We start from the raw sequence: 71393 nt of genomic DNA, 5'->3' as shown, positions 1-71393 counted from the left end.
AATCCCTTCAAATAGTAATGGTCCGCCCTTTAGGGCAAGTTCACCCGTTGGGTCACCAGGTCACCTACTATTCACTGTTTTTATGTGTTATTTTGCCCTCTGGGTCACGAGTACAGTGTATTTCATGCTCTGATTCACCCTGAATAGTGTTCTGGGTCACCATGGTGACCTGCACAGTGTATTTCGTGCCTTGGGTCACGGGCACAGTGTATTTCGTGATCCAGAGAATGAAAATATACACTAAAAAATAGTGAATAGTAGATGACCTGGTGATCCAACATGTGAACTTGCTCTTAGACACCCCTACCCACAATGTAGCTAGGTAACAAAATTATATAGAGCATTGATTTCCTTAAATTTTCTTCTGCTATAAATACAAAGAATAACTCTTCAATCACATTCTTCTTCTTCTTCTTCTTCTTCTTCTTCCTCCTCCTCCTCTTCTACCAACAATGTGGAAGTTCATAGTTCAAATTGCTACCCAGTTAATCTGGCTGTTCAACTACTTGCTTTTCTGTTCGTTTGCCAAACCTTACTACGTACAAGTTTGAATTGCTTGCAGAAGCTACAAAGACTCTTAGTAGCACAATCCACTACGAAAACTCCAACCCTGTTGTGATGTGCTCTGAAGAAGAATGTTATGTGTGTCTATGCAAAATTGAGGAAGGAGAAGAGATGAGAGAACTGAGATGCATGCTCATTTCTTTCATAAAGCTTGCTTTGACCATTTGATATCTTAATCATGTCATGTGTTCCCTTTTGCAGGAGTTTCCTAGCTCCCTCAGTAAGTTCAAAATCCTAGTTTCAAATTGAAGTGCTTCGTTTCAGGTCCTGCTCTTTCCGGTCGGATAGAGATCGAGACACATGGTGGTTACGTTAAACCATAATCGAGCGACAGAAACAAAGATGCCATTTTTTATAGGGAAAATTTCGCAAACAGTACACCAAGTAAAGACCACTAATAATTCTTATACATAAAGTTCCAAACCAAACATTTTGGTACACAAAATCTGAAACTCGACCCACTATCAGTACACGACGTCAATTTTTGACACCAAAATGTCCATTATGCCCTCAGTTCTTTTTTTTTTAATAATTTTTTTTTCTGTTATTTTTTTTCCTTCGTTTTTTCTGTTATTTTTTTTCCTTCGTTTTTTCTATTATTTTTTTTTCTTCCTTCGTTTTTTTTTTCCTTCGTTTTTATCTCTTTCTTTCTTTTCACATGACTAAATATTGGCTGAGTTACAAATATAAGCTATAGGACCATAAATCTCACCAATTGGAGGGCAAGTGCGGCGTTGGAAGCGAGGGAGTGAGTGTGGAGGTGAGGAAGGCGGCGTTGGAAGCAAGGGAGTGAGCCCGAAAGAAGGAAGAAGAAAGAGATAAAAATGAAGGAAAAAAAAATGACAGAAAAAACGAAGGAAAAAAAAAAAAACAGAAAAAACGAAGGAAAAAAAAAATAACAGAAAAAAAAATTTATTAAAATAAAAACTAACTGAGGGCATAATGGACATTTTGGTGTCAAAAATTGACGTCATGTACTGATAGTGGGTCGAGTTTCAGATTTCGTGTACCGAAATGTTTGGTTTGGAACTTTATGTATAAGAATTATTAGTGGCCTTTACTTGGTGTACTGTTTGCGAAATTTTCCATTTTTTATATATTAGTTACCAAGTACATATATGCCACTCTACATTATGTTTTGTAATTGATTCGTTTTACTTTCAACTTTAAATTATAAGATATTGTAATCTTGCAATCTAGCTACCCTTTAAAAGTTGTAACAATTTTGTATTTTGTGATCAATTTTTCTACACAAAGTTGTATATTAGTGGACAAACTTCTATTCTTGCTATGAAGCCCTAGTCAAAGATATTAAATTTGGGACCTGTAGGGCTCTACTAACATATTATCAGAGAAAATATATTATTAAAATAGTATGAGTAATGCTAAATGAACCTTTTTTTTTTTGCATTTTATCCGAAACCCACCTCATATGGCATATCCACAAAAATTAATGAAACATTCTAATATGCGGGAAATTATAACATGGTCCTAGACCATAGTACACATGGTGGTTCGGAGTGATATTATTGGCCTATATGACTTGTAACTATTTCTAATTGGTCTGTTAATTTGATTTTTTTTTCCACCCCTGCATGGTCCCCGTCAAATTTCTAGTGATATTATTGGTTGGAACCACTACATGGCAGTGTCACATGATACTCCTAAACCACAGAATAATTCCTCTGCATGGTGGTTTCTATGCCACATGAACTGTTATATTATATTAAATGAGTTTTAGGTGAGATGTAGAAAAGTGGTTTACTTAGTTTTATTCAAATAGTATTCATAATGAGTGTGTATATTAGCACACGTTTCAATGGAACTTTGTGTATGGACTAGCGGACTATTCAATATAATACGAGAAATAATAATGTTTAGAATAATGCTATGTAAATTGGGACTAGTCCAAGTGATTAGGAGCTAGAAATTGTCATAAAGGGGGTAAATTTCTTTACTCCATATTGGAGTATATATATAGTAAACTATAAAATGGATGCTAGAATTTCTTTTTTCTTTTTAAGTCATATTACACCGAATATATATTAGCAGAGGGTAGATAGCAAAATCACTAATTAAAGTGATGATGTGATACATCGACATCCAAGACCCTAGGCTCCAAGTCTAGAGGAGTACCTATCCACAAGAGGTAGACTCCAAGCCCGGGTTGCCTCTGGCTCCACCACTCAGGAGTAGTGGACAGAATTGAGTCAATTGTTTGAGCCCAAAAGTAATTTTGGCAATATCCTTTAGTGGATCTAGCACAGCGGGCCGATACCTGCGGCCCAAAAATATGCCTACTGGGGTTTGGGTTACAGCTTCGCCCATTCCGGAATCCATGAGGAAAACGAAACCTTATTGGAGTCAGGTAGCAGAGATTGATTAGGAAACTTCAATCAATAATTCTTCTACAACAAGGAGCAGTCGAAACCCTAGGTATATATACCAGGTTTCAAGGACGAATTAAGGAGCTCTCTCTCAAATCAATCAATCCTAGCGATTACAAAGCCTCCCCGGAGCAAACCTTCAACCTCGTTGAAACCCGGTGACCGCCCGCCAGTCCCAGTCTCTCCGAGAGCCGACTGTCAGCATCACCAGATCAACCCGGCGACCGTACTTCCAGTCCTAGTCTCCCCAGGAGCCGACTGCGAGCGCAACCGCCACCGTTACTACCAGCGAAGCAAGGGTAACGCCCTCGCAACCCAGCGAAGCTAAAGTCACGCTTTAGCGCAACCCGTTCTTTCTCCAAACTTCCCAATGATTGCTCTGCTTAGTCTGCAATACTAAGTATCGATTCGGTGAACGCAAGAGATCACACCCAAAGTCCTTATCCGTAAGGCAGAAAGTCCTTTTCCGGAAGGCTAGAGAAGAACCCTGTGACGAGGTTGGTGCTCTCCTCGTCCACAAACGCTTGAAGAAGAAGTCAGGTCAAGGGACTACCCCGACGACTGCACCCCACGATGCTGGCACGCCTGCGCACACGCTCAAAAGAGACAGTTTGCAAGCCAACTGGTTTTGGAGCCAAACATTTTGGCATGCCCAGTGGGACCTATTTAGTGTCTCTTCGTGAACATTAGCCATTGGGAAGTTAAGCGAAAACCCTTACCAAAAGGTTTACGCAACTGCCCAAAGCATAAGACCTCCAGTTACAAACCACATCCTCGCGCGGATTGTCGTGGTCTTTCAGAACAACAAGTGACTCAAAGATTCGCTCTTCATTCCCATTTAGCCGACATGTCGACTGAACAAGGAGAGAATCGCCCGACCACTGCTGAGGGTCAAACTGTCACCAACAACCAGGCCAACGAGCCGGTTGATACTGTCGCTGCCTCCAACACAGCGACAAGTAGAGAAAGAGAGGCTTTCGTTCCGAAGCCTATCCCAGAGGGAGCCTACTCCGAGGTCGTATTCGCGATTATCCTGGAAAACATTGAAAACCATAGCAAGAAAATAGCTGCTGATCTTGCAAAGGATAACGCAAGGGCCGACCAGGTCACACGCGAAATACACCAGCGTATTTCCCAACAAGCGGAGGAGACTAAGCAGCAAATCTCACAGACTGAGAATGCTTTGATGGCTCATGCTTCAGGTATCGCAGAAGAGCAAAACCAGCGCCAGAAAGGAATAATGGAGGCTATTGCGAACCATACGAAGCAGACAATGGCTGATATGGCTGGTCTCCGTAAAGATGGAGAGACCCTCGCAACTGAGGTTGCCATGCAAAGGGCCGAGTTGAACCAGGCTAAGGAGGTATTGAACCAGACTTTGGGCGATCCCAATGCTATCCTTGGTTCTCTTGGCCAACCATCCGGTTCAGGCAAATACGTCCCACCGAATCAGCGGGAGAGGGTTAGCAGCAATACAGCTATACCTTCCGCAACTATTGCTGCCACGCCGTCAAAAAACAAAGAACAAGCGCTTGTCATCGGCGGTAGCAAAGAGAAGGGTACTGCCTCAGGTGGGCAGACTACCAGGCACAAGCACCAGGCCTCAAAGGGCGCTGGAACCTCGTCCGATTCTACGTTCGTTCAATACGACAGCGACGGGGCAGAGAACGTATATCAAGAGTTGCCAGGAAGCTACTACGGGATTGACCAGGCTGGCAACCCGGTTAGGATAACAGCTCTGGCAAAGGGGATGCCCATGCCGGCCGTGACTCTACAGCAGCCGGTTACAACTCGCGTTGTACAGGTAGGAGAAAGAGCAACAACAAATACCATCCAAGCCATACCATTGCAGGCTGCTGCTGCTCGCCAGAATGTAGCGATACCTCCTCCTCCTGGTCCTGAGTACGTGAGACGTGATGAGGTGGAGGAGATGATCCGGCTGGCCAATCCTAGGGCCCAGATGGATGGGGTCTATGAGGGACCTTTCCCACCGCACATAATGCTCGCGCCCTTCCCCAGGGGTTATAAAAACATCATATTTGCTACTTTTTCAGGGGAGGATACCGAGAATGCGGCAACTCATCTGGCCAGGTTCAGGGTACAATGCGGCCAGTACCAGAATGATGACATCCTCAAGTGCAGGATCTTTGGCACTTCTCTATCAGGGGCTGCCTTTAGGTGGTTCTCCAAACTGCGACCAGGAACTGTGGCAGATTGGCCTGCAATGGAAAAGCTCTTCCGAGAGACTTTTGGGGCCACAGAACCTGAGGTAGACTTGGCTTCTCTCACCTAGATGGCCCAACAGCCCACGGAATCCGCTGTGGCCTACCTTCAGCGCTTCCAGATTTAGAAGGCCAAACTGAATGTGATCCTGCCGGAGAAAGAGTTGATCAAGTTGGCGATCAAAGGCTTAGAGCCGCCCCAGCGAAAGAAGCAGCATGGAAGCATGATTCAGTCAATGGGAGAGCTCATCACAGAGGTGGGAAGTTTCGAACATCTCCTTAGAGAAACTGATGCCAGGAAGAATGCGTCCAGAGGGACATATGTACCAGGGAAAAATCGCACCATAGCGGCCCTGAGCTACCAGCCGGCGACGTATGATCCTTACTATCACTATCACAGTGAGGATTTGGTTCAGGAGGACGATGAGGAAGATGAGAGCGACATCGCCGCTTATGAACTGACAGGGAGAAAGAACCCAGCCTTGAAACAACTGAAAATCTCCAAGGAACCTGTCAAGCTCAAATCGATGGCCTTCACTAAACCTGAGTTCGCGGCGTATACATATGATGACAACAAGGCACACGAGATTCTAGATGAGATGATCGCCGCGAAGATGGTGAAGACCGACTTTGGACCTTTCCCTCGACCAGATCAGCTGAAAGGAAAGAAGTATTGTAAATTCCATAACTTGTGGAACCATAATACAGCTGACTGTGTGAAGCTCAAGGACCAGATTCAGGTATGGCTCAATAACGGTAGTCTTCAAGTGGAAGCTCCAGTAACTGCAGCGGCGCTTGTTAACCTAAACCCTTTTCCTGATACTGGGATCAACATGGTCGATGTGAACTGGACCAAGCAGAACCAGAGGAAACCAACCCTGGATTTGAACACACAGGGGCGAGAAGGAGAGCCTAACGAGGCCCCTGCCCAGAAGAAGGCTAAACCATATGGTCAAGCCTCACCCGTAGTGTTATGCTCGCGATGCAAAGAAGAGTGTGGCATCCAAGTGTCGCACGAAGAGGTCGAGCAGACATTTCGTTTTGGCTCTCTCCCGCCCATGAAATGGGCCTCGCCATCGCGAAACTATCAACCTTCCAGCCCGAGAGAAAGGGAGGAAATGGGGTCACCTACATCACCAAAGGACTCCAACCTGTTCAAGAAGCTGAGGGCAGCTACGGTTGATCAGCAGACAGAGGATAAGGCTGCAAACAATCACAAAGACATTCTGACCAAACCCTACATACCACCTGCTTCAACCGCTACCATCAAGGAAGGGAAGTGGTACACCAGGGAGAAGGGGAAGGCAGTGGAGATAAGTCATTCCAAGAAGAGAAAACTGCAGCGCAGGTTTGGGGAAGCCAAGCGCGCGCTCGAGGCTTTAGACCAGGGCCTGATCAAACCTTCACAATTAGTCAAATCGCCTGAGCAGTATCAGAAGGAGATGGAAGCACTTGCTGCCAAGCCATTAGTGGCCCCTCGCAGTTTGTGAAAGCAAGCGAGCTCAGCAAAAGAGGCATCTGAGCCCAATGTTTTTTGCAGAATTACCAAGGAGAGAACACTTCCGCCAGCCAGAAAGGAGAGCTCGCCGTCCAGGCGACCGCACGTCAGGCGCCGGTTGTTTCGCGAGGAACCAGAAGCCAAATCCTCAGTTTTCGAGAGACTGGGGGGCAAGGATAGGACTACCGACACTTTACAGTGGAGACCTAAGAAAGTCCAAAATGTAGTAGTTGCCCCCCTAGAGGCGGACGTTGCTAGGGAACCAAAGTCAGTTTCCCCAGAAAAAGCTCCCGTGGTTCAGGAGCATGAGCAGTGTGAGGTAAAAGGCCTCACTGAGGAATCCTTAGTAGACAGGCTGGCTAAACAGTTCAACACGGCTATCCCTGTCAACGAACCCAAGCTCAACCTGGAGGACGACATAGGTGAATTAGATACGTCCTGCAATATGGTTTATGTGCTCCCTGCGCGGTATGCAATACCGGTCGCTGCTCAGGAATGCGTAGAAGCTGAGGAATGTAGCACACAGCCCCTGCAGATCACGTCAGCGGTCACAACACCGGTAGAAGAGACTGTTTTTCTGGAAACAGAGGACGCCAACAGTAAAGAATTCTTCATGAGCTTCACTAGGCCAACGCCTGCTATGGTCTAGCACATGAGACCTTTATACATCACGGCAGAAGTTGGCGGTACCAAAATTAGCAAGATCATGGTTGATACTGGAGCTGCTGTTAATGTCATTACTACTAGGACCATGCACTTGCTTGGAATCAAGAAGGAGAAGATCCAGTCAACGTCTCTCACTCTCAAGAACTTCGCGGGGACTGTAACAAAGACCTTGGGATTACTTTTCTTGCGTATCAAGGTAGGTCCAGCAGAGGGAGTTTATGCTTTCTTTGTGACAGATTGCTATGCGGCCTACAGCGCTATCCTGGGAAGGGACTGGATTCACCGGAGCTACTGTGTTCCGTCAACCCTCCATCAGGAACTTATTATGTGGAACAGGGAGACAGATAAAGCTGAGGTGATCAAAGCGGATCCTCGTCCATTCCCAGTATCCGCAAACTATGTCGATGCTAGGTACTATTTGGAGCCTATCGCTCCATTGCAAGTCAGTGGCCTCGATAACAAAGGCCGCCCCACAGGGGTGACGGCCTCTGAACTGGCACAGTGGGGGCTTACGCTCGCAAAAGAAGGCTTGGAAAGGCCTGGCCACGCTGTGCCTAAACCCTTAAACGATTAATGGATTACGACCTTCCAGAGGAAGGGATAGAGGCCCTCCACTCGCTGTACGAAAGATTATCATCATATCTAGTGGAAAAAGAGGCCTATGAGCGAATCGCGATTTTGGAAATCGTTGAAGAAGAACTCTCTGATCAGGAACAAGAGGATGAGGTGGAAATTCAGCTCGCTCCGGCAGCGTTGGACGACACGCCTCCCAAAGTCAGAGACCCTACCGAGATAGTCAATCTCGGGACAGCAGATGAGCCTATGGAAGTGGCTATCAGCGCTTACCTAGAGCCTAGCGAGAAACAGAGGCTCATCGACTTATTGCTAGAATTCAAAGACTGCTTTAGGGAAAAGTACGGGGATATGCCCGGCCTGTCACCGGACTTGGTTTGCCACCAGCTACCAACACTCCCTGACAAGAGGCCTGTGAAACAAGAACCGCGAAGAATGAATTCAGAAACTCAAATCCTCGTCAAAGAGGAGGTTGAAAAAATGCATAAATCAGGCATTATCAAGGTGGCCAAATACAATCAGTGGCTATCTAACATATTGCCTGTCCGCAAGAAGAATGGCAAGATGACGGTCTGCGTAGACTATAGAGATCTTAATACTGCTACACCTAAGGATGTCTACCCCATGCCGGTCGCGGATATGTTGGTAGACACCGTTGCGCAACATGAATTATTGTCCTTCATGGACGACACTGCAGGATATCACCAGATTCCGGTCGCAGAAGAGGACAGACACAAAACCGCGTTCCGTTGCCCTGGGTTCGCGGGCGTTTTTGAATATGTGGTTATGCCTTTTGGACTGAAGAAAGCTGGAGTGACTTATCAAAGAGCCATGAACCTAATCTTCCATGACATCCTTGGAAAGATTTAGGAGGTTTACATTGATGACGTGGTTGTCAAATCTCAGAAAAGAGGGGATCACATCACAGATCTCAGGAAAGTATTCGAGCGCATGCGACAGCACAAGCTTAAAATGAATCCCGCTAAGTGCGTTTTTGGGGTTCAAGCAGGAGACTTTCTGGGGTTCATTGTCCATCAGAGGGGAATTGAGGTCCCTGAAGACAAAGCGAGCGCAGTCATCAACGCATCTCCGCCACGCACGAAGAAAGAGCTGCAGCGTTTGCTCGGTAAAATCAACTTTTTGAGACACTTTATCTCTAACTTTGCAGGTAAGATCCAGCCTTTCTCTCCTCTGCTGAAGCTACAGGGCCAGAGCGAGTTCGTCTGGGAGCATAAACACCAAGAGGCTTTTGATAAAATCAAGGCCTACCTGGCGAGCCCACCAGTGCTCGTTCCTCCTAGGGCTGGATTCCCATTAAAACTATATATTTCAGCAGCTGAGGCCTCCATTGGCAGCCTGCTTGCCCAAGACGATGAGGACGGTGTCGAACATGCCATATTCTATCTTAGTAGGACACTCACAGACTGCGAGACCAGATACACTCCGATGGAAAAGCTGTGTCTCACATTGTACTTCTCAGCATGCAAGCTGCGCCACTACATGTTATCCTTTACCACTTGCATCATCGCTCAGACTGACTTGGTCAAGTACATGCTGTCGCGGCCTATTCTGAGAGGCCGCATTGGCAAATAGGTATTGGCTTTATCTGAATTCTCGCTACAATACGTGCCACAAAAGGCAGTAAAGGGACAGGCTATCGCAGACTTCCTAGCACACCACCCTACCTTGGACATCCCCATCATGAAGGAGTTGGAGATAGCAGCTGTGACCATAACTCGGCCAGATTTAGCGCGCATCCCAGAATACGCTATTCGGTATCAAGCCACAGTCTCCTTGCAGCCCTGGATACTAAACTTTGATGGTTCAAGAACGGAAACGTTAGCAGGAGCAGGGATTGTTCTGGAGAATCCAGCGGGCGATCGTTTTTCTTATTCTTTCCAGTTGGAGTTTAAATGTACAAACAATCAAGCAGAGTATGAGGCCCTTATCATTGGCCTCGAGGTTCTGCTAGAGTTGGGAGTAAGGGACGTTCAGGTACACGGCGACTCTTTGCTTATAATCAACCAGCTCCAAGGAAAGTACAAGTGTGAAAGCTTTTGGCTTATACCCTATTTGCATCGCGCCATTGAACTTCTGGATCAATTCGATGATGCGGATTTGGAGCACATACCTCGTGAGCGCAACTTTGCGGCCAATGAGCTCGCTCAATTGGCTACAGGCATTACATTGAAGTATGGCGTTCGCGAGCGCATTCTGAAAGTCGAGCGCCGCACACTACCTTCGTGGCTCGCGCGGCCTGACCCACCGGATGATCCAGTCGTCGCGGTTCTCGAGCCTATTGACGTCGATTGGCGCATTCCGCTGATTGACTACCTCAAGCAACCAGATCCTACAGCAGACAGGAAGACTCGTTTTCTTGCCTTGAATTATTTCCTCAGAGGTGACGAGCTGCGACGACGTGGGGAAGATGGCGTAGACTTTCGCTGTGTCTATGGCCACGAAGCCAAGAGGTTGATGCGCGAAGCGCACACGGGAGTCTGTGGAGCCCATCAAGCAGGCCCCAAGATGCGTTGGCTTATCAGAAGACATGGGTATTATTGGCCCAGCATTTTGAAGGACTGTATCGCGTTCGCGAAAGGCTGCCAAGACTGTCAGGCGCATGGTCCAGTGCAGCACATTCCCAATATTCCCATGCAACCCATTATTAAACCTTGGCCTGCCCGAGGCTGGGCTTTGGATTTGATTGGAATGATTCACCCTCACTCCTCGCTCCAGCATAAGTTCATCATTGTAGCCACTGATTTCTTCACGAAATGGGTTGAGGCTGAACCTTTGAAGGAAGCTTCCGGCGCTACCATTCGCCAGTTTATCTTTCAGAATATTATTTGCAGGTTTGGCATTCCAGAAGTGTTGGTCTCAGACAGGGGGGCAGCATTTATGGGCGGTGAGGTAGAGAAACTTGTCAAGGACTTGGGCATCCAGTTCGTCCACAGCACACCATATTATGCCCAATCCAATGGTCAAGCAGAGGCCAGTAACAAGATTATTATCACCTTGCTCAAGAAGATGCTTGTTGAAAACCCTAGACAGTGGCACGATACGTTGTATGAGACCTTATGGGCTTATCGTACCTCCAAGAGGAATCCCACTGCTACGACCCCCTATGCACTAATGTTCGGTCATGATGCAATCTTACCTTTGGAAATCAACGTCCAGTCTTTGCGCGTCCAAGATCAGCATCACTTGATCGGGGAAGATTATGTTCAGGCGATGTGGCAAGAACACGAGGATCTCAGCGAGCAACGTTTGGCAGCTTTGGACAACTTGGTCTTGGAAAAGCAACGGATTGCTCGCGCCTATGACAAGAGGACGCGTGGCCGTAGTTACAAAGAGGGTGACTTGGTTTGGAAGGCTGTTTTGCCTTTTGGCGAGAAGTTGACCGGTCGCGGTAAATGGTCTCCGCGATGGGAAAGACCCTTCGTTGTTCATCGCATTCTGGAGCGCGGGGCCGTTCACCTCAAAGATTTGGATGGCGACCTCCACCGCAATCCCATTAACGGGCGTTTCCTGAAGAAATACTACCCTAGTGTTTGGGAGTTTGAAGATCCACCGGATCAACCTTCTTCTCAGACAGGGGGGCAACCTTAGTCTCCCCAGGTTCGCTTCATCCATATTCAGGCCTTTTCTGTGGCCTTAGTATCCTGTACTTGCTTCACCTACGAATACTAGGGGGGCAACACTCTGTACATTCAGGCCTTATTTGAGGCTTTATTTTTGTTCGGGCCTTATTTGAGGCTTTATTTTTTGGTCAACGTACAATTTCAAATTTCTTGTTATTGTTGTCAATTTTTCTTTTCTTTGACATTATGGTGTTAAGAATGCATGTAATGGCCTATACCTGAGGCCTTATTTTATACATCGATTTGCAAAAGTGTTAAAAACTTTCATTCATAAAGTGGCTTTGCGGCCAAGAGCAGTACAAAGTGCAAATCAAAATAATTACATTTGCGGTTTACAAGGCCAGAAGTGGCTTAGAATAAAAACCATAAAGTTACAGATCTACTAAGAGTTTCTGGATCTTGTGGCAGCGAGGGGGCTGTGCTCGGGCATTCATACTCTTCCTCTCTTCACCCACATGCCTCCTCTGATCTGAGTCGCAGCCGCTACCGTCTGTACCGGACGAAAAAGGAAAGAAATAACCCATCGCAACCCTTCTGGTTGGATTATCCTCCGGGATAGAGATGGTCTTCACGGAGAGTGCGACTCACAACCACATCTACTTCCAGAGGAAAAACATAAGTCACGTAGTCAGACCCTGGAGGTAGGCTACGGAGCAAGAACAGGCGACCCATATTGGTCTTCCGCCCTTCTTCCTCCTGCTCCACGCGGGCAATCTAAGAAAGGGGACCCCTCAGAATCGGGTTCCGCCGCGTCGGGAGCACCACATGTTCTTCAGTCTAAATGAAGCCGGTGGATTTCACCGCGACTTCCAGAGACCAAAGACATGTGGTTGGACCTGAGGTTAGGCCATAAGACCTACCCAGGTATTGAGGTTAAGCCATAAGGCCTAGGAATTTGAGGCTAAGGCTGATATCGTGAGGAGAAGATTGTAGAAACTGGAGGAAGAGAAGCAGAGATTGTGATACTATTTCTGGGAAACCCATATTCATTTGTGTATATCATCTCTCCAGAGTGCAGGTATTTATAGTGCCAGTCTCAGTGGCCTCGACCGTACGATGGGCGGTTGTGATATTCTCACTGCCATCAATGAGCGTATCAATTGGTGTTAAATGCTAAGATCTCGGAAATGAAGATAATTGAAAGCGCGTGGGAAGCGGGGCAGTCTCCAAGGAGGTAACCGCTCCATTTCGAGATTATCTTTTCAATCTTTTCAAACAGTTTTAAAAGCATTAAAACAAATTAAAGCGCTGAACAGTTTGAGAAGTTAAGTTGATATGTATTTGGGCCAAGCAATGTGGGCTAAATATTAAGTTAATAATAATATTATTGTTCATACGAAACATGGGCTTAATTCTAGAGGCCCAAAAGTCTGCGGCCTGCATGGGTCAGGCGAAGGAAAAGTTCATCTAAGCGAAAACTAGCATCCGCAGCAGCTTGTGCGGCTTGTTGGGCTGCCACACGAGCCTGAGGCAGTTCCTGGGATAGCGTCTCGAAGGCAGCGAGGGGTTGTTCTAACTGAGGCTCCGCATGAGTAAGCCTGGTAGTAACGTCAGTTAACCGGGCTTGAAAAGCCTGAATCTGGGACCTCAAGTGGTTCCTTTCGAGCGTCAGTTCCCTGATGAGGTTAGCTTGGTCACCCAAGAAATCGTGCGCGGTCTCTGTGTGCTGAGTGAGGTTCTGATAGTGCGTCTCAGTCTGCCTAGCCTGCGCGTTCGCGACTGCCCGCTCATTGAGCCCTTGGGGAAGATTTTGCAGCAGTTGATCGACCTCTTGGAATTGATCTTCAGTGATGGCTCCCTCGCGGAGAAGTACCCTCAAATATTCTAAGACTCTCACGGGCGCACCAGGAATCAAGATATCAGGGCCCAGGAAGCGACGAAGGCCTTCTCTAGCTTCATCTACGACCCCAGGAGGGGTTACTTCGAGTACGCGAGCTAACCTTTCCAGAGTGGAGGGAGTTGGTTGCTCAGCGACAGGGGCCTCAGGAGGCTCAGCGACAGGTGCTGCCTCTGGCACTGGTTCAGGAAGGTCTTCCAATTCTCCGGCTTCAGCGACTTGGGGGGCAGGGGGAGGAAGTTCCTGACCAACCATATTAAGAGCGGGCTCAGCAGCCTCTGCCTCTACAGCTTCAGCTACAGCATCCTCAGTGTTGAAGGCATTTGGATTCTGAAAGAAGGTATTGTCAGAATATTTAAGCCAGGAAGTAATAATGAATTAGTTGGTTAAGGGAAATACCTCCTCGGCTGGGGGCTCACGCACAACGACCGCTGGCATTGCCTCTGGGTTAGCTTCGCTGGGAATAGGAATTGAGTCAGGCGCTATCTGTTCCAGGACAGGTATATCGCTTGGTTCCTCGCGAGGCGCATCCGGTAACGGTACTCTATCTTGGGCCTCAGGCGAGCTATCATCTATGATCTGCACTGGGATCAAGGCCAACTGTGCATTACTGGCAGCGCCCGCAGGAGGTGGAGAGTTGTTCACAATAGTTGGCGCTTGGACTTGGGAAGCAGATGTGCCTTCACCAGCAGCTGAAGATCCTTCTTCAGTGTGTCTCGAGGACCTGTGGCAAACCTGCGAATGAGGATTGTTACATGGTCGCATAGAATGAAAAGAAATTGCTAACAAGTACTGAGTGTGCTTGTGTCTTACCAGTCGGTCAGCGATTGGTTCATCTTCTGCCCATAGGTCAGTTCGAGGATCAGAGCGACTACGTTTCCGAGCCGAGAGGGCGGCGATCTGTTGGGGTCAGAAGATTAGGTTTGATTCGTGGAGGAAGTATGATTTACTCAAACAGAAAGTTCTTACCGTCTGCGAGTCATCATCATCAGAGGAGGATTCTTTGTCTTCAGGCTCTGTCATTACTGCCTTTTGTTTCCCAAACTGGCCAGTGGCTTGGGAAGTGTTGGCTGCGCGACTGCCAGAAAATGGCGCATTTCCCTGGAATAGCAAAATTTGAATTAAAAGGGAAGAGCAAATGAACAAAGGACAAAACATGAGTCAGGATATTTACCTCTTGAGGGGGTTCGCGGATTACGATACCAGCCTGGGCCTGACGTGGGGCTCGCGCGGGTCGCGGAGCCGGCTCAGCAGCAGAAGGAGGAGCTTGTGCAGCGTCTTCAGGGACGCGAGCAAGTAGATCGACGTCGGCAGTATAGGGGTATCGCAGTTCCCCGAAAATGGCAGCGAATAGCTCATCATGCTGTTGCCTCCAGTAGTTAACAGAAACTTCTGCCCACCATGCTTCGTATCCTTCCTCAGCCCCATCCACAGAGTCAATCTCTTTAGCCCAGTCAGGTAGATCAACCAGTGCGAGTGTGCTTTGTGCTGGCGGAGGCCCAGAAAGAGGCCCAAGTCTACGCCAAGAGGTGTTGTAGTTCCAAGCATTATACAGAGGGAATGACACTAGTTGAACAAAGCCGAGTTGGCGAGCGAAGTGGTTGGGAGCGTAGAGCTCGTAACTGAGTTCGTCAGCGGCAATCCTGATGTCCGAACAGGAGATTGCGCGGCGAAAAGCCAAGCGCGCGCGATCACTGTAGCGAGAGGCGCCAGGGAGAAATCCGTGTTCAAGCGGAGCCGGGAATCTTCTACTCAGCACTAAGTCGCAGTATGGCATCTCGTGCAGAAGGTACAAGTATGTGAAGCACTCAGAATAAGGAGGGGATGTGTACCTTTCATTGCGACTGAGCCATCGTCCCAGGAGATGATCAGTAGGTGGAAGCAATGGGATGTCGTCGCGATGAAAATATGGGAAGTAAATTTGAATCCAGAAGTCAAGAATCCAAAAAGGGCCAGAAATGCTAGTCTCGAAGGGATGCATGGTGGCTTGGTACAAAGTGCGATAGAGGGCACCCAGCACTGGTTGTCCTAACCCCACGCGGCGACCGTTGTAGAGGGCCGTTGCCAGAAAGGTCCAGGCACCAGTGGGCTTACAGGAGGAAGTACAGAAGATAAACTTACAGAGCCAGTACTCCAAGAAAGCAATCCCGCCAGTCGCATTGTGCTCCTGGCGGTAATAAGCCAACCACCGCGGATAGGAGCCGCTATGAGCGCTGCGACCATGTTGGGCCATGTTGGAGGTAAAAGTATCAGAGTCGAATTGGCCATGCAGATAAGGCTCGCCGTCGATGGGTAGGCCAGTGATGGTGAGAATGTCCAATAAAGTGATACTCATTTGGCCAAATCGAAAATCGAAGGTGTTGGTGGCGGTGTTCCAAAAACAGAGAAAGGCAGCGAGTGGCGAACGATTGCCACCGCGTGGAAGACAAAAACAAAGATCGATAGTATGGGTGATACCTGCTGCGTTCCAGCGAGCCAGATCTCGAGCTCGCGCTTCACGATACCAGGAAAGCTCCGCCGCACTGATAAAAGATGGCCAATGCCCTATTTTTGATCGATGATTAGGGGCACTCCAACTGGTAAAATCCCCAGGAGTCCTTCGGAGGACTAGGATGGGGCGGCGAACAGGTAAGCCATAGAAGGCGATGGCGTCGGCCGGGAAAGAATCTCGCGGCGTTGGACCCAGTCTGGCATGGTTATTCGAGAGTCTGAGGAGCAGGGGTCTCTGGATAATGGTCTGGAGGACCAGGCTGGCACCGATGTTGGTTCCCCAAGAATGGGCGGCCTGTTCATTCAGTTCTTCTTCTTGATCGATAACTATCTTTTTCGGGGGAGCCATTTCTGGGTTTCAAAGAGGAAGATGTGTCCAAAAGAGGGTTTCTGGGTTTAGGAGACTAAAAGAGTTTCTGATGTGACAGGTCTGAAGTGGCTGCGGATTTAAATAAGAGATTTTGTGAGGGAAACGATACGACAGAAAGGCGTTTTCGCGAGCGAAAGGACGCAACCCTCATTAATGACATCGTTTCAAGCATTGAACACGTCGTTTTAGTCCCCTTAAATCAGTTACATTTTCATGGGCCTGATTTCGAGGCCTGGGGGGCAATGTTTGAGCCCAAAAGTAATTTTGGCAATATTTTTTTAGTGGATCTAGCACAGCGGGCCGATACCTGCGGCCCAAAAATATGCCTACTGGGGTTTGGGTTACAGCTTCGCCCATTCCGGAATCCATGAGGAAAACGAAACCTTATTGGAGTCAGGTAGCAGAGATTGATTAGGAAACTTCAATCAATAATCCTTCTACAACAAGGAGCAGTCGAAACCCTAGGTATATATACCAGGTTTCAAGGACGAATTAAGGAGCTCTCTCTCAAATCAATCAATCCTAGCGATTACAAAGCCTCCCCGGAGAAAACCTTCAACCTCGTTGAAACCCGGTGACCGCCAGCCAGTCCCAGTCTCTCCAAGAGACGACTGTCAGCATCACCAGATCAACCCGGCGACCGTACTTCCAGTCCTAGTCTCCCCAGGAGCCGACTGCGAGCGCAACCGCCACCGTTACTACCAGCGAAGCAAGGGTAACGCCCTCGCAACCCAGCGAAGCTAAAGTCACGCTTTAGCGCAACCCGTGCTTTCTCCAAACTTCCCAATGATTGCTCTGCTTAGTCTGCAATACTAAGTATCGATTCGGTGAACGCAAGAGATCACACCCAAAGTCCTTATCCGTAAGGTAGAAAGTCATTTTCCGGAAGGCTAGAGAAGAACCCTGTGACGAGGTTGGTGCTCTCCTCGTCCACAAACGCTTGAAGAAGAAGTCAGGTCAAGGGACTACCCCGACGACTGCACCCCACGGTGCTGGCACGCCTGCGCACACGCTCAAAAGAGACAGTTTGCAAGCCAACTGGTTTTGGAGCCAAACATCAATTATATTTGGAAAAGTCTTCCAATTTCTATTGGTATGAAAGGCATGTTTCATGCATAATGAGTTTAACTCGTGTTTTTGTCTGCTGGCAGACAGTTTTTTTTTTTTTTTTTTTTTTTGTAATTATCTTCTTTGTTTGTTTGCTTTCTTTTCTTCTTCTCAAGATTTTATGTCTGAGCACAAGATTAGGTTTCCCTCAATCATTAACATCTTTTTTAAATGAACGCCATATCTAAATTAATTCAATTTCGAGGTTTTATAATTCGTAGTAGTTTAGAAATTTATTATGCTAATTTTAATCCGGGTGGAATTCCGAATGTGATGATCTCGTTTAATTCAGAATTGTGATACCCAGTTTGATGATCTAAATTGATTATCACAAGCATGCTAATATCATCTGAGTCTTTATTTATTATTGAAAAAGAAAAAATTACTAGTCGAAGACACTTTGATGGTTTCTTACTCGATCCCGTAAATCGATTCCTACTCAAAACTCTGATAGGGTTACGTACCAGTTGCGAAAGTAAAAGATACATGGAAGCTAAGTCAATGATATAATCATATTCTTCCAGATACTCCCAAGGCTACCGACCAAGTTCGTGATCCGTTGCAGATGCGTCTGCAAATCATGGTCCTCTCTCCCTTCTTTTCTTACCATCCACCGGATCTTCCGGTGTAGCCCTTCCACTTACCTCCTCTTCACCACGTCGGACGAGACCACAACCACACTTCAACACTTTCACTCTGTGAAACTCAACCAATTAAGACATGATGTTGTTGTGGATTCTGGAGGATTACCAAAATCATGTCTGGGTTAAGAAGACTATCATATTATTACTTCGAGCTGGGAGAAATTAGGATGCCCTATTCCGTTGGGTACAATCCACACAGGTACTGAGCTCCTGCTCAAGCCTACATTACGGGACTCGGCTAATGTCTATGTTCATCTTTACAATATAGCCTACAACCTTTTAGAAATGTAAGATTAGTTTGCCGGTGAAGATTGGTCTATGGAGCTTGCTTACTAGTTATGATGAAAGTGTGATCTCCTTGAGATCATGAGATGGCCAGTTAAATTTTCTCCTGATGGGGAAGGTGATTGTTGTTTTTATTATTAGGTAGGACTGCTGTTAATTAAGTCAAAATATAACAAAAAACAAGAGACAATTTTGGCTGAATAATTCTATATCTCATTCACCTTACAAGAAGGAATTATATACAAATTACAATTGTGTCTAATAAGACATGTACTATTCCTAAGGTAAGTAGTAAATCAAATAATACTACAGATATTACAGATAACAGAATATCTACATAAATAAGGTAAGTATGACTCACGCCAACACTCTCTCTCAAGTTGGCGCATATAGATCACGAATGCCCAACTTGTCAAGTGAGTCATGAAATGCCTTACATCAGACAACTGTTCTTCTGAGTGGACAAACGGAAAAGAGATAAGCTTAGCATCAAGTTTCTCTTTAATGAAATGTCTGTCGACCTCAACATGCTTAGTTCTGTCATGTTGTACTGGGTTGTGAGCAATATCCACCGCTGCCTTATTATCACAATACAAATCCATGGCTCGTTTTGGTTTAAATCCCAAATCACAAAGTAAATTTCTTAACCAAAGTAACTCACAAACTCCATGAGCCATACCTCTATACTCTGCTTCAGCACTTGACCTGACCACAACCTTTTCTTTCTTACTTCTCCAAGTAACAAGATTACTACCTATAAAAGTGAAGTAACCAGAAGTGGATTTTCTATCCGTAACACAACCTGCCTAGTCTGCATCTGTTCATACCTACACTAGCAAGCTAGTTCTCTACATCACCAAGCATAAGTAACACCCTCTTTGGGACATCCACAAGCCATGGTGAAGCCCAACCGAGACTTGCATCTTGTAGCCCTATGTTCAAGCTACGCCACGGTATCCGGAAGTCGTAAATCCGACGTCGGGAAGCCACCTGTCCGCCCTTGTCAACATGCCCTCACAACTAGGCATTTCTAGGCTAGAATTGTGTGGTTGCTTGTCCCACATCGAAGAACAAGTAGAGGAGATGGCTTCCTTGACTTATAAAAGGAACTCTCCTCCCATTCATTCCACACCACTCCATTACATTAAACATTCAAGTGGACGTAGTCTCCCGCTCATGCGGAGGCGAACCACTATACATCTTGTGTCAAATCTCTCTCTCTCTCTCTCTTAAGCTAACTAGAGTCCCCTCGGATTCTAACGTCACCATTGGCGCCGTCTGTGGGAAGCCGACACGCAAAGGCTTCGTCACCTACCACGAGCTTTGGCCGATCAACGCTCGTTCAACATCAAATTGGGCTTGGTCAACGCCCGGCGGGGTTGGTCAACGCCCACCAAGGGGATGGTCAACTTTGGTCACCGCCGAGCTAGCTTGGTCAACAACGTTCGGAGTCGGTCAACGCTAGCTAAAACAAGTCAACGCTGGACTCAAAAAAAAAAAAAAAAAAAAAAAGTGGCGGCAAATTTGCTCTGGACACCCAGAAAGCTTCTCTGGGCACCCATCTAGTTTCTAAATTTCCCGCCAGACAATTGCTCCGCCAGCTCTCCTTCTTCGCTGCATCCTCCGCTCCGCCAGTCAAGCACCCAGCGACACTGCAGCAACCCTCTCCACTGGCACCATCTCCGCCAGGCCTGCCCTCCAGAGCTTTGCCTCCGCTCGCACAACCCAGCGGTAATCCTCCGTCGAACTCAAAACTTCACGGCCAAACCTCCCCTCCGCCGGCCATCACCACTGGGCACAGGGCACCTCCGCTGGGAAACACCGCCCAACATCCTCCACGGAGACACCACCGCCCAACGGAAAATATACCGCCCGACCTCCGCCCATCTTGGCCCCCGCTGAGCTAGCTCCGCTGGACTTCTGCTGCCCCAAGTCCGATCGCTCCAGCCCAACACTGCTGCAGCGACTCCCTCCGCTGGACCGCTAGCAAGCTCCTCTGCTGCAAAACTGCAGCTCCGCCAGGCCTGACATGTTGCGGAGGCAATGCAGCACAGACCACCGCTAGCAGCACCGGCTGTTTCCAGCGCAGCACATGCTCCGCCGAGCTGGTCCTCCGCCGAACTGATTCCGCCGGCCTTCTTCCTCCGCTCCGCCCAACTTCGAGGTTCCGCCCAACTTCGCAGCTCCGTCCAACTTCTCCGACCAACACTTCGCTAAACTACGAGTTCAAGCACCGCTGCAAGTTGCACCTCCACTGCACTCCAACTCCGCTCATCTTCGTCAGCGGAAAGGGCTGGGCTCGTGATTTGAAGGTTGGGCTGCTGTCGGCGGCACCGCCACACTAGGTCAGCGGCAAAGCCTCCGCCGAGAATCTTCGGTCTCTTCACTGGGTTCATGTGCAGCAAGACCACCCATCGATATAAGGGATGCAACCGCCGAATACCGCCGGAGCAATGGACCGTCACGCTCGGCCAAACTCCGCTAGCCTCCAAATTGGCATAAGATAAGTAACAATGTCTTATCTTTTCCGCTCATGCAAATTTGAGCTATCGCCAATGCCATGACTATACATGTCTCTATGACACTTAAGCATGCCTACAACATGTTATTAGCAGCTTTCCTACAAGTTCATGCTACACACATACATGCTTCAATTTCACTTTCATGTGACATTCATCTAGAACCTTGTGACACTTATAGCTCAATTAAACATGCTCGGATAAATGCTTGCGAAACGGTTATGACTCACTTAGGTATCAAAGCATGGCCGCGACTCGCTTGGGTTACGCCTCGCACGCTCATACAGCGCCTACACCTAACTTGCTCGAACACCTAACTCGCTACACTTATCCAACATGTTTTAGTTGCGCTCTCGGTTCACAATGCTTCTTACATGTGGTCTAGCCTCCGGGCACTACACTTGTTCACATTTTCTTATCTATGGTCTAGCCTCCGGGCACCACACTGTTTCACGTTTTCTTACATGTGGTCTAGCCTCCGGGCTCCACGAGTCTATGGTTGTGCACCTCCGATGTAACTACATATACGATTTTTTTGGTCTTTTGTGATGCAGGATAGCGAGTCCCTTCTTGCTTGCGGAGCTCGGGGACTTGTAGGGGCCGTGCGCCTCTCGGATATTACTTATGCTTGATGACTTCATGATTTGAACTCCCCAACCAAGAAGCTACTCTTACTCGGGGACTTCGGGGACTTGTTCATACCTACACTAGCAAGCTAGTTCTCTACATCACCAAGCATAAGTAACACCCTCTTTGGGACATCCACAAGCCATGGTGAAGCCCAACCGAGACTTGCATCTTGTAGCCCTATGTTCAAGCTACGCCACGGTATCCGGAAGTCGCAAATCCGACGTCGGGAAGCCACCTGTCCGCCCTTGTCAACATGCCCTCACAACTAGGCATTTCTAGGCTAGAATTGTGTGGTTGCTTGTCCCACATCGAAGAACAAGTAGAGGAGATGGCTTCCTTGACTTATAAAAGGAACTCTCCTCCCATTCATTCCACACCACTCCATTACATTAAACATTCAAGTGGACGTAGTCTCCCGCTCATGCGGAGGCGAACCACTATACATCTTGTGTCAAATCTCTCTCTCTCTCTCTCTTAAGCTAACTAGAGATCCCCACGGATCACTAACGTTAACAGCATCTGTATAACCACTAACATCCAGATGATTATGCTTTGAAAACATCAAGCTTTTTCCAAGTGCAGACTTTAAATGCCTCAGAATACGGATCACAGCTTCCATATGAGTTGCACTTGGATTATGCATGAATTCACTCACAACACTAATTGCATATGCAATGTCTGGCCGAGTATGTGAGAGATAGATTAATCTGCCAACTAACCTCTGATAGCGAGCCTTCTCTGTAAGAGTTTGATTAGGGTACTGAGCCAATTTATCATTCTGCTCAATAGGAGCATCAGCAGGTCTACAACCTAGCATTCATGTCTCTGTCAACAAGTCAAGCACATATTTTCTCTGACACAAGAAAATTCCTGAACTCCCCCTGGCGACCTCAATCCCCAAAAAATATTTAAGAGAACCAAGATATTTCATCTCAAACTCTGATGCAAGCAAATCTTTTAATCTTTCAACCTCCTCTGAATTATCACCAGTAATTATCATATCATTGACATAAATAATCAAGGCAGTTAATTTACCTTCACGGCGTTTCAGAAACAATGTATGGTCAGAGTTACTCTGTTTGTACCCAAAACGACGCGTAGCTTGAGAGAATCTACCCAACCAAGCTCGTGGTGATTGTTTGAGTCCATACATGGACTTATTCAACTTACACACAAATCTTCCTCTTGTGCTTGCCTCATATCCTGGTGGTAGATCCATGTAGACTTCTTCAGATAGCTCTCCATGTAAAAAGGCATTCTTCACATCAAACTATTGCAAAGGCCAATCTAGATTAGCTGCTAGAGACATCAACACTCGAACATTATTAATCTTTGCTACTGGAGCAAAGGTCTCCTCATAATCCACGCCATATGTTTGAGTATATCCTTTTGCAACCAGTCTTGCCTTATATCTGTTCACTGAACCATCTGCATTGTGTTTGATAGTGAACACCCATCTACATCCAACTACTCTCTTTTCTCGTGGAGGTGGTATCAACTCCCAAGTATTATTTGTCACGCCCCTGATTTTTAACACAATTAAAAATCGATATATAACCTCATAATTATACATGCGTGAACGTTCAGCCATCAATACCAAATACCTGGAAAACTTTTTCCCCTTTATACAACATACATATTGATGCCCTGAACCCACTATGTCAATATTGACCCGCCCACAGAGTCATATATTACATAAGCTTACGAATTAAATTGTCCACAACAAGATAAAACGCAAAAGCTCCTCAGAGTTTACTACATAGCGGAAGTCATAACATTGGCAAGGCCAATCAATTTTGCTTCCTACCTGTTCTGTTGCCAACAAGCTACCTCGGCTTCAGCCCCGATTATCCTACCCTGCAGGATTAACCCCTACACCGTTGGAATGGTGCACCGGGTTGTCACACAACAAACCCGGTAAGCTTTTGCAAGCCCGTATGAGTAACTCGAAACAACTCACACCAAATCACGACCACAACCACACTTAAAAAAAAACAAATTAAGTAAAATCAATAATCCCTGCATTGAAAACTTAGTTCAGGAGATTACATTAAAGCAACAATCCAAAAAGCAGTAATCCCTGCATATCACTTAGTTCAGGAGATTACATTAAAGCAATCGATTCAAAAAGCAATAATCCCTGCATATAACTTAGTTCAGGAGATTACATTAAAACAATCGATTCAAAAAGCAATAATCCCTGCATATAACTTAGTTCAGGAGATTACATTAAAACAAACAGTCTCAGTTTAAATATTATTCTCAAAACAACTCACACTTGAATTCTATCAAAATAACATAGAAAGCAACTCACACCTTGATTTCTATCAATCGTACCATAACGTACCATATATAGAAAACAACTCACACTTGAATTCTATCAAAATAACATAGAAAGCAACTCACACCTTGATTTCTATCAAAATAACATAGAAAGCAACTCACACCTTGATTTCTATCAATCGTACCATAACGTACCATAGAAAACAACTCACACTTGAATTCTATCAAAATAACATAGAAAGCAACTCACACCTTGATTTCTATCAATCGTACCAAATCGTACCAAAACGTACCAATTCGTACCAAGTCGTTAATAAGGAAAACAACTTACACCTTGTCCCCTTAAAAACCGTTAATAAGGAAGCAACTCACACTTTATTCCCTAAAAACACGTAATGTCATGAGTTATCAATAACCAATTCCCGTTACCCCATGAATTACCTAGATGGCAGACAGACTAGAGCTCTAACTGAACGTAACCACTCGTCCGGCCAAAGACGTGATTACCTGATATTCTGCCCAAGGTCATAGACCTTCGTTCCTCGGGCCGCACAGTCCCTTGGAGCAAATCATTAAAACAGTCACACAGGACTCAAAAACATTACACAAATATCACGCTTTTCAAAACAATCGAAATCGACATTTCCATAATCATTGTTTTCCGAAAAGCCACAAAACAATAAAAAGCATCATTTCATGCATATTGTTTTCATACACAAATCTCAACGCTTTTCAAAACAAATCGAATCAACAATTCCAAGTCATTTGTTTTCCAAAAGCCACAACCCAAAACAATAAAACGCATCATTCATGCCTATTGTTTTCATAAATCCACAACCCACTAAAACATATAATTTGCAGTTAAATCAATAACTCACAAAACGATAAGGTGTTCCGTTCCAAAATGAACCTTGTGAGATTACTCACCTCGAAACTCCCGCTGCGTCTTCTATACAGAACCGAACCAAAACTATCACCAACAACTCGTCCAATTCACCTTTAGAAGCACCTAATCACCAATGACCTCAAATCAGTAACGATTCACAAACGATTTAAGTCCGAAACCCCTGTTTTGAACTAAAATCCCCAAAGTGGTGCCAATCGAGGCAAAACCACATCCGAGACCTCCCAAAGTCTCCAGAATACGTCCATGATCGATGTGACCAAACCACATGTCGACCGGACGCTCGAATCCTCACGGATCGAATAAATCGATCGGTATGAAACTGCAAAAATCATAACAATTCCATACGAACTCCAAAATTTGCATATTATATATCGAAACGCTCGTATCAACGAGTAGAACATATATAATACCACAAACAGTTCCTTAAGTGGCCGGAACACCGCCAGAACGCCACCACAGACGGTGGAGCACCGCTACCGGCCAAAACTCATTATTTCACAAAACTCCCAACATCAAAAAGCTTCATCTAAGCATGCTTGTGGATTCGCATAACTAGCTCGAAGTCAGAAAACAAGCTTAAGGGATCGAAAACTACCTCACAAGTCGTGAACAGTAATCCCAACTGAGTTGATCGAAATTTCACGTGAATCGATCCAAACAAACACCAATGATCGATCGGCGAGGCTTCTCTGAGCTCAACCAAGAAAACTCGAAGCCTTGCCGACGTCGGAATAGGGATTTCTGGTCGGGTCCGAAAACTCCAATCTGCACCGCCTTCTATCGCCGTCACCACCGAGAATCGGCGCTAGAGAACACCACAGGGAGGAGCGCACGGAGGAGGCGAACTGATCTGGAAAGTCTCGTCGCCGGAGATGGCCGGAGCTCGCCGGAAAAGTCGGGTCGGATCGACCGGGTCCGGGTCGGGTCAGCCGGATATCTTCGATTCTGAAGGTAGCAGCCGAGAGAAAAGAGAGAGAAAGGAAATGGTTTTTCCGGAAAAGGAAACTTATGAAAATAGTAAGTTTCTCCTTCGGGAAACTTCTATTTATACCAAAATGGAAATTCCTTCCAATGGCCATAACTTTCTCATACTAACTCCGATTTCCGCGTTCCACATATCCACGAACTCGTATCGACGCGCTCTACAACTTTTGTGAAGGAAGTTTCCGGAGAATCCCAACGAATAAAAAGTCAACCTTTACGCCACCCCTAAAGTCCCATTTTCTGAATAGAAATTCGTTCGAAACACGTCCGCTCCATCCACGAGCCACGAAACTGTCCAATAAACATAAAATAAATTCCGGAAATTCCTCGGAAAATAATTACGAATTTCCGGGGCATCACATTATTCTTCTCCAATGCCTTTATCTCTTCATTCATCGCTTGAGACCATTTGGGATCCTTGAGAGCATCTTGCACTTTACTGGGAACACATACAGAGAATATTTGATTCACAAATGAAGCATGGGATTTGGATAACCGATGGGTGGATACAAAGTTAACTATGGAATACTTAGACTTAGCATCTAAACTTGGTTCATATTGACGAGGTGGTTTACCACGGGTGGACGTAGGAGGCAAAACATACACACTATCACTATTATCAGAGTTAGAAGAAACACCACTAACCTCAAGATTGGGACGCTTCTCAAGGATTGGTTGACAAGGGTTATCTGTATCTGAGAGGGGTGGAGGAGCTTGGCCTTCTTGGACTGCTAAATTTTGGACGTTGTGTTCTGGTTCTGCCGGCGATCGATCACCAGGAATGGAACGATCGATCGCTAGGAATGGAACGATCGATCGTTTGGCTACTGTCTTCTTCGAACCTATCTAGCGATCGATCACTGGCATTCTGGTGATCGATCGTTGGACCCAAAATTACACGACCATCATCTTCAATTGGCTGAATTTTAATCCCACAAGACTTCTCTTCCAAAAAAGTGTGTTTCTCCCCCTGAAGTGAAAGATTGGTGGAAAAAAAATAACATGCATCCTCATAAAAGGTGACATCCATGGTAACATATATAAACTTTCAGTGTAGGAGGATGAAAACACTTGTAGCCCTTTTGATTAACACCATTGCCCACAAATACACACTTTAATGCCCTGGCATCGAGTTTGGACCGTTGATTCTTAGGGACATGGACAAACATGACACACCCAAAGACACGAGCAGGGAGATTAGAAAACGAAGGGACAGACACATGATTTGAAAGGGCATCATAGGGGATTTGACCATTGAGAACAGAAGAAGGTAGCCTATGTTTGAGATGGCAAGCAGTGAGATTTCACTACTAGAATTTTGGCCCCAGACATCGGCCAAAAACCGATGTCTAACAAAAACCTGACCGATGTCTTTGTGGGTGATGAGAAAAATCCGGAAAATGCAGACATCGGTTTTTAGCTGATGTCTAGTATTATTTTAGACATCGGTTCCTCATTATAAATCGATGTAAATAGGTTTAAATGATAACAAACTTGCATGTTTTACTATTGTTAAACCCTCATTTTATTGTATTTAATGCTTAAAGAAATATAGATTATACAGTACAAGTTTGCTTTTTAACATCGTTATTGATTTAAGAAACGATGACTAATACTGTTACAGACATCGGTTCCCATAAAGATTTCTTGTTCATGATTTTGAAGCGTAATTTGCCACATATACCATGATTTTAGATTCAATATACAAAGTCTAGTGTTGTATGAACCGATATATTTACTTACATTAACATCAGTGTGTAAGGAAAAAACGATGTTAATTATCTATTGTACATCGTTTCTATTCGAAAAACGATGTCTGGTACTCAATAATATATCGTTATTGACAAACAATCGATGTCTGTGTATTGAAGGTATTATCGATTTTCATTTTGGAACTGATGTCTAGTACTCAGTAATACATCGTTTTTGACAAAAAATCGATGTCTGTATATTTTAGTAACATCGATTTTCATTTTGGAACTGATGTCTGGTACTCAGTAATATATCATTTTCGACAAAAAATCGATGTTTGTATATTTTAGTAACATCGATTTTCATTTTGGAACTGATGTATCTGTATTACTGGACATCAGTTTTTAATCTTTTATAGTTAAAATTGATTTCAACTTTATATCTAGACATCACATTCTATAAAGAGGATGATGTCCACAAAATATGTAGCTGCTGTTATAAATTGCAATTTCGACAGTTGACAAGAGTGATTTGAATATTGGGCTATTTTATCTAAAATCATCATCCTTAACAATTTACAAAATGGGCTATTATAAAACCCCAATTCACCTACTACAAGGCTAGCCTACCAATTACTATTGCAGTTTTGTTCATAATTGCTGCATTCACTTCATCTACTACAAAAAGATTTAAACAAAAGCTAGCTAGCCTTACTCAAAATCAAGAAACTAGTCAGAATCTACAACAAAGTCTGTAGTCGACCACTTCAACGCGCACGTCGTACCAATGCACTTGACGCCATGCATTCCATGCATATAGAGTGTCACTTGAATTGAAATTCACCACATCAGGCGCTTCCTGTAACGATTTTTTCAGAATTGATTCAAGCACTAAATTGAGCTGAAGATATGGGAATATAATAACTCAATAACTATATCAACAGAGCTTGGAGGTTGTCCTATTTTTTTTCTTCATAAAAACAACAAAAAGAAGTAAGCAAAAAGTGGACTAATATGAAGAAAGATTGAGTTATGAAAGCATGCAAGGGCGTCAACAGTTCAGGTTCTGATAGAAGTTCAAATGTTTACATTTACGGCCTCTGAGTTGTACAGAAGAGTCTATACATGTTATTCAATCGGTATGCATCAAGTGTACGTATGGCATGAAGGAATGTACCGTAGAATTTCCCTCAAGTAGCTATGTTGCCTGCAACCATTTAGTTTACAACTCTCCTAATGTATATCAATTATAAAAAAACTTACATCCTCTGCTTCAAAATTGTCATCAATAAATGCAGCAGCTCTTCTTCCAGCTTTGTTAAGCAATGGGGTTAATGCCATGACAGGACAACAACAATTATGAGCAACTTGTTAAGCTCAAGTGGTAGCACACCAAGCCTGTTTTCGACAAATTTGCATATTAATACGACAAATAAAAAACCACAAATACTTGGTCACACCATACTTTTGCATTTGGTGTAAAAAAAATGAGTTATGAGTAGGACCGACATGTTTGCCAGAGAAAAAACTACAAAGCCAAACTCCCCTCCTCGTTTACAGATAAACAATTCTGTCAATGAAATCATGAAAACAGAGAACTCGAAAACATGCAACAATCAATTTCAAAAACTTGTTTCTGAACAATTTGCCTGAAATTGAAACATCAAATAATGTTGTAACAAAAGAATACTGCACCACATAACACCTTACAGTATCTGCGTATAAACTGTATCACTGAACCCCAACTTCTGGGTGAGAAGTGAAGTCCCCACCACCGTCAGCAAGCAAAGGGCAACAAATACCTCTGAGCTCCTTGCTTCTGCCACAAACTGATTTTACAATCTAAATTTTAGGGCCAACAAAATTAAACAAATATTAATGAACTTAAACCCTATTATTCTTAGCACACACCTCAAAAATTCGCCTAAGAACTAATTTTCCTCCAAGAGAAAGAAGCCCCAGCCCACCTAGAGCTTTTAAACCCGGCCTCCTTCAAAAGCATTGGCCATATACTGTCCTCCGCTATGTTCTGCAGAAAAGCGATAGAGACAATAATGTCTTCATGCAACTTTTAAGGAATTTGAAGGCATAGACACGAAATATATAGTGTAGTTAATCAATTTTGACCAAAATAAAATAAAAAAACATCAATTCTTCCTCTGCACTCTACAGCAACTGCTGCAAAGAAATTCACAATGTTACTCTATCATTAGAGATGTCAACTCTTCTCCTAGCTTTCCTTGAAAAAGTTTAGTATTCCTTTCTTATCATAACATGCAAAAACGTACCCGCAGTAACACCATATTTCAATAAAACCATTGCCTTCTGAAAGGCAAACTACTTCAACAAGAGTTTGATGAAATCAAAGACGATTTTCCACCCTCAGAATGGTGCTCAACAATCAGAACTAATGACATTTACAAGATTGAATACTAAAAAATAATTGACTAATAACTTCAAGTGAAGCTTGAGAGACTAGTTGATTGTTTCATGTACCTGGCTTTCCAGCACCAGAAGTATGACTAAGAGAGGTACGACTGCTATATCCTGCAAATATCAAACAGTTGGGAATATCAAACAAAAGTATAGAAACATGAAAAGACTGATGTAGTACATTAAGATTCTGAATAGAATAAACACAGAATACTTAGGAAGTTAGGAGTAATAGATTGGATATGAAAAAGATCTGAGAGAAAAAGAAGAGAGCTCGCTAACCTTTCAGTATAATGGTTGCCAATTACCGCTGGTAATAACAAACTTTCATCCACCAGTACTTAGTAGAGCTTGATTAGTATTTCAGAACAAAAAAGACTAGATAAAATATTAACAGATGTATGAAATACTTATCCAAGACACTGACTTTAGCTTAGAAAAAAAAAAAGGAAGAAGTAAATGGTCACTTTAACCATACATGGCACCAGTTAATCACGTATTGTATCTGTAGAAATAATAGCAGCTATTCAACAATACTTCTTGAATGAAAAATTAGTATATGCATTTTCTTATTTAAAATTTAAAACACCTACAGTACAAAAGCTGAGGAAGATAAAGATAGAGCAGCACCAATCACTACTGCTTCATCAACGCTTCTGATATTGACCTATTAACAAATGAAGTATGGAAAACAAATTAAAGGACAAAAACAAAATAAATCAAACCTTATAACACATTTACATCTCAAGTCAGCTAGCAGAATATATAACACAATTAAGGACACTAGCTTGGTTAATGAAACAAGTACAAAGAAAACAGCCAAAACTGAACAATCAATGGCAATTCTGGCTCTAGCAAAAGCAAAGCCCTTTACTAAACTGATTAACTGAGATTAATCTAAATCCATTCATTTCTATATGTTTATCAGCATTCAAACTTATCTTAATCCAGATTAAGCTGACAAAAAAAAGCTAATTTCCAACAAATCTATTCTAAGCACCATAGTTCCAACAGAAAACCCAAATTCATCGATTCCCAAACCAAGCACATCCAGTTTCAAAAATCAAATAGAATCAACATGAACCAGCTCAAAAGATCAGAGCTTTAAGCCTTTCAAAAATAAACCCAACTCAAATACACAAGAATTAAACAAAAAAGACTGAAGCTTTAAATCAAAACCGGACAAAAAATCAGTATTGGTGGTGAAGAGAAGAGAGAGGACCTACGTTGGTGGAGGTCGGAGAACGAGCTCGAGCCGGCTCAGGTCGGAGATTGACGAGCTCATGTCGGAGAATGAGCTCGAGGTAAGGTCGGAGAAGGAGCTCGAGGTTAGATCGGAGAACAAGCTCGAGGTGGCTCGAGTCGGAGAAGGAGCTCGAGCGGCTCGGGTCGGAGAAGGAGCTTGAGCAGCTCGGATCGGACAATGAGCTCAGGCCAGGTTGGAGAATGAGGTCGGGGAATCGGGGCAGGTCAGGTTGGAGAGAGAACGAGGTTGACAAGGCTCGAGAGTTTTCAGACAAAGTGAGAGTTATTAGGGTTCGATAGTTTTAGACAAAGAGGGAAAACATACTAAGTGGGGGAATGAAATAATTGGTCCCGCGTTTCTCAAAAGTTTCAAACTTAGTCCCTCCGCGTTTTTGAAAATTTTTTGAACGAAACTTTTCTCATCGTTTTATTTGGTGACTGATGTCCATAATAACAATAGAAATCGGTTTTTTCACAAACTGATGTTAACATGTTTTTTAACATCAGGTGTAATCCTGACCGATAGTGGCGATGTCTAATGACATTATTCTAGTAGTGTTTGCATCTCCCCAAAGATACTTAGGCATATGAGCACTATATAGAAGAGACCGAGCTATGTCAAGAACATGACGATTCTTTCTTTCTGACACCCCATTTTGTTCAGGGGTTTGAGGGCAAGTAGTTTGATGAACAATCCCATGAGAATGAAAGAATTGGTGAAACTGAGAATTGACAAACTCCCCCCCCCCCCCCAATTATCAGAACGAAAGACTTTAATATTGGCTCCAAATTGATTTTGAACAAGAGCAAAAATTTCTTGGAAAGCAGAGAAAACTTCATATTTGTGTTTCAATAAAGAGACCCAAGTAAGACGGATACAATCATCAATAAACAAAACAAACCAATGTTTGCCAGACAAGGTTGACTCACGGGAAGGTCCCCATACATCAGAATGAATAAGCTCAAAAGGAAAAGAACTCCTAGTAGTACTCAAAGGATAACTAGTACGATGACTTTTAGCTAAGACACATGACTCACAATGCAACTAAGACTCATCAATGCCCAGAAACAAGGATGGCATAGATTTCTTCATGACACTAAAGGAAGGATGTCCCAATCTCCGATGCCATAGCCATAATTCTTCAACTTGATTAGTAACCCCAGTCGAAATCAAAGCTGCTTGGACTGCCTTCTCTGGCTTCATTTCGGTGAACATGCAATCCAGATGAAATAGTCGACCCCTAAGATAACCCCTGCTGATTATTTCTCTGGTGAGGAGGTCCTGAAAAATCACATACAAAGGAAAAAATGTTATAGAACACCGAGATTGAGTATTAAGCTAAGGCACAGATATGAGATGATGAGAGAGATCAGGGACATAAAGAACATTATGTAGTGTCAAAGAAGGGGTGAGACGAACAGACCCTATGCCTAAAATAGGAAAAGAATCACCATTGGCATTGACAACAGAGGAAATAGAGGGTGGATTGAGAAAAAGGAAGAAACTACGATCATAGGTCATATGGTCAGATGCTCCAGAATCAATTATCCAAGTATTGCCACCTGTTAATGCTCAAAGTCCGGCGGTAGCCGAACCTTCGTTTAACGCGGGTCCGGTGGGCGGACCGCTACTCTGAGGACTTGGTGATCTTTGCTAGCTGTCAAATGAAAGACAGGGCGTCAGAGGGAGACCGCGCTGGGCGGTCTTCACTTATCCGATGCCTAAGTCAGTCGATGCATATAGACAGCATAACAATAAATGAGTATTAAATGCGTAATTAATGAGAAGAGAGGAGAGAACCTTTTATAGGTGAGGAGAAGGCTGATCTTCTCCTTGTTTTCGATGTGGGACTGATGTGCTTCAGTTCCCAGCGTCAGGAGCTTCTGATGCTATTTTGGCACAGCGCGTGGCGGCGCGTCGGCGGTGATCTGGGGGCAATCCGAGGCTTAGGTGGTAGCTCGCCTGGCTGTGTATCCGTAGGCTACTCCTTTGGTGGGAATCAGTACCTCTGGCGGTACCATGAGCGTAGCTCATTATAGCTAATTATGCTTGCAAATGCACATGTATGTACAAGTCCCCCAAGTCCCCAGTTAAGGAGGGCAATCTTGGTTGGGGAGTTGCTCAGTGGTTTGAAGTGTTACCTTCCGCTTGACTTGCAACAGCATAATTAGCGTCAGTGCGTTGTCAACCATGGATTTACTGAGCGAACGCTTTATACCCTTTCGGGTGGGCCCCTGCTAGGCCCCCCAGGGAGTCCCCCACTCCCCGGCTAAGATGGACCTCCGGATGGTCGGTAAATTGTTTGTTAAGGGGGAGCTGCACGGAGCAGAGGGTGTTGGGTAGCGAGCCCAATCTTTAGTACCCAAGTGACGGGGGTCAACGTGCCTGATCAGGGTCGTCGTAGACTGTTGACAAGTCCCCGTGTCCCGTAGGGACTGTCTGACTGTAACGCCGCGTGGCGGTATTTGTCAGAGTGAGGCGTAGCCTCGGGATCCGCCACTAGCAGAAATCCCCCCGCTGGTTGTAGCTGGAAGCAGCGTCGCGGAGACGTGCCTGGCGGTATTTTATTGAGCGGTGTTGTGCTCAGCAAAGTACAGATTTTGCAAGATGGAAAAGGAGTTCCGCTAGCGGTGTCGTGTAGCGGAAGATGTCCCGTTTGCAGGGTGACAAGGGAGAAGTTCCGGTAGCGGAGTTTCGCTTAGCGGAGACTTCGTCACTTGAAAGGTGGCAAGGGAAAAGTTCCGCTAGCAGAGTTTCGCTTAGCGGAGACTTCGTCACTTGAAAGGTGACAAGGGAAAAGTTCCGCTAGCAGAGTTTCGCTTAGCGGAGACTTCGTCCCTTGGAAGGTGACAAGGGAGAAGTTCCGCTAGCGGAGTTTCGCTTAGCGGAGACTTCGTCACTTGAAAGGTGACAAGGGAAAAGTTCCGCTAGCAGAGTTTCGCTTAGCGGAGACTTCGTCCCTTGGAAGGTGACAAGGGAGAAGTTCCACTAGCGGAGTTTCGCTTAGCGGAGATTTCGTTCCTTGGAAGGTGACAAGGAAAAAGTTCCGCTAGCGGAGACTTCGTCCCTTGGAAGGTGATAAGGGAGAAGTTCCGCTAGCGGAGATTTCGTTCCTTGGAAGGTGACAAGGGAAAAGTTTCGCTAGCGGAGACTTCCGGATTTGTGGTCTCTTCCAAAGTGGTTACTTCCATTAGACGCTTCGTCTGAAGGTGGTCGACACGTGGCTGGCTTCTAATTAAAGGGTTAGTGTGTGGAGGCGTGCCTCCTCAGGCTGCTCGTCTTCTCGCCATTAATGCGAGTAATTATGGATTTTGTAATCGAGACGTCGCCTCGGTTAATCCGGAGAGTAAGTGTAGACGTGGGACACGTGTACGGCTGGTGCGTAATGTCGTTTTTTAGCGGACGACCTAGAATTCTTTGACGTTGACATAAAAAGGGGGCGAACTTAGCGAGATTTGACACTTTTGCGAAAACTTCAAACCTGAGTCGTCGTCTTCAAGCCCTGCTCGTCTGCGACTTGTGAAGAGAACTACCACGATTCTGTGGGGTTATCGAATCTGGGGGAACAAAATCTTTACCGGTGAAGACAAGCTCTTCCGATCAGACCAGAGTTTGTGTTAAGGTTGGTATTTCGAATCCCATTCCTGTTTCATTGGATCTGTGTTGTTTACTACCAGTTTCTGGGTTTTGTTGGTTTTGTTTTGTGGTGCAATCTGTTCTCCCCCGGTGTGTTCTGAGGGTGTAAAGTGAGGTTTGGGGGTATGTTTATGGTATTTGGAAGAGAGTTGGTGTTTACGGATTTGCTAGATGGTCGAATCTGGGTTGAGTGTGCGTTTTGTTCTTGTTTTGGAATTTTCTGGGTAATTGTTCTTGAGGTTCTTTGATGCAACTGATATAGGGATAGGTTAGATTTTGTGAACTGACTGATTTGGGTTTTAGGGTTTGGGATGGCTAACGTAGTAGAAATTTCAAGCAGTGAGGACTCCGGGTCTGACGTGTCGTTCAGCATGGTGGATAGAATTTTTATTGACTCGTTGCGTCCGTTTGCCCGTGCAGGAACCTCACTGCCAGAACCGCTAGAGATCGAGCCGCTACAAACCATACCCTGGGAAGTAACTATGGGTCGTGCTTCGCGTCCAGAGAGTTCTAGGGCAGGGGAGGCTGCCGCTGCCCAAAATAGGCGTGACGAGCGGCTAGCAAGTAACAGCGCTGCCAGTGGCTCCGCTGACGGGGGAGAGGTGGTGGGGGAGGATACCGAGTCAGCGTGGGTCCTCCCCGACTGCACCCCTGTTGACGAGGCGGGAGGGCGGATGACCGTTGCCGCCGTCAACCGGTTGAAGCGGATGTATCGGTTGCCAGGCGTGGTTAAGCTTCGTCCGCCGACGGTGGACGAGAAGGCCTCGATTCTTCCAGCGAGGTTTGCCGCCGTGCACGAGGCGATCTTCCGCCAAGGAGTGACATTCCCGCTACTGCCAAACCTCCAAATCCTGGTGTGCGAGTTTGGCCTCGCCTTTGGGCAGATCTGCCCCAACATGTGGCGGTTGATGATGGCACTGAACTCGCTATGGCGCTTGTCCGGTTGCGAGGGACCAACTGTGGTGGAGGTGCTACACTTCTACGAGCTGGTGTATGTGAAGCGCCAAGGTTGTAGAGGGCAGGTGAACTTGAGTCGCCGCCAGGGGGCGCCCAAGCTGATCGAGAACCTGAAGGACTCCATGTCTTACTGGCGGGGTACCTTCTGTGTTGCCACGACGGGGTGGGAATACCATGCAGGGTCCAACGAGGGGGAGCCGACGTTTAGGATTAAGTCGGAGTTTCAGCCTATCCGAGGTTGTTTGTCGGTCTCCGTTGACCAAAGTTGGCGATTTTTCTTGTGATAGTCCTTGTAGTTTGTACTAACGGTTACCTCTTTTTTTGTAGCGGGCCTGCGCTATAACATGACTCGTGAAGAGGAGTGTCGTGTGGCACGTATCAGAGGCTGTTGGCAGAATCGCAACCTGTTGGACCTTCGTCTCCTCACTGGTTGGGAGTTGTTGGTAGATCAACAATTGACACGTGGCATTGGTGCCTTCGTTCAGTTTGTCTCAGTCTAAGTCGCTTCGTCTTTTTTTTGTCGAATCTCCGCCGGGTAACAAAGCGAGTCGCGACGCTTTCACCAAAGCCATGGATCGTGCTGAAATCGATAACTTCTTGGAGAGTATGTATGCCTCCGGGCTGGCGGCTCAGCATACAGTCGTTAATCCGGACACACTGGAGCTAAGCCAGTCCGAAGTCCCCGTGGTGCTGCCTATGCCGCACCACTCTCATCTTGGTAGCGATGGCTCGCCCGTCGTTCAGGCGGGGACTGGTATGGCTAGTGGGGCTGTCGGCGGGAGTAGAGGCCTTTCTGCAGCCGTGCCACTGAAAGAGAGGGCGCCTGCCAACCGGCGCGGGGCACACAAGGATAAAACGGTGCCGCCGGCGGAGACTGCCGCCATTGCGGGGTTGGAGCCGCCGCCAAAGGGCTCACAGCCTGCTCCTGCTGAAAACACAAGGGTGCTTCAGCGAAGGCGCCTCCAAAATGACCCTGCTGACGAGGAAGAAGGCCAGGGGACGATGTGGAGACCATCGGGGCCCGCCAACAGAAGAGGGCTCGACAGGTTCCGCCCAAGGCGCCGGTGGTTGCTGAGAGGGAGGTTCCAGCGAGCGATCTGGACTCGTTCTCCGCATACGCAGAGTTCATGACCGACGATGAGCGGGAATTTCTTTTTCACCTCTGCGAGCGGCTCGGGTTTGGTGGCCTAGCGGGGATCGCGCGGCCAACCACCGTTGACCAGTCGCCATTCAGTTTGGCCTTCGGTCATTTGTCGGTTGGACTGCACGAGGTGTCCTGGCGGCGTCGAAACAGCCCCGGGTTGAGCTGGAGCTCAGGGAAGAGATCCAGGGTCTCCAAAGAGAGCTGGGGGAGGCTAAGGACAGGCTAGCGGACAAGGAGCGGCGCCTGACCAAGGCGGATTACGATGCTGCGGATGCTCGTGGCAAGCTAGCGGTCGCCGTCGAGCGGGACTTGGAGCGGAATAACCATGTCTGCAAGCTGGAGCAAGACATATCCCTGCTGCAGGATTGGCTGGCTGCCAAGGATAAGAAGGTTGAGATCCTACAGCGGGAGTCTGCCGCCAGACTTACCGAGGTGAAGAGGCTGGAAGGTGAGGTCGCCCGCTTGGGGGCTGAAGGGAGCCGTGCTGCGGCCGCCGCTGTGGAGGCATTCAAGCAGTCGGCTGAATATAAGAAGGCGCTGACGGAGGCGGCGAAGGCTGGTGCCGTCACCAATGTGGAAATGTTGAAGCAAAAAGGAGCTATCGACTGGGTGAAGGCGTCCCAACCCACCTTGCCGCCAGCTCAGAATGTCCCGCCGGCGAAGGGTGTGATCCCCATCCAAGCTGAAAGCACCCGCTCGGGTAGCGGAGAAAGCGGCGCACGTCCGGCGGATGACTCTCAGCGGACTCCTCCTCCCACCTAGTCGGAGGTTTCCTGTGCTGGTTTCTTGGCAGCCCATACCCGGGCGAATGGTACAATAGAGACTCCCAGTCCCACCGTGCGAGGGTCTGACCAAACAAGCCGCCTACATCCGCCGCCGCATGCCGAAGGTGAAGACGCTGATGCCAGTCGTGCAAATCCTTGAAATTTGAGCTCCCCCTTTTTTTTTGTAGCCGCTGAGGCCTAATTTTTGATGTAATGAATACTTTTGGGTGGGGAGTCCCAGCCCTATGTATATGAAGTGACATTTCAAAATTTTGTTGTGTTTGTCATGATATGCCTGTACCGCTAGAGTTTTGACTTGAGTTTTCTTTTGTCAATCAATGAAACATTAAAGGAATTAAGATTGATCCAAGTGCACAATGTAGAGGACGTGGTCCGCTGACTATTGCTGGCGTTGCCAGTTGCTCTCTGTGCTAGACTTGGTAACAATGGTTTGAATAATTCCTCGTTTCATTGATAGCTGACTGATCAGTGTTTACAAAAGCGGGGTAGAACCCGTTGGGTAGTTTCCCTTAGCTAAATATTGAACAAAAATTTAGCTAAGTCAAGATGCTCTTGGGTAGCGGTATGACTATTTGTAGTAATACCGAAGGTGTTCGGTATTCCAAGGGTGGGTCGTTGTTACGCCATCCTTATCCATTAAGTAGAAGGTGCCTGGGCTAATGACTTCCACAATTTTGTATGGACCTTCCCAAGTTGGGCGGAGTTTTGTTGGCGGTGGAATTAGTTCCTTCATTACCCAGTCCCCCAATTGAAGGTTCCGGGCTTTGACCCTGGTGTTGTAAAAACGCGATATCCACTGCTTGTTTTGCAGATTGTGCAAATGGGCCTTGTGTCGTCTTTCCTCTAGGAGGTCCTTGTCGAGGTTGACGCCGTCGCTGTTGGTCTCGGGGCAGTAGCCTTCGACCCTAGCGGTAGGTTGAGTTACCTCGACAGGTAGGACAGCCTCAGTTCCGAACATCATACAAAAGGGAGTTTCGCCAGTGGCGGAAGTTGGGGTCGTCCTGATGGCCCAAAGAACTTCAGGAAGCTTCTCCGCCCATAAACCCTTGGCGTTGTCTAGTTTCTTTTTTAGCAGCTTCTTGATTATCTTGTTTGCTGCTTCGACTTGGCCGTTGGTTTGGGGGTGAGCGACAGATGCAAAACTCATTTTGGTGCCAAGGTTGGCGGTGAAAGATATGAGTTCCTTGTTGTTGAACTGTGTGCCATTGTCTGTAATGATTGTATGTGGGATGCCACAGCGGCAGTAGATGTTCTTCCAGAGGAAGTGAATTACCTTGGCGGTAGTTATTGCCATCAGTGGCTCTGCCTCTATCCACTTGCTGTTGTAGTCGATAGCAACAATGATGTACTTGAACTGGCCTTTGGCGGTTTGGAATTTTCCCATCAAGTCCAGGCCCCACGTTGAGTGAACCAATGGACCGATGATGACTGACAGTGGTTCCGCTGGTGCATGTGGGAGATCAGCATATTGTTGGCATTTGTGGCAAGATCTCGATATCCGCCGGGCGTCTTCACCGAGTGTAGGCCAAAAGTAGCCTTGTCGCATTGTGCGATTGGCCAAGGATCTGGCGCCTGAGTGGTTTCCGCATTCTCCGCCGTGTATCATTGCCAGCACGAACTTTCCCTCTTCTGGGTTAAACAACGGAGGTTGGGGTGGGTGAATCCTTGGCGGTAAAGCTTGCCATTTTGGATGTTGTAGCGGGTTGCTCTCCGCTGGAGCTGTCGCGCTTTGCCTTGTCCTCTGGCAATGTCCCGTTGCGCTTGTACTCGATAATCTCGTCCATCCAGCTGGGATTGACCTCAATATTGAAGATCTCCGCCAGGGTTTTTGTAATACTTGGCCTGTCAAGACACTCCACTCTTGTGTCCGCTGGACTTTGATGTGGCTGAGCGGTTGCCAGTCTCGCCAGTGAATCAGCCTTGGCGTTCTTTTCCCTGGGGATCAATGTGATGGTGTGAAATTTGAATTTTTTGAGCAGTGTCTTGACGTACCCCAAGTATGCCGCTAACTGTTGGTCCTTGGCTTGGAAGCTGTCGTTGACCTGGTTAACGACTAACTGAGAGTCGCTGAAGATGTTGACGTTGTCAGCCCCCGAGTCGATGGCGAGGAGTAGGCCGGCGATGAGTGCTTCATATTCCGCCATGTTGTTTGAAGTTTTGAAGTTGAATTTCAGCGCGTACTCCACGTTCAGCCCCTCCGGTCCTGTTAAGATGACTCCGGTGCCGCTGGCCTTGGCGCTAGCGGAGCCGTCCACATGCAGGTTCCAGTCTGACTGCTGGGGAGCCGGCTCTTCAGCGGTTACCATTTCCGTTCCGGGTTCTGTCTCCCTGCTGGGTTCGAGTTGACACTCGGTGAGTTCAGCAATGAAGTTTGCCACCGCCTGGCCCTTCATGGCGGTTCTTGGTTTGTAATCAATGTCGAACTCGCTGAGCTCAATGGCCCACTTGCTGAGGCGCCCTGAGTGTTCAGGGTTCTGCATTACCTGTCTCAGCGGTTGATTGGTTAATACATGGATTTGTGGGCTTGAAAGTACTGGCGGAGGTGTCTGGCGGCAACGATGAGTGCGAGAGCGAGTTGCTCTAAGGGAGGGTATCCGTAGGCTACTCCTTTGGTGGGAATCAGTACCTCTGGCGGTACCATGAGCGTAGCTCATTATAGCTAATTATGCTTGCAAATGCACATGTATGTACACCACCAGTAAAGTTAGAAATTTTTAAAGCAACTCCAATCTTATCATTACCACCGAGACATACTGATGTGGTATCCTTACCAGCAAAGTTGGTGTGATCTGGTTCTGTCACTGCATAGTAATCTTGGTCTTGAACAAGATGAACAACAGCCTTTCCCTTGGGTTTGTTGTCCTGAGGTCGGGGCCTATCAAAGTAGCTTGTTGGAAAACCAACCAACCTGTAACAATTTGCTTTGATGTGGCCTGGATTCTTGCAGTAGTTACAAGTCAGATTTGAGGAGAGGGACGCAGAAGAAGGAGGCCGATTGCCTGAGAGTGACCGATTACTTGAGGGATTGGATGGATTTGATTGTATTGCAAGGCCTGCAACTTCTGAAGTAACTGCTCTAGTTCCAGCCCTCTGGGTCTCATCTTTGCGAATATAAGCAAAGGCTTGTTGTGGTTGGTGTGGTAGTCCAGCGAAGTAATTTGCTCCTTGCATTCTCAAATATTGGATCTAGGCTAGCCAAAAAAACGTGAACTCTCATGAGATCCTGCTCCTCCTTATAAATCTTGACATCATCAAGACACTTCATGCGACATGGACGCATCTGATCAATTTCTTGCCAAATCTCCTTTAGTTTTGCAAAATACATGGCAACTGGTTTTCCATCTTGTGTCATACGGGAGGCTTGAGTGCTCAACTCATAAACCTCGGCAAAATCCGTTCCGTTAAAGTAGATCTCCTTAAGGCTTTCCTAGATTTCTTCAGCTGTATTACATCCCATAATCATCTGTGAAACATCTTCAGTCATGGATTTGTAAAGAATAGAGGTTACCGAGCCATTTGCAGTCTTCCATTTTGAATAATTGTTGGCTACAATTGGTGGTTCAGTAATTGAACCATCAACATAGCCCACCTTATCGATTCCACAAAGGTGAGTCTCCATCATCTTCTTCCAGGTTCGGTAATTAGAGCCATTGAGCTTGACACCTCTATAACTTCCAGTTGAATCATCTTTAACGGAGACAAAAATTTGGTTGGAACCATGAGACGTCTCACCATCTCCATCTTGCTTGATCACGTTCAAAACGTCTTGATCTTTAGCCATGGTGAATACGCAGCGGAAGGAAAAACAACAAAGTTCTTGGAAGTATAAGAAGGCAACGGTGATGAAAGGATCAAAGGACAAGGAACAAATCCAAGCACAAAGAACAAGGGTCAAGAATCAAAGAACAATGAGTCAGAGTCCAGGATCGGATCTCTGCTCTGATACCAAGTCAAAATATAACAAAAAACAAGAGACAATTTTGACTGATGAATAATTCTATATCCCATTCACCTTACAAGAAGGAATTATATACAAATTACAATTGTGCCTAATAAGACAAGTACTATTCCTAAGGTAAGTAGTAAATCAAATAATACTACAGATATTACAGATCATAGAATATTATAGAATATCTACATAAATAAGGTAAGTATGACTCACGCCAACAAATTAGTCTTTGTTCTTATTGTTCTGTCTTCTTGATTTGGGTTGTCCGACTCCAGAGTGATCACTTGATAGTAGCAGTCTACTGTTAAGTTAAACTTTCAAATTTCAATATAGTACTTGTTTAATTATTACTTGATCGACTATAACAATTACAAGTTTGGCTATGTCCCCCATTAGATTCTTCAATTTCTAATGGAACTTATTTCGTCGAAGAAAAACGATGACCATTATTAATAGCAAAAATAATAAGAACCAGAACTACAGTCCCGCGCGTGAGGATGAGAATGAGACGGCCTAGCTAGCTATTGCGACACCTCAAATTTTTTACGTAGGAGATATCCATGTGTATGAAAGTAAATATGAGACTTAACTAAGATAACATATTAGCTCCAAGAAAGTCCGGAGCAGCGCGAAAACCCTAGAAAAATTTTCAATGCCCTGTCCAGCGGCGCGTCCATGGGACGTTGTCGTCGGACGGGTGAACTGGTTATGTGAGTCCACTGGTGATGGACAGTGGTTCTGGGATGGAGCTGGGGTTTGGAAACGCCTGTGTTGCTTTTAGAGAGGGAACGGCAAGCCGAGGGGCTCCTTCTTGATCGTTTCGGATCTATGCGGCGGAGGTTTCGAGCAAGGGTGGCTTGGCGGATGGTTTCTGGTGTGCAGCGGGAGGATGTTGGTGATCGATGGAGGTAGATTAGCGTTGTCGCTTCCCCTTTTTTGGGGTTGAACAAGGCTGATGGAGGCTACAAGGATCGATCCTATATTGGGTTTGGATCTGATTTCGTTTTGGAATCAAGATCCATGGTGATCTGGCCGGTGAAATCAGTTGATGGCTACAGTTGGTGCGGCGACGTGATCCTATCGAAGCTGCGATGCTGGTCCGGCAACACATGCGGGCCAAACCCGACCCACACACTCTTGCTTGGTTTTTGGACTTTTGGGCCAGCCTTAGGCTGTTGGGCCTAATCTGGTGGGCTGCTTTTATATTTTATTTAAGTAATAAGTTTTATAACTTCTATTTAGTTTATTTTGTTATGTTAATTAGACGTGGCTTTATGCCGGTAATAAGTCCCTACCCTATCGTGGTAGGGCAACGTGGGCTCTGTCCCGGACTGCACACCTTGTGTGCCCTAGGAAGGCGGCGAGTTCCTTGCTTTGCCAAATGGTCGCAACCTCCTAGTGGCAGGATGAAGCTAAGTGTCACTGGATGCGTTTTCCGGTGGCAACATAGTGGGAAAGCTGATCTTATTAGTAAATTATGGCTTCGAGTAAGTTTTTACTTTCCAGTACGTCACCACTTTTGTAAATCGAATAGAGTAGCCAGTTGTGCACTCTTCGCTAATTGGTGCATGTTAGAATACATAGTTTTTATTGAGACTCTCGTTATTATCTCGGGATGTTCTCTCTATGCTTATTGTAATTTGGGATTCAGGTTTCATGTCCCCCCCCATGTATTCTGTAGTTTCATTAATGATCAAGGCTTAAAGGCAGCCGTACTGGCCCTCTTTCAAAAAAAAAAAAAAAAAAGTAAATATGATTATTTTGTTTAGATACACTACTACAAAAATTCAATCAGACGACGCCTCTCACACGACGCATCATAATTTTCCGTCGTCTGATTGATTTTTATTTTTTCAGACGTCGGTTTTACAAAATTTGTCGTCTGATATGGACTTGTGAATTAGTTCAGACGGCGTTTAAGGAAAAAACCGTTGTGTGACGCTTAAAAAATCGAGCGGCAAGTTTCCCACCATGTAAGTGGTGCCAAACCCCATCTCAAACCCCAAAATTTCCCCCCAACATGTATTGATCATACGACAAAAAATAATAAAACTGTGGTCTGATCAATATGTTTGGCTGAAGGAGGGAGATTTCCCATCACCATTTTTCTCTACCTCCCCAAAGAGAGAAATCAAATTGATTGGAGACAAATTCCAAATTTAAAATGGTTGCATTCAGACCACATTTTTATAAAATTCTGTCGTGTGAGTCTTTGTCCAAATTGATATAGCCGGGCTTGAAGCCTCGACACTCGAGCAAAACAATAACAAAAATACCCGCAGCTCCTCAATCTCTCGACAGCGCCTCACTCTCTCTCTCGACACAGACCCATAACCAAAACCCACAGCTATCAGTGCCTCCTCACTTCAACCAGCATATCTCTTTGTTCTCGACAGTGTCAAAATCCATCAGATCTAAAACCTAGACCTCTCTCCTCTCTCCTCTTTCCCTCTATCTTCTACCCCTAGACCCCAAATCCATCATTTTGAAACCTTGGACCTCTCTTCTCTCTCCTCTCCCCGACAACCAAACCAGTTTCCACCTCATAGGATGGATGGTGAATTCATCCCATCACTCTCGCTTCAAAACAGACCGGAGAGAGCCCCCTCTTCTCCAATTCTTCGAGTCCTCTTTCTCTTACATAATCCAAAGCAACCTCTCTATATATGTTTGCAGAAAAACCCGAAGCTCGAGCTCCTTTGACCCCATGAACGGGTCAAGAAGATCGAGTCGGTGCCTAGCATAGATGACGAAGAACCCCATCGCAACTGATTCTCTCCCGAAAGGTAAATGTCCCCAATTGAATCTTTGTTAGAGTTGGATCTCGAGATACTTCGCATCTGTGGTAACCTCTCCATTATTTCTGATTTTCATGTTGCCATTATCCGCAGTTGTCTCCCCTCTCCTCTCTCATGCTCATCGATTGTGTTGATCTTTGATTGTAATTTGGTACTACACGAATTTATGTGGATTTCGTACCGTATTGATTCGTTTTTCTTTTTGGGCTCAAGAACTAATTTTGATTCGCTTTTCTTTCTGGGTATTCAAGATTTCATAAGAGAAGGAACTTCCCCAAATGGGTCTCTCAGATGCGCCCCAGAAATGGTTTAAGCTCAAATCCTCAAATAGGCATCCACTCAGTGCTCTGTCTTTTCATGGCGGTCTATTTGTTCATTCTTCTCTTGTTATATATATGTTTTTGTTGTTCCATTTGCTCAGTTTTTGTGAAATTTGCTTGACTAATTAGTTTCATTAATTATTTGAATGGCTACTTCGAAGCATATATAGGTCTGCTTTCTCATGCATCATCAACTGTGTTTGTTATCTGCTGTTGTATTCATCAATCAGATTTAGCTATAGATGAGACCAATTCTAGAATAACATAATGAATTTGCTGGTTTGGGTCAATCTTGGAACTGTCTGATGTTTCTGCCTAATATATTTTTGTGGGTAATTCGGTATTGTTGTGCTTCTGCAACAGTTCATGGTTGTATACTAGAATTACTGAACAAGAAACTTGAAAACCAGAAATGGGTATCACGTAGAGGCACTGTGTTGAGCTCCTTCACAACTAAAGCTGCTTCTTTGGAAGGTAAGGCTTTCTCTACCTTCTTGGAGCAAACTCAGCAGCTTTAGCTACTTCTGGATTAAACCCAGTTTCCAAAATTGCACAGTTCAGTTTTATTAGTCTTTGATTTGCTCCCGAAGGAACCATTGCCTGTCTTTAGAGGGATTTTGATTTTTTTAATGAACTGGAATTGTTCAGAATCCCATATGGTCAAAGCCATGAAATTTAAGAACGAAACTTTTACAAAAGAAGCATTATTTATGTTGTGAAAATTTAAGCATTAGCATTCAAGATTGGAACTTAGGCAGCTTTGAAAATTTTCTATCAAATCAGATTGGAGGAAGCCTTGAATTATTGAACAATATTAGAAATTGAGTTCGATAGTGGCTTGGATGGTTTTGTACTAGATTGATATGATGATTTTGTTTTCTAGTAATTTTTAATTATCCTATTGCCTTTGGTCAAATGTAGCTGGTGCTACTGCAGTTAATATCCTATTGCCTGTACTTAATATAAATCGAAGGCTCTAGGAGAAATAAAAAAATGGTGAAAAATATGTTGTTTTGGTAAGATATGTGGGACTTATGTTAAATGTAAACATGCAGAGACGTGTAAGTGGATGTCGGTCGAAAGCTGTCTAAGCTGGCTTCAGGAAGTGAAACCAAGATGTGAGTGTGTGGGGCCTTTGATAGTTGCTGGGCTTCCAAATGAATTTGCACAAACAAGAGAGTTGCAGATCTCATCGACCTTACCTTAATTACCAGGTTTGCCTATTGCATTTCTAGATGGATTGAGTATGCTTTAATAAGCTTCAAGGATGGATGTACTTGGAAGCATTCATAAGGAACCTTGTAATAATCCGGATGTTATTAGAATTGCTTATAATGGCCTATGTTTACCTTTCCTCTTTTTATTGAAATTAAAACCCACTCACCAGCTATTGAACTTGAGGGAACCGTTTGGTGAACTGTCCTGGCTTATTTCATTCTCCTTGATTAGATGCATTTTGACCTTCAATATCTGATTTAACAGCTCTACTGAGAAAATAAGTTTGCGAATCTGATAACCATGGTGTTCAAGTACTGGTTCTGTTGTTTTATTTTACTGCACAATTTTTATCAAGCATAACAGATTCATATCTTTGTTTGTGGTCTTATAGAATTAAGGAGTAAAAATTTATTTTCAATTTAGGAGTACCCTCCTGGTGTTGTGCTTGTACCTATGGGAAGCAGGACAGGAAAACCTTTTCGTACAACAAACCTGGTTGTTTTTGCACCTAAAAATGTTCCAAATGATTCTGGAAAGAATGGTTTTGTCACGTGTGGAGATGCGTTGATAGTGGATCCTGGGTGTCAGTCTAAATTCCATGAAGAGGTATGGCATGTTAGTTTGCTTTGCTGCGCCTGGAAAATGGTTTATTTTTAGCCATCTTTTACCAGGTCTGTTTAAGAGAAGAAACTCTTGTAAAAGAATTAGTGTTTACAGATTTTATTGTGACAGTAGGTTTTGCTAAGACCGGAACCAGCTTTATTTTTCATCTATTACAATTTCAACAAATTCTGTACAGAGTGCTTACTAGTTTAGTCTTAATATATATCATTTTTCATTATGTATTATCAGCTCAGACAAATTGTAGCTGCTTTGCCGAGAAAGTTAATTGTGTTTGTTACAATGTGTTTTCTAATCTCAGGTACGTGATCCTAGCATTGACTGGTGAGAAAGGGTATAATTGAATTGCAGTGTTTCTGTTTTGGCATGTGTACCCCTCAGTGAACTATTGATCCATATGCAGCTGGAACTACAGAAAGATAGCAAAAAGCTCCTACAAACACTTCTAAAGCTAGACTCCAATGAGGCCATGAGAGCAGCAAAGCTTGCAAAGCTAGACTCCTTAAGTAAACTTCTCGATGTATATTGCTAGGAGAGTAGTATTAGATGTACTCCTTTTGTAGATGAAAGATTACCTTTGCACAATCAATTTGGTTGCATAATGTGGATTATAACAATTTCTTCTATATATTGATCAGCTATTGTTAATTTGATCATTTTGATCATTTCAGTTTCAGCATATACAATGCATTGAATCATTCTATTAGGACAACAATAACCACAAAAAAACTGTCGTATGTGCACAATAGTCACAATGACCCAAAAATAAAAACTGTCATCTGAATGTAAAATAGATAATGGATACTTTGAAAAACTGTCGTCTGAATGAAAGTCACACAACGGGCATAAAATAAAGCGACATCTGAATTGCAATCACACAACAGTTTCTAAAGTCGCCCGACGTCTGAAGAACAGTCATGCAACAGCTAATGCTGTCGATAGGCTGCCGACATGCTGCCGCCATGCTGCCGACATGCTGCCGCCATGCTGCCGATCCCTTCACACGACGGTTCCCTACAATCGACCTTCATCAGACGGCGCCTCGATATACGACGGTCAGCATCCATATCAGACGACAGTTTTTGCCCGTCGTCTGTTTCAATTTCTGTAGTAGTGATAGTCATATTAGAATAGGTGCCCGCGCGTTGCTGCGGGTGTTCAAACAAAATCTGCAAGTTTGGGCGGCTAGAGACTTATGTTTGCAACTAACATTACCATTAATATAAATGTTCTGATAATGTGCAAATATACAATACAACTGCTGTTCACACAGCTTGTCAAAAATATATTGTTCTACTTATAGGCTAACCTAGCTACATTTGATCTGTCTGTACAAAAACTGCAAAGAGTTGCTTGGCTTGTTTTGCTAGCAGTTTCAGTGTAGCTTCATTGTTTGGGTCCTCTGCAAATCAAATCAGTTCAAAACCACAAACCAAAATTCCTCCACATGCATATATTCAAAAACTGACAAATACACTCACCTTTTTTCAAAGTATAACCCAACCAGTGCCAAAGATGCAAGAAAAACCTGCATCAAAAGTGAATGACAAAATCTAAATCATAGAAGATCGTGGGATTTGTTGTTGTTAATAATCTATATCTATGTAGTTAACTATATAGCTTTAATCAGAAACTGAAGGACTTTTTGATTGCTTAAATCACAAACTGAAGGATTAATGACTGTTGATCTCACCTTTTAACTATATATTTAAGCTGATTACTTCTTTGTCAAATAAATTTCCAATGTTGACTCAACAGAACTGGAAAAGGCAACAAAATACATACTGCTTTTGCTCCCGAAGCCTGTCTCGTAAACTTGATCACAATCTTGGCTCACAGCTCTTCCGAAACGAACCCCAAGTCTACCTCTCAGAGATATCCAACCAGTCCTATATCCACCAGTAAAAGCACATTAAGTTGATTTATTAAATCAGAAATGTAATTGATTTACGACAAATGGTGACCATAAGAGTTTCTACAGCTTCCCAAGCTTATAAACAATGGAGATCACTTAGATCTTCCATAGAAAATAAGGATCCAAGTTGGCTAATCATAAATTGTAAATATCTACTACATAGATGATGTCCAAGTATAATGCAGTCTTGATCCCTGGCAAAGAGTAATGTATTTGGTTGACTGACTATCAAAACAAAGGTATCTTAAGATCAATGCAGAAATAAAAATAAAAAATAAAAAAAACATCAAGGGATTTGATAGTGAAGTACCTTTTTTTTCTTGTGCCAGGTTGGATTGTGTTGCAAGTTGCAACTGATAGTTGGAGATTGTGAAAAGAAAGAGTTAGTATGAAGGTCTTGAGGTGTTTCGGGCTTTGGAAGGCAAAAAGCTTGTGGTGGAAGAAGAGATTAGGGCATTGAAGAAAGGAAGTGATGAAATTAGGGAGCAAATTAATGGTGCTGGAGATGAGAAGAAGAAATTGGAGACAAACTAAACTCATTCACTTTTAGAAGTAAGTGAGAATAAGTAAATCATTTGGAATTTCAACCCTAGATGAAATTAGGGAGCAAATTTAATGGTGCTGGACAATATTCACTGTGATGAAATTAGGGAGCAAATTAAGGTCTTCTCATGTTTGTTAGAAAAAGTCTAAACTCATGCAAAATTTGATATCTTTTAATGTTAGACTAAATATTAGTACCTTAGTCTAGCTAGTAACATAACAGGTGAAACATGAAGTAAAAGAACATGCCCTCTATCTGTGTATAAATGATCCCTAGGTGAAACATGAAGTAAAAGAACATGCCCTCTATCTGTGTAGAATGGCTACATCAAGTTTTGTCCAATTGAAATAAAATCATGACAGAAAAGGTGGAAGAAAAAAAGTTTTATCAGCTCTAATGGAAGAGAACTATTAACCCGATGAAGAAACCAGTGTATCCACACCTCAATACATCTAACTGTTTAATAAGAGGATTTTAAAAATCTTCTAAATGTTTTGAAAAAAATACCTCCTCGATAAAAAGAGCTAGCGTCCCTCACTGATTACTATTTATTCCTACGTAGCACAGAAACAACAAAATGGAATATGTAATAGTCCAGACCGTAATTGCTAATCTCGATCCTATGCTCCCCCTGATCTTGCTATCCCCATTTATAAGGCAAAAAAAGTTTAGTCACCACAAATAACCTGTGATTTCTTTAATTTTGTTCAAGTACTGTCTCAATATCAGTAGAAATGCTACTCTTTTGTTATTCAAATACGTCCCCATTACCAAACCACAGAAATCCATACTCCAACAATAAGCAAATTTAAGATGAAGTCTGGCATATATAATTGATTGAGTTTTGATTACGAAAATAAAATTTTAGAAATCTGTGATAATTGATTGAGAATCTCCTATGCTCCCCCTGATCTTACTATTCCCATTTATAAGGCAAAAAAAGTTTAGTCACCACAAATAACCTGCGATTTCTTTTCAAATAGTTCCGCATTACCAAATCACAGAAATCCATACTCCAACAATAAGCCACTTTACAGATGAAGTCTGGCATATACAATTGATTGAGTTTTGATTGCACTTTGTCTGTGTAGTATAAGACAATCAACTGCAATATGAAGCCATTGATTAACTTATACTACGCAGATAAAGTTACAGCCAAAAACTGATTCATCCAAGAGTATCCTTTTGCTCATTATCTCCACTGATTTCAGCTGGGAAAGCATAGCAACAAAGCATGTTCAATCGAAGCTAAAAACAGTGACTAAACAAAAGCTGCTAATTATATTTGCCTCAACATAGAAGGCTAGTCAATGAAAACAAACAGCAAATAGCAACATCCAAACATGTACGGCTTCTCAATTTTCTTCAAGTAACTTCAAACTCATACGCAAATTCAACCAATTTCAGAAACCAAAACAGATGAAAGATAATCTAAGAAAGAATTTGACCTGCAGCTGTCCTGCTCTATGCAGACTTCCTCTCATTCTTTGCATTATAGATTTTTGTTGTCACTGAAGTTGCACGTTTTTAAGAAGGCTGAAAACATTTACACTTGACTACTTAAATACCATTATTCTCTTCATTGTCTTCAATTTCATTATTAACTTTTCTATCCCTGTGCCTATTCACCTGCCTCAAGTATTATGAGCCAATATGACCTTGATTCAAACAACATAGCTCATGGAATGATAGCCTATCTTCATTAATTAGCAAGGACTGACAAACTCTAGAATTCATTTAAACTGAAAATGGAGAAGCAAATCAGCACAGAAAGTTTGTTAGAGAAAATCACTCTCCTACATAGATTTCCTCTCCACAATCAAAACTGATTGTGTAATCTCTCCACAATCAAAACTGATTGTGTAACTGTAGATTAGTTTTGAATATTTGTATTTATAGCATTGAATTCTGTTGGTAACATCTTGTACCTAGGTAAGGAAAACATGAGCAACCAAAAACACGAAGAGAGGAATACTCAACGCCAACCTGCCCACCTTTCTGCTTACTCTGATGTCGATTGGGCCGGCTGCCCAGACTCTCGCCGTTCAACTTCCGGCTATCTCATTTACCTTGGCAATACCCTTGTCTCTTGGTGTTCCAAAAAGCAACCTACCATTGCTCGCTCCAGTGCTGAATCTGAATATCGATCCCTTGCTGATTCCAGTGCCGAGACAACTTGGTTAGGCTTCTTACTATATGAACTTGGTGTCCATATTCAGTACCCCATTCTGCTTTACTGTGATAACCTAAGCGCCACATACATGGCTTCTAATCCGGTCTTCCACGCTCGCACCAAGCACATCAAGTTAGATTATCACTTTGTTCATGAAAAGGTAGCACTTGGGAGTCATCAGGTCCATTTTGTCCTTTCCGTCGATCAACCAGCTGATCTTCTTACTAAACCACTTCACAAGCAGCGCCATAATCTCCTGTGTACCAAACTTGTGCGTCTCGAGACGCCTAGTTTGAAGGGGGGTGTTAGAGAAAATCACTCTCCTACATTGATTTCCTCTCCACAATCAAAACTGATTGTGTAACCGTAGATTAGTTTTGAATATTTGTATTTATAGCACTGAATTCTGTTGGTAGCACAATAATTATAATTACTAAATCAAATTCACATGCTTTTGCTTTTGAAAAGTCCAGTATTCCAGCTTTGTGGCAGGCAGCTGCATAATTATATGTTCGATCAAGAGGATTGATCTGAATGCCATATATGCCCCACCAAATTCTAGCTGATTTCTCCATAATTCTGCTTAAATATGTAGAGCTAATTACTGTTCTAAAAAGGTTGCTATTGCCAACACCACATATCTTATAACTAAACCCAAAGTTTTACAACCAATTTTCACCTGATCGATCACACCCCAATTGAGTTTTGAGTAATTACTAGTCTTTTTTCAGCTCACCTGATATAAAGTTTTGCCTTGCATTTGAATTCTCAAGGCATACATATATATATATATATATATATATATATATATATATATATAGATCCTATCCAGAGCGAGGTTAGGGTTTAGGATCACTTTTCGGTCTCATATCCACATCTTGACCGTTCAGTTTTTAGGTACTAATGTATAGATCATCTCTGCAAAATTTCAGCCAAATTGATGATCTATAAGGTATCTAACTCGTTCAAACCAATGGACGAACTAAATCTGTCCAACCTGAACCGTACTAGCTTTAAGGCAGTTATCAATGCCTTAACGACCATCAATTTGACTTAAATTTTGCAGAGATGATCTATACATTAGTACCTAAAAACTGAACAGGCGAGATGTGGATATGAGACCGAAAAGTGATCCTAAACCCTAACCTCGCTCTGAAATTTCAGAGCGAGGCATCGCTCTGGATAGGATCTGATATATATATATATATATATATATATATATATATATATATATATATAGCTAATTTACCTCTAAATTATAACCTTTAATATCCAGCAGAATTTGCAGGCATACATACTGCAACATATTACATTTCTGTTAGGTTGAAAGAGCCATCTTTAGTATCCTCATTAACCCAAAGCACTCTCTGATACTATGATAAACATACAAGTCCAAATCCCGGTGAAGAAACATATAAGAACTCACATACAAAAGTACAGCGCACAGACACACACACATATCACTATATGTATATATGTATATATGAGTATAAGAATATATATATGTATATATGAGTATAAGAATATATATATATATATCACTATATGTAATGCATCTATATGTATATATGTGTATGGTCCCAGTGTGTTAACGTTAAAACCGATGGCTCTAGTTAGCTTTAGAGAAGGAGAGAGAGAGAGAGAGAGAGAGAGAGAGAGAGAGCATGACACAAGAAGTATAGTAGTTCGTCTCCTGCCTTAGCGGGAGACTACGTCTACTTGAAAGTTTAACTAGTATGTTTAGGCCTTGCGGCCCAAAGAGGATTACATGAGTTGTAATGGGATGGAGTTTAAGTGGGAGGAAGGGTCTCCTTTTATAGGGAAGGGAGGCTCCTTCCTTTACATGGTTTTCAATGTGGGACACAAAGTTCATTTCTAGTCTAGAAAGCTTGTTGTGAAGGCATATTGGCAAGGCTGGGAAGGTTGCTTCCCGGCAAGGTCTTGTCCGCCTCCGACCACCACGGGGTAGGTTGGATGTCGGGCTACGGGATGTATGTCGCGGTTGGGCCCCACCATGGCTTGTGGGCCCCACTAAGAGGGAGTTACTTATGCTTGTTGATGTAGTAAATCCTCCATATTAGTGGAGGTATGTATAAGTACCCGAAGTCCCCAAGTAAGAGGAGCTTCTTGGTTGGGGAGTTATACACATAATGTCATCAAGCATAAGTAATGTCCGAGGGGCGCCTAGCCCCTACAAATCCCTGAACTCTGTAAGCAAGAAGACACTCGTTAACCTGCACAACAAAGACAAAAGCACGCATATGTAGAATGCTTGTTGTATTGGGCGACAAATGTGAGTTGCATTGATATGCGTTGGCATATACGAATGTACGAGGTGCATGATACATGTTGATGTATACATATGAATGGCGCCGAGTATGATCGAGTATGACGTATAAACTCGAGCATGCATGTGGTTGTGTGAACATATGAATTGCATATGACAAATGCGTGATGCATGCAACAAAACGAACGAGGTCGAGTTGACGAGGTTACGCTCGGTTTAAGTTGCATGAGTGCCATGAAGGCAAGCATTTGTAATTCGTGAACAATGAATAAGCGAACGCTTGTGATTGTTTGGTTTTCGATCGTATTAATGGAACGCGAAAAGAATTCGATTTGTTGCAAACGACAAGTGGCAGAAGAATTCAATGTTCCATTAATATGTATTATGTCGAGGGGATGTGAGTGTAAAGCTTGGGAATGCCAGATGGTAAGAGCGTGAAAGCTCGGGGGTGTCAGGAAGGCATGAGCGGGAAGTTCGGGGTGCCGGGAAGCCATGAGGGAAAAGCTTGATGGTGCCGGGAAGGAGTCAGCGGGAAGCTCGGGGGTTGCTGGGAAGGAACGAGCGGGAAGCTCGATGGTTGCTGGGAAGGCACGAGCGGGAAGCTCGATGGTTGCCAGGAAGGCGTGAGCTGTTAGCCCGGGGGTTGCCGGGAAGGCATGAGCGGGAAGATCGATGGTTGCCGGGAAGGCACGAGCGGGAAGCTTGATGGGTGCCGAGAAGGCACGAGCGGGAAGCTTGATGGGTGCCGGGAAGGCGCGAGCGTGAAGCTCGAGGGTGCAGCGGAGGCGTGAGCGCGAGAGCTCGTGAGCTGGAAGCTCGAGGGTGCCAGGTAGGCGTGAGCGGGAAGCTCGGAGATGCCGTGAAGGCGTGAGAGCGGAGCTCGGGGGTGCCGCGGAGGCGGTGGGCGTTAGGTAGCGAACCTAATCTTTGATATCCAAGCGTCGGGGGTTAACCGCCGATCAATGGCTCCCGTGGGATGCGTTAACCGGTCCCCTTACTCTTTCCCGGAGGAGAAAATCTTGACTGTAATGCCGCGTAGCGGTCATTGTCATTTATGAGGCGTTGCCTTACCGCTTGGCGATTGGTCGTAGACCAAGACTCGAGGAGTCTAAACCCGTTTAGGTCTGTTTCCCGTGGGGAAACTTTGACAAAGTATGGTGCCCGGAGGCTAGACCATATGTTTACATATAGAGTATATGTAAAGTTTGTAATTGTATGAACAATAACAAATAAGTATAGCAAGTAATAATATATGGATCTTATGACCATGTAACATGCGGAATAGATAGCGGCAAGTGTAATGGGTGTCCATATAAAATTTTGAGAGTAGCTCCCGGTGAATAATATACAGCATTGTGAACTTGGAACTTAATTAAAGCATGTTGGATATGTTTGAGCGAGTTAGGTTGTGTTCGAGCAAGTTGGGTATAGTTGAGCGGATAGGCGCTGTGCGAGCATGCGGGGTATGGCCCAAGCAAGTCGTGGCCATGCTCGATACCCAAGCTAGTCGTAACCGTTGCAAGTGTTTATCCGAGCATGTTTAACCAAGACATAAGTGTCACAAGCTTGTAGATGTGGCATAGTTTGTTTGAGTGTCACATGTTTATTTAATTTTGCAATTAAATAGAACCATGGCATGTGTAGCATGTACTTGTAGCGAAGTTGCTAATAACATTTTTGTATGTTGTAAACATGCCTAAGGATCATGAAGACATGTAAATGCATATCAAGTGTGATATATTGTAGGCATGCTTAGAAGTAGTAAAAGCATGGCATTGGCGTGGCACTAGCTCAAATTGAAAGAGCGTAAAGGAAGATATAGTTACTTATCTTATGCCGATTTGGAGCGAGTTGGAGTTGGAATTGATGTAAGTACCCAAATCATGTTGGAGTTGTCCAAGCATGACGCTCCATTGCTTTGGTGGATAAAGTGCTCCGATAATGTACATCAACCGGTAGTTGAGGTATTGAATGCTCGATAGAAATAATTGAATTTCCTTGAAACAAAATAGGTGATTAATATGTGGATTTGTAAAATCGACACTAATAGCTTATGTATGTACTTTGATAAAATTTTAAGCAAGGTGTATAAGCAATGTAGTAGTTGACGACACATGACATGTTGCATTTGTGTGCTTCTAATGTGATATTCAAATTGACAATGAAATTTACAGATTTATTTTTAGATGAGATAGCATGTTGTCGAGTGACAAAGCTTTGTTTAATAGTCATGTGGTTGCGTGCGTAGCACATGTCTGACATAGTGGCTATGTTCAATAATCATGCTTTTAACGATTGTCATATGCATGCATGTTTGTAGATTTAGGTATGTCTGATATGTGCTTAACAGGATAGCCATGTACCAATGCATGTTGCGGTTGGGCCCCACCATGGCTTGTGGGCCCCACTAAGAGGGAGTTACTTATGCTTGTTGATGTAGCAAATCCTCCATATTAGTGGAGGTATGTACACGGTGAAATTATAGTACACATATATCTATATCACTATATGTATATATGAGTATCCATTCATATACAAAAAGTACAGTACACATGAAGGGATGGGAATTATAGGCAACCAACCTAAGAAATATGATTGGAATGTCAGCAGCAGCGGCTTCACAATTGACAACACCTCAAATGCGACCTAATCTGCATACAAAAAATCCAATTGATAAAATGAAAACAGAACGCTAAATGACTATATATTATTAATATTACAAAGCCCGCAAGTAAAGTTTGTCTAATTCTATTAGATTACAATTAAACACAATATTTTCTTTTGACCTCATTAGATAATAGTAATTAGAGCCAACCCTCCTCTCACCTATCAATTGTAGTTAAGTTCAAAGGGTTAAGCAAATTGCACTCCAATGAAATAGAAGAACACCATAAACTAACCACTCCCAGATACAAACAAAAACCGAATACAGTTTACCACCAATCACTTGCCTCAATCTCGGAAAAAAGAAACCTTATCAAAAAATTTCTAAAAATTTAAAGTTGAGCATGATAAGAAAATTCTCTTCCATTTACCTTGATTTACAGATTCAACCTTCTCCTTCTCTTCAGACCTTGCAGACCAATTTTCTTACAACAATAGCATGTGAAACCTGCATACAAAACTAATCACAGTTTAACATTAAATAGGAACAATTTACAATTATAATAAACAAAATTGAGACAGGAGAATTAAGAAACCTTGAACGTAAAAGCAATCTATGTCCACAAGCATGAACAATAACTGTGGAATTGGATGTGTTGGTATGCACATACCTACTAGGCACAAGTATCGGAAGCACAAGACTCGTATCGCCAATACACAAGTGAGGTAAGCTCCCAGCCGAGGGTCCCGATACCCCTCGTGGCGATATCGGGAACCCCGAGCTTCCCACACCGAAAGAAACGAAACCAAGCTCCCACAAATCTGCTACATTAAGGACATCTCCAACAACCCAAAGAGGTAACTGTTTGACTATCACTTTCCATTATCATTATCTTATACGATACTGACTTAGGCATCGGAGCGTTGAAGGCCGGCACACTCACTACTACAGAAAACTAGATTGGGGACACACGGGTTTTGGATACAATGACATCATTTTAAAAATGCGTCCTTGTATTATACTTAGGACGTTTGCAGTTTTTATCAAAACACGGAGAGAAAGCATGGACGCCCATCCAGTAAAACAAGGACGTAATTAAGACAAAGGCGCCTCCAAGTTTGGTATAACATCACAGGTTCGATTCGCTATACCCAAACATAGAGAACAATAATATGATCGAGGTATAAATATAAGTCGACTCCCAAATCACAGCACTCTGCACCAAAATTGAAAAAGGAAACCCTAAATTTTCACTTGCCCGGGTTCTTCAAATTTTCCCTCTTCAAGTTTCAGCTTCCCACCATGGAATCTCACCATATTCACTTTAGAATTCACCCCGTTCATTTACTCAAACCCAGGTATCTTCTCTTTGAGCAGAAAAAAGAAGAAAAGAAACCGAGTTTTATCGATGTGCTCTGCTGCTCAATCACCCATCGCGCATCACTGACTTCGATCTATAGCTTTTCTTCCTTGCATGGTTTTCTTCTGCTGTTCTCAAGTGCTTATGGAAGATAGGCTGTCTCTGATTCGAGTATGCTCATATAGTTCTCTACTCTAAAGGTACCAACTTCTCTCTCCATTTTTTTCCCTCAAATAATTTCTTCGAGTGAGTTTGTAGGATGTTTATTTTTGGGATTGATATTGATGACTCTGAAGTGGGTATTTTAAATTCATAGTTTATTGCATATTGCTTGAGCTCAATTTTGAACTGGGTGTCTGTGCTTCACTTCTGAATCAGAGTAATCATGTCAAAGATTAGGTTTTGTTAAAGTTGGTTTGTCTTCTCCGTTCTTCCCAACAAGTCTTAGACTTTAATTTATTTAATTGTTTATGTCTGCCATGTATACCTGGAAGCAACTAGAATAAGGTGTGTTTACTTGATTTCCCTTATTGCATAACCTTACTAATATGAAGTCATAAGGTTGGTCAGTTGATTTACACACAAATAAGAGGGTATGACTTGTTATTAATTTATTTTGAATATACCTTCTGTGCAATCTGTATGAAAGTAGTAATCTGGAAGTGGTTTGAACCGGCATGGAAATCTTTAAGAGAAACTATTCTGGAAACCAACCAAATCTGAGAGCTTTGATGCTTCAAAAATATTAGATATTATCTTAGTTGAGTTTGCAGATATTGAATTGGGGATTAAAGTTTTGAGTTGAGAAAAAGTTCATGGCCGGTGATGTGAATTGAGAAACCTATACCTGCTAAGCTGGTTTCTTTTCGGTTCCCTTGCAGATAGTAGGCAAATTAAGAAAATGCCCTTGCTAAGCTGGTTTCTTTTCAGTTCCCAATGCATATTCTAAACTGTAAAGATGGCCCATAGACATATTTTTAATTAGCCATTAAGAAATTAATTAGTCAATGATCCCAGGATGACTTAAATTGGTCGTTGTTTTTTGTAGCATCAGAAGAAACAAAACCACTTCAATACATTAGTTTATTATTAAATCGTTTCTGATATAAACATCTAAAGTAAAACCCAAACTGATGTAGTTAGGATAACCTACTTAATTTGGGATATAGTAACATTTTGATTGTTTAATCAAAGTTCATTTGCAGGCATGATGTTTCTGAGCTGGAGCAAAAGCTTAAGAACAATCAAAGATACTCTCAAGTCTTCAACAAAAGGTTGATGATTTGGCATCAAAGGTTTGTTTCTTTTTCCTTACATATATCTTCTTGCTTTGGACAGTAATCATCCTATGGTTATCCACTATTTGCTACTTTTCAAATCGTAGTGCTGCTGTTTATTAGTGTTATTATGTAATTATTGTGGTAGTTGAGGCTGTTGCTTATTTAGATTGCTGCCCTAAATAGCTTTCCTTAGTTCATTAATCCAGTGGACATCTTGCCCATTGCTCTGTAGTCTGTTCTAGTTTAGTTTCTCCACGAAAATTTTGTTTCCTAACACAAAGAGAGAAGAAAAGAACGTTTGGTTTATTCTCAGTTCTCCTATATGTACTGAATTATACTTTTTAATTGTTATGCAGTTGTGTTACTCCTTTTTGTTTGCATCATACTCACCAGTTCCGGTTCCTTTTTATGTCATGAAAATGGGTGACAAGAATGCTTTGGCTCTTTCTTCTCTCCCAATAGACATGTTGTTCTCATCTCATCAGTTTAAAGTCACTCAATTTCGTTGAATTAAAGCTACAATTAAGCTGCAATTTTAGTTGGAGAAAAAAAAATTCTTTATAGTTTCTCAAGTTATAATTTACAGTAGTCATATTAAGTATAACCACCCAGATGCAAACTAGTCATTATTGCTGAGCAAATCATATAACTCTAGTCAGTCCCTTCTAAAGCCACTTTTTTTTCTTTTCTTCTTTTCTGAAGCATCTCTAAAGAAATTAAAACTTATATATCCTTATTTTTGCATATCCAATATTATCCATCATTGACCAAACTTATTTTTCATTAGTTAACTGAGAGAGGTGGTTACATGGACCATTGAAGCTATGTGACGCACCAGGAATAAGAGGTGCCTACGGGTGTATGTCAATAAGGATATAGGCATTGAAAAAGGGTAAAGCTATGTGACACCTCCCACTCTCTTATATAACAACCTTCTCAGCTCTATCAATCTAATTACTCCCTATATATATTGTATCTGCAGGAACATCTACAATCATTTTGTAAGTGATGCAACTGGAGGAGCAATTGTTATGCAAACAGAGATAGGTACTCCAGCTGATCCCTTCCCAGCAAGGTTTGTTTACTTATTTCTTTTAAAATAATGCACAGATATAAGGTGCAATACTTTTCTCTAATTTAATTCAATACCCTCTTTCTACCAGCATTGCATAATTGGTTCTTAGAGAAAGTGAAAAAGGTTGTTTCGTGCTCTTGTGTTGTTGTTAAAGTGTCACAAGGCATTGTGATTGCTAGAGGTATGAGTTCATTTCTCTTCTTCCTCGTCCGGCTCAACCGGCATAAAAAAAAGATAGAAATTTACAAATGAGACTTTGCTTGGATTAAATTCTAACTTTGAAGTGCTTTGTTGAATTTCATTCTAATATCCTTTTGCCATTTTACTTTCCTCTGCAGGTCCATTTGGAACTGTATACCATGGTCTGTGGGATGGATCAGTATGTTATCTTGTTCTTTCTCTAGTTAACTTCAAATTTAAGTGGATGTGCTATTGTGCTACGACCCTTTTTCCAGTACATGATGTTTTCAATTAGTCAATGAAGACAAAAAGTAGAGTTCAAATTTCAAGTACCCAGAAAAGAATGCTTCTAAACTGTCTCGCTATACATTAATATAGTGTTTTCATGCTATTGTAATGTAGGTACTTCTACGCATCAATTTTAGCTTCATGAGTATTAAAAACTGAAAAGACATGCTAAGCAGCAGCTTGAGTTTCTTCAGGTGTTTCCTCTTTGTCATCAGTCTATTTACATGTTTCTTGCTCATGATGCTCCTCTAGGTAACTACTACTACAATTGTCTTTTTGTTTTGATGATTTGGGTTTTGAATTTGATCTTTTTGGTAACTTTTTCAATTTTATAGATAAACTACATTTAGGTGGTTCCAGACTTCCAGTGTTATAGATAAATTCTTCAGTATTTGATCTCTTTGGTAACTACTCCTATTGTAGGTTCAGGGTTCCCCTGTACATTATTTAATGAATGTTGTGCTATTTGTTTTCTTTAGATAAGGCTCTGTACATTTGTATGTTGTCTTTTTGTTGTAGGTTGTTCAGTGTATTGATGTTTTTTATTTATTGCAGGTCTAGGCATTTGAATTAGTACGTTGCTTCATGTTGTCAATAGATTAGATTACATAAGTTTATAAGGAAGAAAATCTGAAAGGTAATTTAGAGTTTCTTGCTGAATGTATTCACTAAAACTACACACTTAAACTTTGTTAACCACTTGTGTTTTTGTCAATTGTATCAGATGGTGACTGAAGATATATATTGAAGATTAGGTCAAGTATATATGTCTATTGTCATCTAGGATTACATAAGATTAGAACGTATAACTAGGAATTAGTTACTGGAATGTGCTTGTAGTTAAGTATATTGTAACGAGTAATAGATACAATGACATTTGTCTTGAGATTGTAAAGATGATTTGTATGTAAATGTCTTCTTTTTGTTTCAAGGACAATTTTTTTTTGTGTCCTATAATAGATATAAGGACGTTTTTTTAGCGTCCTAATATACATTAGATGACCCTTTTCTTATATTTAAGGACGCTTCAAAAGTGTCCTCATATACATTAGAGGACGCTCTTCTAATGTCCTTAAAGACATTAGAGGACACTTTTCAAGTGTCCTTAAAGACATTAGATGACATTTTTTTTTTAGATTAGAGGACGTTTTTCTAGCGTCCTTATAGATATTAGAGGACGTTTTTCGAACGTCTTCTTAAGTGACTTACAATGACTCCCTGATAGATGACATTTTTTTTGCGTGTCATCTAAAGTTTTTGAAGACGTTTTTCGAATGTCCTTAAATGCTTTTTTTGTAGTAGTGACTCGGTCTTCCCTCTAACCTTTGTCTGTTTTGCAGATAAGCGAGACAGATAGTGATAGTAGCAGACCGATACATCCCGTGTTCAGTTGGATCAGACCCTTTGCGAGACAGCTGAAACAGGATGTTTGAAGCCACACCACAAATAGCAGCTCTCCTGCCTTTCTGAACACACCTCCACCTCAAGGTTAAGCCAACAACCCAGAAACCCCTGCATCACCAAAACCCCATACAGGACTAGGAGGATTCATCCTTTTTGCAGCAGTTGCGGTCGTGTCGATTGATTTATATCTGCCAGTAAATTGGTAAGAAATACTACAGAAGAGTTGACATTCATATGATTTGTTTGCAATTTCTTTCTTTCTTGGTCTTTTCCAATTTCCTTTCTTTGAATGGCCTGTGCCAGTAAGAATGGATTGAACATTCCAAACTCTCGGGGGCTTTTTATTCTCCTGAGCTGTTTTGCAGTTCTCTATATGATTGTGCATTATCCAGTTGAAAAGCCTCATGGATTAGGTTTTTGAATTGATTTAATATTTGTGCATAGGGGTTGTCTAGAGTACTTGGATGTTTATCATACACTCATTTACATCTAATTGAACCAAATTACAATTTAGTTGAACCAAATTTACAACATTAACAACAAAGTTATCACATTTGTTTTACACATTTACATATAATTGAACCAAGTTACTACATTGACAACAATTTGTTCATAAACTTGTAAAAATATCGTAGGTGGAGTAATTACCTGTAATAGAGCTAAAATTATCCAAAAAATAACTCTATTTACCACACTGTCAATGGGTCGTGTCGGGTCAAGGTATTTGTCGTGTCACAAGAGACAAACCCAAACCCAACCCATTTAATAATTGTGTCGAAAATTTAAACCCAAACCCAACCTATTTACTAAACGGGTTACCCGTTTCCAACCTGCTTAATCTATTTAATTAATAGGTCGTGTCATGTTGGATTAAATGACTCATTTAAGGATTAACATTGCGATCCATAAACTAAAAAAAAATGCATAAATTCATTAAATTCACTAAAAAATTCACAAGACGAAGAATATAAATAATTATATATAATTCATAAATAATTAAATCAAATAATGATGAAGTAAAAGATTTCAAATTGTCCAACCATAGGATCAAATACTCCCAACGTCCAAAATTTCAAAAAGAAGTATAGCATAATCGTGTTATATGGGTTCACTTCGTGTTGGCGGGTTGACCCGTGGCCAACCCGTTTATTAAATGGGTCATGGCGGGTTGACCCGCGGTTGACTCGCGGCCGACCCGCTTTTTAATCATGCGGGTTTAACCCGCTTTATTTCGTGCGGGTTTCAAGTCGTGTTATTAGGTCGTGTTGGAATTGACAGCCCTAACCACAATGACAACAAAATTGTTGTCAGATCTGTAAATGAGTGTATCACATACATACAGGTACCATAGAATTTCCCTTTGTGCATGTCTTGTCCACTGATTATCAATAGTTAGACAGCATACTTGATTGCCATAAATGTTGTCTTAAATGCGTGTTTTTCTGTTTTGTAGACAATCCATGAGCTAGACAAGCGGGTGGAATGATGCTCTGTTTTCGGAAAGTAGGTGATATTTTTTCTTGACCGGTGGGTGGTGTATTACTCAATAGTGAACATTTGAGTCTAGTTTGAGCAAATTTTTTTTGTTGAGATGGTTATGTAATATTAAGCAGAGTATGCTCACAAATATTAATGGTATAGTTACTTTTAAATGGTCATGGTTATAGTTTGTGATTTTCATGATAATGCAATCATATTTGAGAAATCGTGAATTGTGCTGCTTTCAATAGTACTGATGAAACCATTTTATTAATTTTCACTCATGCTTGCATTGCACTCATTTCATTATGCTACAAAATAGTGGATGGATGAACAAGCTACTGAAGACGGTAGGTCGGCTTGGCAAGCAAGTGTTTGGCCTTTGACATTGATAAACCGAATTTCTCATACATGTCCAAGTCTTGAGGTAGCATGCCGGTTGGGAGCTCCCAGTTAAAGCAGTGCACCAGTTGTGCCAGAACTAGCCGAACTGTGGTTAGCCCTAATTGCAGACCTGGACAACCTCTTCGGCCAGACCCAAATGGGATTAGTTGAAAGTCATGTCCTCGGAGGTTTATATTGTTGTTCATGAACCTTTCAGAATAAAATTCCTCAACATTTTCCGACCATACACTAGGATCTCTTCCAATGCTCCAGATGTTTACAATGATCCGCGACTTCTTAGGTATGTCATATCCATGTATTGCAATGTCCTCGATAGATTCATGTGGGATTAGTAATGGTCCAACTGGGTGTAGTCTGAAGCTCTCCTTGACCACCATACTCAAGTAATCCAGCTTTGGCAAATCAGTCTCTTCCACCATTCGGTCCATGCCAACCACAATTTGGATCTCTTCTTGGAGATTCTTCATGATCCTTGGATGCCTCAAGAGCTCGGCAAGGCTCCAAACAATCGATGTAGCCGAAGTATCAAAAGCCGCCGTTATCATGTCTAGTAAGATGGCTTTCACATTTGTTCCATCAAGGAAGTGTACTTGCTCATCATTCGGGTTCAACGGTTGGTTCATTAATGAAACCAAGATGTCTACAAAGTCCTTATGCTTCCCTTGTTTCCCACTCGTAGTTTTAGCAACTTGTTCATGGTCGTCAATTATCTTCTCCAAGAGCTGATCGATTGTCTTGCTAACTTTCTTCATTCGCTTAGTCAACCCCTGATATACATAGAAAAATATAATAAACCACATCTAATACATTAACATACAGTAAAAAATATACACCTAGGCAATCTAGACTAAAGTCTGAATATTATGTATCATAGTCCAATCTTGGAGTCACCATGGAAAAGGCTGCCTTGCTAAACTTTAGCAGGAAGGCAACAAATGCTTCACTGTGAACAGGAGACGGCTTAACAAAATACATTATTTTCTCAAGAGAAAATTTCAGCCCACGTCCCCAAACTATGCTGCCAAGGCCAATTTGATACCCGAACTCTCAAAAGTATCAATGTGATACCCAAAGACCTATATTGACATCAACGTGATACTTCCGTCAAATTTTTTTAACGGCGCCATCTGTTTGCTAACGTGGCAAACATGTGGGCCCAAAAAAAAAGTGAAATGACCAATTTACCCTTTTTTTTTTGTTAATTCGTTTTTTCTTTTCATTTCTTTTTCTTCTTGTTCTTCTGGGATTTTGTTCTAGCCAAACCGCCGCCAACTCCGCTCCTTCTCCTCCGCCCAAGAAATCAAAGAAAAATGGCTTCTGCTTCTTCTTCTTCTTCTCTCTCTCCTCTCTTTCTCCTCCGCCCAAACCATCACCAATGTTGCCATCATCCTCTACAATTCGGCATCATCCTTTCACCAACTCCGACCGATATTGCTCAGCTAAATCAAAATCTAAAACACACACACACACATTCACATTCTCATTTCTTTAACAATCAAAGCTTAAACACCAAATACCAAATAGTTTCCTAGACGTATACCTTACAACTTAGAGAGGTCTGGGTCTTCTGCCGCAAAGCCCACGAACAAGGGAACGTACGCAATCTAGTCTGGCATCGTCGTCACCAGCAATGAAATTATTAACAACAATCAGAACCCAATTTCTCTTAAAACCAAAATCCAAAATAGATGGGTTCTTGGGTTTTCACCTCACAATGACAAGAGAAGGAGGGCGACAGCTTTGCATGTCGATTTCTAAGACTCAACTTGATGTCGACGGTGGGTGTGACACATTCGCTCCGAGCTCCGTCACTGTTGCAACCTCGAGTTGAAGGTTAGCATCGAAGTTATCCTCCCTCTCCTCCGCCCAAACCATCACCAACGCTCCTGCCATCATCCTCTCCAATTCCTGCTACAAATCCATGTTCCTCGCACTCAATTCCCGGCGGACGGAGATTCTGGAGTGATTTGAGGTTCCCGGGTTCGAGCAAGTAGCGCTTTGAGGTTGTCGGGTTTGAGGTGGCGGTCGACGGCGTCGTTTCGGGGAGCGAAGATGGTGATGTTGTGGCGGCCGACGGCCTTCTCGATGAGTTCAGCCAGATCGGAGTAATGCGAGTCGAGAAGAGCCACCAGCACGGAGTTTGAGTTGATCTAAGCGGTGGACGCCGAGGAGGATGAGGAGGAGGGCTTCTGAGGATATTCCGGCAATGCGAAGCAGGTTCCGGCGAAGAAGAAGAGGAGGTGGAGAGAGGCGAGAGCCAATACGCCACAGATGCGTAAACCCATGGCGGTTGTACAATGCGGTGGATTCAGAGAGAAAAGGGGAAGAAGAAGGAGAAGGAGGAGGAAGAGAGAGAGAGAGAGATCTGATCGATCGATCTGTTTTTATTTTTATTTTTTATTTTTTTTTTAAATTATTTAGTAGAGAAAGACAATTTTACCCTTGATAAAAATATCACATGGGACCCACGTGCTTGCCACGTCACCAAACAGACGACGCCGTCAGAGATTTTTGACGGAAGTATCACGTTGATGTCAAAATACGTCTTTGGGTATCACATTGATACGTTTGAGAGTTCGGGTATCAAATTGGTCTTGGCAGCATAGTTTAGGGACGGTAGCTGAATTTTTCTCTTTTCTCAATTATCTTAAATATAAAATAACAACGAATCAGAAGTGCCTAGCAGCCTAGAGGAAAAGGAAAGATAATATATGATTTTCTACCTGGCGGCCAACAAAGACGACTTTGAAACAGGTTACTACTGGAATTTCACAAAACTTGGTTTCCTATGTTTGACTTCAAGTTTGTTGATCCTAATGTAGTTCATATAGAGACAAAGAAGTGCAGCTGGGTTCCCATGAAGTTCTAGTGTGGTTGGTTCGAAATTTTGAATAGTTCAGTGTCCGATACATGTAATGGTAGACTAACTCCATATATAAATGCAATAATATAGAATTAAATAACTTATGGCCGGAACTAGTCCCGATGCAATTGGTTCATAAATGAATGATCGAAGAGAAATGCCTATGGTAAAGAGTTGGATTAATTAGCATACCTGAATATCAAGTGCAGCAAGGGAAGGAACAAAATCAGATATATTGAAAGCCCCAACCAAGAAGAACGTTTCCTCAACAATGGCTTTCAAATCAAATTGATCATCCCTTTTACAACCCAACACCATCCTGTACGTAATGTCCTCATTCATCACACCAATATCCTCACTAACATCCACAACATCACCTTCCTCTGCAGCTTTCTTGAGCTTTCTCAGCAGCACTCCCAACTCATCCTTTCTCAGCAGCGCGAAAGCCTCTATTTTTGTTGGACAGAAAAGCTGAAGCGTACAGAGCTTCCTTACATGGCGCCAATAGGGACCATATTCGGAAAAGGCCATGCCCTTTGTGCCGTAGGATATGTACTCAGAGGCTAGGATTTTGGGCCGGCTGGCGAAATTAGTGTCATGAGTTTTGAGGAATAGCTCTGCGGCTTTTGGGGAGGAGACTACTATGGTCGGAACACTGCCTAGACGGATGGACATGATGTGTCCATATTTTTTGGCCAGGTGTTGGAGGCTTCGATGGGGGAGGTTGCCTAGCATGTGGAGATTTCCGATTATTGGCAGTGACCGAGGGCCGGGTGGTAGTTTTTTGTGTTTTGATTTGGAGGAAGCAGAGATGAGTGACCAAAGGCATGTGAGGAGAACCAGGAGGATGGCTATTATTGTTGAAGGACTCATCTTTTCTGGCTTGGCTTTCTGTTTTGTGTGGAGTTGCTGAGAGGGATAATGAGAAATATGGGTCATGCAAGCTTAGGGACTCGTTTATATTAACGGACCAAACCTCTGCTCCAAACAAATTGACCGACCCTCTGTAACTATTCAGTTGATCAAGCAAGTTCTGTAGATTTTGACTTGAGCAAAATTCTTCAGAAACATCATAACATAATTTTTTTTTTGATCAAGAAGAACTTCATTAATAGACGAATATTACAATGAGAATGGTTACAGAAGTTTTCAACAACCCCAACAAAGTCAGGAAGAAAACTCTGCCCACTTAGACTTCACATTCAAAGTCTATACTGACACACTGATGGAGCCAACTCGGCCCCGACTCCAAGCAAAGAAAAGGTTGACTCAACTTTAAGGCTTCCTTTGCTAAGCGGTGTGCAACCGCGTTGCAGTCCCGCTTCACAAAACGCCAACTACAAACTGAAAAAAACTGAACTAGAAATTTAACTTCATCTAACAAGTGACCCTCCCAACTAAGATCCTCACCATCGTCATGCAGGGTATTGATGACTGTTAAAGCATCACCTTCTACCTCCAACTTGGTAAACCCAACATGGAGTGCGAACCTGATACTATGCAATAAGGCCAAAGCTTCCACTGCCCTTGGAGACAAGTTTCCCACTTGAGGAACTGCGATCGCACCTTTTAAGTTGCCATGATGATCTCTGAAAACCGCCCCCAACCCACTAACACCATTCTTCAAGTCAGTAGCTCCATCAAAATTCAGCTTTATGCAATCCAAAGCAGGTGGCTGCCAAGTAGCCCGTACTTCAGGATTGGCCTCATTAGGTAGGGTGGAGACTCTGTTAACCGTGCAATAATTGGAATATTGATGCTGCCAGTCTCCAACTGCATGTATAATCTCTTCGGGCCCCAGGTATCTCTCCCCATGCCTATGTAGATTGCGATTCCTCCACAGCCACCACACTAAGAAACCAAACGTTTCTAGCTCACTTCCAATAGCAATGCTACAGACATGGTCGAACAAATCAAGGAATGAAGGTTCTTTCCAAGTTCTACAAACATCACTCAAGAAGGAAAGCTTCCAAACACTTTTCACTTTAGGGCAGTCCCAAAACACATGAATAACAGACTCCATAGAAGCACCACAAAGCAAACAAGAGGCATCAGAGACGATCTTCCTCTTGACTAAGTTTTGCGCACATGGGAGGAAGTTGTGGGCAGTCCTCCAACACAGCAGTTTAATCTTTTGGGGTACATTCAAATTCCACATCTTCCTCCAAACGTCCGATCCTCTAGAGGAACTGGTACTCGCCACAGAGCCGCACTTCTTTGCTTGCAAATCCCGAGCTACCCAATAACCAGTCTTGACTGTAAATATTCCACTTCTAGTAAGGTGCCATACTAGCTTGTCAGGAGTCGTTCTCAACCCCATTGGCATACTGAGGATCATCTCCGCTTCGTGGGAAAGAAATAAGGACCTAACCAAAGGAACGTTCCAAGCACCCGAGTCGGTGAATAACTTCTCAACCTTCCAATCCAGAGGAACATTTAGCGGAGAAATAATTTTGAAACTTGTTGGGCAAGGCATCCATCTATCACCCTTGATACTCACCCGTTTCCCATTGCCAATTCGCCACCTAGTACCTCCATCTAGAACCTGCTTCCCCCATATGAACCCTCTCCAAATCGCTGAAGGAGTAGTCCCCAAAGTAGCATTAAGAAAACAAGAATTTGGAAAGTACTTAGCTTGCAGTAGCTCACTCACTAACGAGGGTCCTCCCCAAAAAGATTCTCCAAACCGTCTTCGCCAGCATTGATTGATTAAATGCTCTGAGGTCTCGAAGCCCCAATCCTCCGTCCTCCTTCTTCCCACACAACCTCTCCCAATTACACCAATGAATACCTCTAGCACCACCTCCCTTTCCCCACCAAAATTGGCTAACTTTCGACTGGAATTTTTTACAAACCCCGATTGGCAACTGGAACACACTCATGGAATAAGTGGGAATAGCTTGCGCAACTGCCTTAATTAAGACAAGCTTACCCGCTTTTGAGAGGAACTTCCCTTGCCAACCTTGAAGATGGACATCCAATTTTTCATTCATCTTTCGATAAACATCTTTCTTATTTCGACCAATTGTAGTGGGAAGGCCCAAATATTTTTCATGAAACTCCACTATAGGCACTCCTAGCAGCTCTTTAATTTCCTCCTTCTGCTGATCAGGAACATTAGGGTCGAATGACAAAGCTGATTTCTGGAAGTTAATACGTTGACCCGCCGCGCACTCATATAATAACAGACACTGTTTCAGGGAAATGCAATTGTGTAACGTGGCATTAACAAAGAGCAAACTATCGTCAGCAAATAAGAGATGGGAAATAGACGGTGCAGATGGTGCTACCCGTACTCCCTGAATCAATCCCAATCATAACATAATTGATCTTAACATTTTAGGTGTGAAAATTTACGTATTAAAAATACACATAATAAGGCCCACATCTGGACGCTCCTGATCCCCTGGTCAGCAACTGACCATGGATCATTTGGTCAGTCACCGTTCGATTGAAATCGGACGGCTGACAGATAAGTGATGAAATCTGAGTTGAGTTCTGTCAGCCGTCCGATTTCAATCGAACGGTGACTGACCAAATGATCCCTGGTCAGCAACTGACCAGGGGAACGGGACTCCACATCTGGATTATCTATATTTAGACTTGTAAAAAAAAAAAAGAACAAAATAAATGAGAAAAATCAATAGAACTGCTACTAGCATGTTTACACCTCTTTAGTTTGAGTCAATAACTATAGTGTACTTTAGTGTCAGTCAATAAAATTACCATCCAAATGTTGTTGACCCCAGATGATCTTTTTAAATCAACTTTAGCAACGTAGGTAGATTTTTGGTAATTTCTCGTCTATGAAAAAGATCCAAAAAAAAAAAAAAAAAAAAAAAACAAATGAAGACATGTACACCAGTAGACTGGTATCACTGTATTAGGAAAAGGGAGTTGGTACCTGAAAATCAAATAGACTGAGGAATGAGACAAAATCAGCTCTGTTGAATGTTCCAGCCAACGACGTAGCAACCTTAGTTGTCCTTTCGTGATTTGTGACCAAACCTTATCATTATCCTCAGGGGCGGATTCAAGGGGGGTCGAGTCTAGGCAGCTGCCTAACCTCGAAACTTAAGATAAGTTATAGAAGTCTCTTTGGTCTTAGGGTTCTGCAGAATTCTTTTATGAAGAAGAGGGCAAGAGGGTTGGAGACGATACCCTGCACGTCCTTTCTGTTTCTTCTCTCCAATAAAGACGTCACTTGGTAGTTTGAAATCTTTAATTAGGGATAAGAGTCATAATTAGATTTAAATATAATTAAATATAAATAACACTAGAAAATGTTCACACCCTATGGGTGTGGAGAAGTGGGTGGTCACTCGTCTAGAAGTGGGTACTTATTTTATGAAAATAATAAATTTTATTATTAATTATTTATTTAAGTTTTGATATTTTTATCCTAACAATTAGAAAGATATATAGAGTTATTTACTATTTAGAGATATAAAAGTAAAAAAGTTTAGTTATGGTGAATAAGTCCTCTCTTCTTAAATATAGTATAGATAATGCTTGTCAAAGATATTACATAGGACAGGTGGCATCAGCATCACTATTCTACACTTCTTGTGTATTTCTTTAAATATTTTTTGTTTAAACTTTTTTCTTTTTAAGATAACATAATATTTATACTTTTATAAACTACAAACTGTACTTCTGTCTTCGCCCCTTGATAATTTTTTTTTTGTTTTTCATAATTTTGATTTAGTAAGTGATATCTATTTATGCTCCAATTTTCATGTATGTAATCACTACATATTTAAGAGTTTATAACTCCAATTAAAATATAACAAATTTTTCTTTGAAAACCAATTGAAAAGAAGTCTATTAATAATCTTGCTATACCTAAGAAAAATTTCTGGATCCGCCACTGATTATCCTTTGTGCAACCTGGTACCTGGGGAGGTGAAAATATTTTCACAAACAGTTTTAGTCACTATATGAACTGATTGAGAGGCAGCTTAATTTGTTTGAGAAAAACTCCTCAAGATGAAATCTCCTTGAGCTAAATCTGAATGAGGAGAAATTTCTTTGAGCTAAATTCAAATGAGGAGAAATCTCTTTGAGGAAGATCCAAGTTAGGTAAAATTTCCTCAAGACGGATCTAGGTGAGGTAAAATCCCCTTAAGT

At 43.1% G+C, this 71393-nt stretch overlaps 1 protein-coding gene and 3 long non-coding RNA genes across 16 annotated transcripts; 1 reads left to right on the top strand and 3 right to left on the bottom strand.

The window, feature by feature from the left end:
• Positions 1-28052: 28052 nt before the first annotated feature.
• Positions 28053-29870, bottom strand: LOC133713947 (uncharacterized). 2 transcript variants are annotated; one of them, XR_009848365.1, is made up of 4 exons: positions 29210-29870; positions 28808-29127; positions 28562-28696; positions 28053-28157 (listed from the first exon to the last, which is right to left on the bottom strand). It is a non-coding gene; the product is annotated as an uncharacterized LOC133713947 (long non-coding RNA). The 2 variants fall into 2 exon arrangements; XR_009848364.1 differs by having other exon boundaries at positions 28562-29127.
• Positions 29871-47580: 17710 nt separating this feature from the next.
• LOC133713484 (uncharacterized) lies at positions 47581-49443 on the bottom strand. The gene is made up of 3 exons (XR_009848038.1): positions 48191-49443; positions 47887-47933; positions 47581-47807 (listed from the first exon to the last, which is right to left on the bottom strand). It is a non-coding gene; the product is annotated as an uncharacterized LOC133713484 (long non-coding RNA).
• A 7463-nt stretch (positions 49444-56906) lies between these two features.
• On the top strand, positions 56907-63194 carry LOC133713374 (uncharacterized). Of its 12 annotated transcripts, none has more exons than XR_009847964.1 (11): positions 56907-57489; positions 58495-58584; positions 59357-59461; positions 59552-59644; positions 59733-59825; positions 59983-60023; positions 60227-60364; positions 60448-60516; positions 60668-60749; positions 61453-61718; positions 62970-63192. It is a non-coding gene; the product is annotated as an uncharacterized LOC133713374 (long non-coding RNA). The 12 variants fall into 12 exon arrangements; XR_009847970.1 differs by lacking the exon at positions 60448-60516 and having other exon boundaries at positions 56907-57287; positions 57390-57489; positions 62970-63191; XR_009847966.1 differs by lacking the exon at positions 60448-60516 and having other exon boundaries at positions 59983-60135; positions 62970-63194.
• Positions 63195-63228: 34 nt separating this feature from the next.
• Positions 63229-67222, bottom strand: LOC133713373 (cytochrome P450 CYP736A12-like). The gene is made up of 2 exons (XM_062139378.1): positions 66456-67222; positions 63229-64167 (listed from the first exon to the last, which is right to left on the bottom strand). The coding sequence occupies exons 1-2, from the start codon at positions 67200-67202 to the stop codon at positions 63334-63336; spliced, it is 1581 nt and encodes a 526-aa protein (XP_061995362.1). The 5' UTR covers positions 67203-67222; the 3' UTR covers positions 63229-63333.
• Between the last annotated feature and the right edge of the window lie 4171 nt (positions 67223-71393).

This window comes from Rosa rugosa, chromosome 6 (assembly GCF_958449725.1).
Source record: "Rosa rugosa chromosome 6, drRosRugo1.1, whole genome shotgun sequence".
Lineage (NCBI taxonomy): Eukaryota > Viridiplantae > Streptophyta > Magnoliopsida > Rosales > Rosaceae > Rosa > Rosa rugosa.
Note: the sequence above shows the minus strand (reverse complement) of the source record. Positions and strands in the feature narration are given on the sequence as shown.

Coding starts and splice junctions, on each gene's coding strand:
- LOC133713373 (XM_062139378.1), bottom strand. CDS start 67,202: ATGACCCATATTTCTCATTATCCCTCTCAGCAACTCCACACAAAACAG. Junction 64,168..66,455: donor TTGCTGCACTTGATATTCAG/GTATGCTAATTA, acceptor TATGTATATCAG/GGGTTGACTAAGCGAATGAA.